The sequence below is a fragment of the Notothenia rossii genome (assembly GCF_949606895.1).
Source record: "Notothenia rossii genome assembly, chromosome: 5".
NCBI lineage: Eukaryota > Metazoa > Chordata > Actinopteri > Perciformes > Nototheniidae > Notothenia > Notothenia rossii.
In genome coordinates this window covers 84,687,694-84,758,196 of record NC_136903.1, presented here as the reverse complement: position 1 = coordinate 84,758,196, position 70,503 = coordinate 84,687,694, and the positions used below count along the sequence as shown (strand labels likewise).

The 70,503-nt window shown below is 40.6% G+C and overlaps 7 protein-coding genes across 14 annotated transcripts in view; 1 reads left to right on the top strand and 6 right to left on the bottom strand.

Annotated features, from left to right (window-relative positions):
- Positions 1-10,573, bottom strand: part of mbd1b (methyl-CpG binding domain protein 1b) — a 17,486-nt gene extending 6,913 nt beyond the window's left edge. The window contains exons 1-13 of one of the 5 annotated variants that reach the window (XM_079681009.1): positions 10,348-10,573; positions 9,065-9,407; positions 7,951-8,091; positions 7,286-7,424; positions 6,916-7,196; positions 6,691-6,773; positions 6,534-6,577; positions 6,093-6,233; positions 5,920-6,000; positions 3,109-3,129; positions 2,931-3,023; positions 532-681; positions 274-450 (exon numbers count right to left, since the gene is read on the bottom strand). In XM_079681009.1, the coding sequence (XP_079537135.1) occupies positions 274-450; positions 532-681; positions 2,931-3,023; positions 3,109-3,129; positions 5,920-6,000; positions 6,093-6,233; positions 6,534-6,577; positions 6,691-6,773; positions 6,916-7,196; positions 7,286-7,424; positions 7,951-8,091; positions 9,065-9,375 (1,662 nt within the window). In that variant the 5' untranslated portion in view covers positions 9,376-9,407; positions 10,348-10,573. Of the gene's footprint in view, positions 1-273; positions 451-531; positions 694-2,930; positions 3,024-3,108; positions 3,130-5,919; positions 6,001-6,092; positions 6,234-6,533; positions 6,578-6,690; positions 6,774-6,915; positions 7,197-7,285; positions 7,425-7,950; positions 8,092-9,064; positions 9,408-10,347 lie in introns of all 5 variants that reach the window. The other 4 variants (XM_079681008.1, XM_079681007.1, XM_079681010.1 and 1 more) reach the window with 4 other exon arrangements.
- Positions 10,574-14,455: 3,882 nt separating this feature from the next.
- On the bottom strand, positions 14,456-24,826 carry cxxc1b (CXXC finger protein 1b). The gene is made up of 14 exons (XM_079680193.1): positions 24,660-24,826; positions 23,441-23,556; positions 23,257-23,357; positions 22,946-23,145; positions 22,416-22,571; positions 21,901-22,050; positions 21,697-21,804; positions 21,402-21,580; positions 19,980-20,187; positions 17,922-18,032; positions 17,760-17,809; positions 17,582-17,678; positions 16,304-16,456; positions 14,456-14,919 (listed from the first exon to the last, which is right to left on the bottom strand). Exons 1-14 carry the CDS (start codon positions 24,660-24,662, stop codon positions 14,773-14,775), a joined length of 1,779 nt encoding a protein of 592 aa, XP_079536319.1. The 5' UTR covers positions 24,663-24,826; the 3' UTR covers positions 14,456-14,772.
- Positions 24,827-26,482: 1,656 nt separating this feature from the next.
- Positions 26,483-29,270, top strand: LOC307038916 (myoD family inhibitor domain-containing protein 2; the record flags this gene model as incomplete). Its single annotated transcript, XM_079680589.1, has 3 exons — positions 26,483-26,573; positions 27,317-27,529; positions 28,342-29,270. 3 exons carry the CDS (start codon positions 26,483-26,485, stop codon positions 28,626-28,628), a joined length of 591 nt encoding a protein of 196 aa, XP_079536715.1. The 3' UTR covers positions 28,629-29,270.
- On the bottom strand, positions 28,662-40,493 carry tfe3b (transcription factor binding to IGHM enhancer 3b). 4 transcript variants are annotated; one of them, XM_079684370.1, is made up of 9 exons: positions 40,327-40,493; positions 39,045-39,271; positions 38,107-38,331; positions 37,502-37,597; positions 35,457-35,565; positions 35,294-35,350; positions 35,021-35,096; positions 32,326-32,473; positions 28,662-30,676 (listed from the first exon to the last, which is right to left on the bottom strand). In XM_079684370.1, the coding sequence occupies exons 2-9, from the start codon at positions 39,234-39,236 to the stop codon at positions 30,251-30,253; spliced, it is 1,329 nt and encodes a 442-aa protein (XP_079540496.1). In that variant the 5' UTR covers positions 39,237-39,271; positions 40,327-40,493; the 3' UTR covers positions 28,662-30,250. The 4 variants fall into 4 exon arrangements, with proteins under 4 accessions (XP_079540496.1, XP_079540494.1, XP_079540497.1 ...); XM_079684368.1 differs by having other exon boundaries at positions 32,326-32,491; positions 40,327-40,492; XM_079684371.1 differs by having other exon boundaries at positions 35,294-35,344; positions 40,327-40,492.
- A 552-nt stretch (positions 40,494-41,045) lies between these two features.
- gnl3l (G protein nucleolar 3 like) lies at positions 41,046-47,390 on the bottom strand. The gene is made up of 15 exons (XM_079684367.1): positions 47,283-47,390; positions 47,147-47,190; positions 45,499-45,594; positions 45,282-45,398; positions 45,098-45,181; positions 44,343-44,478; positions 44,157-44,260; positions 43,902-44,046; positions 43,362-43,449; positions 43,019-43,196; positions 42,789-42,931; positions 42,565-42,701; positions 41,664-41,818; positions 41,385-41,556; positions 41,046-41,137 (listed from the first exon to the last, which is right to left on the bottom strand). Exons 1-15 carry the CDS (start codon positions 47,293-47,295, stop codon positions 41,070-41,072), a joined length of 1,680 nt encoding a protein of 559 aa, XP_079540493.1. The 5' UTR covers positions 47,296-47,390; the 3' UTR covers positions 41,046-41,069.
- Positions 47,391-49,112: 1,722 nt separating this feature from the next.
- LOC307042122 (red-sensitive opsin) lies at positions 49,113-50,901 on the bottom strand (the record flags this gene model as incomplete). The annotated part of the gene is made up of 6 exons (XM_079685850.1): positions 49,113-49,211; positions 49,298-49,537; positions 49,622-49,787; positions 49,871-50,039; positions 50,161-50,457; positions 50,802-50,901. 6 exons carry the CDS (start codon positions 50,899-50,901, stop codon positions 49,113-49,115), a joined length of 1,071 nt encoding a protein of 356 aa, XP_079541976.1.
- A 10,909-nt stretch (positions 50,902-61,810) lies between these two features.
- Positions 61,811-68,370, bottom strand: LOC307042123 (blue-sensitive opsin-like; the record flags this gene model as incomplete). The annotated part of the gene is made up of 5 exons (XM_079685851.1): positions 61,811-61,915; positions 62,433-62,672; positions 67,450-67,615; positions 67,708-67,876; positions 67,992-68,370. 5 exons carry the CDS (start codon positions 68,368-68,370, stop codon positions 61,811-61,813), a joined length of 1,059 nt encoding a protein of 352 aa, XP_079541977.1.
- Between the last annotated feature and the right edge of the window lie 2,133 nt (positions 68,371-70,503).

Sequence of the window (70,503 nt, the reverse complement as noted above, 5' to 3'; positions counted from 1 at the left end):
AATTTTACAGCTCAGTACGCGGAACTTACTGGTCGACCGCTGCCTCATTCGGTTTGATAGTTTGTGCTACTTAGTTGTTTTAGTCTTAGTTCAGATTCACCAAAGTCACACAACAACACCAACGTTTTTCTACGGCCCCGTCCACAGCAGCATAAAGCTTAGCCTCAGTGGCAGTGTCTTGTCTGTTCATCCAAACTGGGAGTATCTTCCATATCTTATTCAATATGGACGGGGACACAATAAAACATTGTATAAAAGTTATTGGGGACTCACTGCTTGCAAGTTACTGTCTTCGTCTTCGTTGTCACTGAAGTCTAAGCCCGATGGTCCTTTGCCTTTCTTTAGACCTGATTTTCGGCTGTATGTGTTGTAAGTTCGAGGTCTGCCCGGCAACCATAAGTTTTCTGGCCCGGGTTCTTTTTGTCCCCTCTGGTACGGCAGCAAGTGTCTCTGCCAAATTATAGACGGAGACATTAAATTGACATATATAACTGGATGAACACGTTTATTTGAAATTTGATAGGGTTTTACCATCGCCTGTCTTTGACACTGGCGTAGTCGACACTTCTGCCTCTTCTTGTTGCTGCCACCGAACTTTGGTTTGTCGGCACAGAAATCACACGTGCCGCAGTCTTTCCTGCACTGACAGGCTTTACAGTCTCCACAGGACCGTCGCTTCCGCTTCTTATGCCACTGAGGGCAAGTCAAGTATATAATATGGGAGAAAGAGACATATTCAATGTAGTTATTTCAACACTGTCAGTGGCACATTTTCAGTTGATTAAATAATCCATCGTAACATGCTCATCGCCACGTGGAGTTTTAACCGGTTACCTTGGCGACACACTTTACCTCGGATTTTCCATATTCAGTATTGATTGTCCTTCCTCCTTATCTTCCAACCATTTGGACGCAAACTTGCATTTCCCCATAAGGATGTTGTTTAACAACCGGCGTCAACGGACCTTCGCGCGCTATCAAGCCGTGATCTTACCGTGTACTAACCTTGGAAAATGCCGTTTAATACTTTTTAATAGCCTTCATTTTCGCTCAATAGATTTATCAACTTTTAATGGTTTTTAAGACCCCGCGGACACCCTGATACTTCGAGACTGTAAATGTTTCCTTCCACTTTTTTTTTAGGGGAAAAAAAACCGAAATTGGTCGAGGGAAATAATCCATCAATAACCGCAATACTTTTTATATCCTGGGGGAAATGTTGTAACATTTTTTATGTTTGCTTTTATGTTTGGCTAAGGTGGAAAAGTTGTCTTATTGATAACGATAAAATTGGCCAGGTAAAATGACCACGTGCAACACGTTAAGCAATTAATCGTGACAGAAATGACTCAAATGTCCGCTCCAAAATAAATCAGATGACAAATAAATACATGAAACAAAAGTATTGCCAAATGTACATTAAATGGTTTTCTATTATTTGAGGTCTGACTGGCACTTATTTGAGTCACAGTAGTGGATGGAAACGTGTTTTTTTTTGCAAGTTTGGTTAAAATGTTCCCTACTTGTATGACTTAGCCCAAAAAATAAAACCAGAAAAATACCAGAACTAAAGATGAATTTATGCCAAACCAAAGACACAGACAGCACTGCGTTCATTGCCAATGTTACCATACATGCCAGCACCTGTTGATACTTCTCTTCACTCTCTCTTCGCTTTCCCTGTTCTCTCTGCTTGCCTGCCTGGACAACACCAATGCATCCTTTTTTACTTCAGATGCATTTTTTTTTTATCTAAAAGCAATGCCTTAGTTTCAGCTGGCACACCTTGCTCACGGGCCGAGGGGCGGGCACAGAGCATAAGGCACAGTGTGTGTTTGGCTGCCAATCATCAGGTTTTTTACAGTAGCCGTGTTCAGTGTGTCCACGCCATGCGGCTCGCGGTCTCTCACTCACAGCCGTTAACATTGTGACTGCTTGCTCCAAACACCCAAAAACTCTGTTTGTGTAATCAACTTGTTTTCTAAAAATGTTGAATCGTATATGTGGAAATAGAAAATGGGCAATATTGTGGAAAAACACAATTAGTTCAGAATGCCCGATTCACAATTTTCTTTTATCCATACCTATGCCGTCCTGTAAATCAGTGGTCCCCAACCCCTGGTCCACGGCCCGGTACCGGTCCGTGGGTCATTTGGTACCGGGCCGCACAGAAAGATTGATTGAATGCAAAAATATTTGATTGATTATCAATCTGAAAGATGTTTTATTTAGAAAAATAACCGGATACATCCGTCTGTGCTTCTGTGTCTCTTGACATATGTCATTACCATCGGTCAAGACGCTCGTCACAGTCTCATGATACCTCTCTCTGCTGAGTGTGTTTGTCTGCCGGACACCGTTGCTTATGGTTACTGCAAATGTTGTTTATTTTCTCAGTAAAAAAGTGCCAGAGAGGCATTCCGGTGCACTCCGGCAGCACGACAGCCCTGTGTCCCCCTACACTTTGAATGGCGGTCCGTGTAAATCTTGTCTTACATGAAACCGGTCCGTGGCGCAAAAAAGGTTTGGGACCGCTGCTGTAAATGACTCAAATCCACTTTCTTACTATTCAAATCTTCATCTATCCAACCCTGTCAAACCACAAAGAAAATGCTGTGAATTCAGAAATTGGTTGTTTTCCCGCCTGAAACTGTCTAATAATAAGCCACATTCTAAATTCGGCCAAACGGAGCATTCAAGGAGACTTGAGATGCTTCATAAATGCTGTGATAGTAGTTTTCCTGTCTTGGAAAGTGGTAACTCCTGGAGAGCAGGGTAACTGACATGAATGGAGAAGACCACGGAGATGTTTTCCGTGTGTAGGAAGAATAACTGCACGCCTTTAGCGGCCACTATTCAGGCCTATAAGAGGTGAGTGTCACAAAAAGGGTCCAAATCACACGTCTTCCTGTCTTTATATATAAACTCACATCATCATCATCGTCAGTTGACATGTCATCGTCATCATCGATGTCCACGTTGACGGAGAAGTTCTCTGTGTCGCTGCTCTTCAGACTCAGGTGCTGTGGATGAAACGTTACCAGTGAGAGTGTTGCAAAGGAAGGTAATGATATGTAGTATTATGAGAAAGAAAGAAATGTGTTTTACCTGCGATTCCGTGACTTCACTCTGGGAACATAAAAAAGGTTTTTGTTAGAAATGTAACTGGGCTGCACGATATGTAAAAAATGACTAATTTTGATTGATAATATTGACGGGTTTGATCATTTCTAATCATAATTATCATTGGAAACATATGGAATGATAACGGTAAGATTTTTAAAATAGGATCCTAATCAAACAAATATTTTTTGTTAAGTAAAATATTACTTATTTTAGTACAATATTAATAGTAGTATATGGAGTAGAATGCAGGGATAACTTAGCCTTCAACAAATATGGTGCTTACTGCAATTTACATTTTGGACTTTTCCATATTGAACCCTCATTTTATGTCAAAGCCCCAGAGTGGGACCTTTGGAAGGAGAAAGGAATATAACAGGATATCTTTAAAGATTTAAAAACACTACCAACAATCAATATTGACTTAAACAATAAATGTGAACATTCCTTTTAACCTATAAGAACCCGGACCCATTTCTACTTTAGGGGAAATTAAGGGGAACATCATTTAGACTAAATAGAACACCTAGAACACATTTCTGACAAGTAACCCCCCCTAGTGTCAAATATCTGAAAAACATACTGTCCATGTCACATTGGGCTTTAATGGTAAAATAACTCTTATATATAACTTAATTAATGAGGATGATTTGTTGGTTTGAATTAGTTTGAACATTCTTTGAATTGAAGAATAAAGAACATATGAAACATGTTGTGCCTATCTAAAACATACTAGCTTCTACACGCTAAAGCAGGGGTCGGCAACCCTTTTGATATGAAGTGCCATTTTAAAAAAAAATGGTTATCAGCGTGCCAACCATAGGTGTCAACGATCGAGAATTATCAACGGGGGGGGGGGGGGGGGGGTTTGAGGTGCTGGACGCTCGTGAACTATCAGCAGGAGGGCGGGGAAGCAGTGTGTGGACCTGTCAGCGCAACTTACATGATGCCGAATTTAACAAACACATTTAAATAATTGGTTTAAACGGCATAATAATAAGGACGATCGTCCGTTCTGTGATTCTCCAGAACACACAAGTTAAGATATTAGGGTCATGGAAGTGAAACGAGGAAACGGAAAAACAGAGGTCTGTGATGTATTTTGTGAAACAGAAGAACAGCTAAATAAATGCAACGGCCTCCCAAGAAGAGCTCGCCTCTCTCCAGTCATTTAAGTTAAAGTTGGTTATTGAACCTGAAGCTTGTTGCTTCTGCCCTCCTCGACTACGGTCTGGGAGCCGACAAGAAAGTTCAACACGCAGATGGCCAGTCCGCCCCTTTGTAGCATATTATTTCGATGAGAGATGAGCAGATCGCCACTGGGCTTTCAACTAAATACACAGCCACGCAAAAACTGCAGCATTTGTACAGCTCCTTATGGGTACTGCAATTAGTGAAGTGCTTTCCTCCGTGGTGAAACGATCAGCACTGCACCGCGGAGGAAAGCGGCAGAAAGTCACCTGGAGTTAAAGAGAGCGGGGCTGCGTTGCATGCATGGCTTCCTTCTGCAGGTAACGGGGAGACGCGCTCTGGCGGCGGTCTCGTTCAGGATCGGAAAATACAATTTCAATATTTTGCACACTTATTCCACTTATTCCTAGTGTGCCACTGGTAACGGTGCCGCGTGCCAGCAGGGGTTGCCGACCCCTGCGCTAAAGCAACTAAACTCTCTCACCAGCAAAACACCTCGTCAGTTAAAAGCCATTTTACGTTTCATTACTATACGATACAGTATTTATTATCATTATAGTATTACTATTTTGGCGATTAGATAAAATATAAATTATATTTGATGCAACTTTAGTTAAATTTCCATGACTTTTCCAGGTTTTTAATGACCGTAAGAACCCTGGGGTTTACTGTGAAAGTTTAGGTTTAAAGTCCTTTCGTGACCGGTGTCACAGCGATGTTTGTCTCATTTGTTGCATATCAATCTGATCAAGACATGTTTCCACAACAGGTTAAATGTAATAAAGGACCTGTTATGTAAACATTTTCATTCTTAAGTGGCTTGAATTTTACCTTGAGCAACAAAAAAACATGGACATCTTGGACATGTTGTTATGGGAACACAACATCACATGACCTGGCCCATGACCCACCAGACTGTTCAGTGTTCGTCACTCAGAGACTCCATGAGATAAAATAAATGCTAAAGTCTTATAAGGAACTTTCCAGAACATTTAAAGTTCATGTGACACCCGTGGTCCTTATGGGTTAGACGTGACACATGTAAAATGGTTATTGCAAAGTTAATGTAGGCATGTGCCATGAGTAGTGTACGAAGAACACATGGCAGAGGACATAGAGAGCATTGACCTTTTAGCAACCACAGTAAACACTAGGTATATTTGTTGGGGAAATACTGAATGTACTCTTCAGATATCAGAGTACACGTGATAACAAAGGCCCTACGTAACTGTGTACGTAACCTAGAAGAGAGTCAGGACTGTTTGAGGCATATGATAGCTATGTGATTAACATGATGATTCAGCCTCTATGGAAATAGACGTATGACAAGCATGCTCATTTCTGACGTGGAGCTAATCTGAAGTAAACACTGAATACTGCTTTCTATTCCTCCATCTTGTGACTGTGGAGCTCCCTCTCTTGGATATCAGCATGTGAAGGACACTGTTCAGGAACTAGTTGATGCTCTGTATGTGACGACTACTTTCTGGAGAGGATCACAGATACATGGATCCTGATATTGAAGCTCAAGACGGTGACGAGTGATATTTCTCTAACAATATTGTTTGAGCGTACAACATGTACATTTTTATTAAATGAGCTCACCTGAAAACTCAAGCACTCTTCAAAGGCATCGGGGATTTCGTTGTACGGCTGCTGCGGCACGAAGCCCCCACTTCCAGGGCTCTGGGGGGAACATAACACAAAGCGTGAATTCAAAAGTACCATAACAAACAGAAGACCTCTAAACAAAAACTAATGAGTACCCGGAAGCTAACCTTGCGAATAGGACAAATACATTTGCGTCCCCGGCATAAGCGTTTCCGCGACTCTGGGCTCTGCAGTCCATTCTTGCAGTTGGCACAGTGCCCACAGTTGACCGTGTTGAGGCATCCCACACACTGCCCGCATGGAATCCACTACCAATAGCATGAACATAAATAAGAAAGCACGTTGGATAATTCATTAATACCCACTTTCTTTTCCTTTCCGCATTTTTCGCACATTTAATCTCAGGAAATAAAGGCATTTTGTCTTTTGGGGGTCTAGTTATAAATGTCCTGTATATTTCCGCAACACCTTAATATAAAGCCAACATCTACCCATGTACATTCTGAATCCATCATTGGGTAATTTATACAATCTCAATTAGCCACATGCTAACGTTTGGCTATTTTAAACAGTTCATTCACACAACTGGTGGAGAGACAATGCTCTACCTTTCTGAATCGAACCATCGGATGCACTTTTGTCTTGGAGGCGGCTGAAATTAAAAACAAATACACATTATTGGTTATTTCCATGATTTTTTAAACAATTTTTTTCAAGCTATACTTCCTCAGAATCATCACATTGCACAACCACAAACTGACATACCCCAGCAGGCGGGACAGCAGGGTCTCTTCCTTTGCTTATCATACCAAGTGCCTGTGAAGGAAATACCGCATCTGGAACAAATCCTGCAGGGAAACACGAAACCGCTCAGCACGTGACATCACCCACCAAGAAACCCCTCTCATTAAACTGAAATACTCAAGTGTCTTGTTAATTACATCATCAGTGTTTAATGGTTGACATATAAACAATTAATGATGGACTAACAGTGTGTTTTCCTCTGAGCCGATTTCTCCGTTTATAGAGGGGAGGGGGAGTGCTCTGGATGATGAGGGAAGGGGAAGTTTGATTTCCTTTTCCGCCGGTGGATAGACATATTCTTGTGCTGGTATTACTACTGTGCCCTGTGCCAACCAAAGGGTCGGTTGGGGTGGGACGGTTTTGGGCGCCAGGTTTGGGGTGAGTCTGTGGAGAGAGTCGGGGGTGTTGGCCCCCTCCCCTCTCTCCACAAAGCTGGACTCTGAGGATGAACTCTCCGGGATCTTCCTCTAATGGATAAGAAAGAGAGGATACAGTTTACAGTGAGGCTCGCACAACTTAAATGTTTCGAGCTTGAAGTGATGAAAGAGGCCGTTACCTTCGCTCTGATGCGGACTCTCGTGGGGGGGACTCCGCCTGCCACAAACTTTCCTGACTTGTATTCAAAGGTTGACAGGTCGACTCCCTCCAACACTGACGTCAGCTCTACGCGGCTTCTCACTCGTTCACCTTGCGGACTGCAAAGACACACAAAAAACATTAACAACCTCCCAGAGCTGAATGACAACCACTAAAAACGACCATCCAGTTGTCACCTGGTCACATACACAACTTTAAAAGAATTAAGGCTTTATTTTATTTAATTTATTGGCTGCATTTTTCCTAACGATTATTAAATTGTTTAGTCCATAAAATGCACGAAAAAAAGTTGTATTTTTAAAACTACAAAAATGAAAATCGTGGCATTTGGAAAACTTATACCAACACTTTTTAAGAGTAACAAGTTGATTCAGGAGAAAAGAATGTATTAAATAATATTTGTAATTTTTCCTTTGTGGTTATCAGCTTTTAGGTTTTGTCACATTGCACAGCCCTCACACACACATTTGTTTAACTGACTATAAAATACAAAGAGAACGAGAATACATGTCATCACATAGTATCAACATTGTAGACCACAGAGTAAAAGTATAAGTTATATATTCTGCACCCTGCAATTCAAAACAACGGTATTTCTTTACAACTCTCCTAGGCGGTATTTACCTTATGTAATATACATCCTTCTGTCCAATGCTAGAACCTGAGCGCCGGATAACTTCTTTGCGTTTCCAACCATCTCCAAGTATTGGCCATACATCCCATCCTTCCTCGGGATTCGATCGCTTACGGCGGGGCTGCTGAAACCTGAATATAAAAAGGAGGGAATATGAATTATACTTGTTCAAATTCTTTATTCAAAGTGGGGAAACACACTGCACGTGGGAACATGTGAATATATGTTGTTATACATATTTTTTCTTTCAATAGATTGAGGCAGAGTTGCAATGATTCCTTAAAAGGGAGTTCAACAAATTACAAAAAGCTCTTATTTTATACACAGCATACCTTTTCATGAAGTGCACAACATGATGAGTTATAGAAAATTAGAAGGGCGACTTATTACAACTTAAATCTTATCCATTATATCTAATTTGAGATCATTTAAAAAAAAAAAAGACTTGGCCAAGACCAAGTTGTTTTGATATTTTAAAGACCTAGAAAGGGTTATTAACGCCTTTGTTACCTCGAGACTGGATTACTGCAACGCTCTGTATGTGGGTATGGACCAGGCCTCAATTAGACGCCTGCAGCTCGTCCAGAACGCAGCTGCACGTCTTCTCACTGGCCACAAAAAGTGTGACCACATCACCCCAATACACTGGCTTCCAATTCGGTTCTGAATTGAGTTTAAAATTATTTAATTTGTTTTTAAAGCCCTAAATGGGCTGGCTCCGGCCTATATAGCCGAACTCCTCCATCTCCACACCCCAGCCAGAGCTTTAAGGTCCGCTGACCAGCTGTTGCTGATAGGGCGCCGAGCCTTCGCAGCAGCTGGCCCCAGGCTCTGGAACACTCTGCCCCTCCATGTGAGGTCGGCCCAGACCCTAGGGGGTTTTAAATCTTGACACCTGACATTTCCCTGTGTTTTTTTTTTATATTTCTATTGTAAATTCTTGTCTTTTCTTTCTTATGTTATTGTAGTGTGCTTTTATTACACGTACAACACTTTGGCTCGACCAAAGATCGTTTTTAAATCTGCTCTATAAATACAACTTGATTTGATTTGATAATGATGCACAATATCAGGACCACAGTACAAGATAGAAAGACAACTTACTTATGAACCTTCAGGTGATTCTTCTCGCTGCCCGCCCCGCTCACACTCATTTCACTTTCTCCTGCCAGGCTTTCAACTTCATCATTGTCATCCTCCTCAAGGGGCTCAAACCAGTCCACAGGGGGCTCCAAACCAGCAGGTTTATCTTCCTCCTTGTCTTGTACTGGAGTTTCCTTTAAAGGATCCGAGCTGTGGGGTTTCTTATCTGTTGTGTTTCCTGCTTCACTCATGATCCTTTCTGGGCTTTGTCCCACATCTTTTCCCTCCGGCTCTGCGACAGGGACCGGGGTCCCGACTGGTTCCATGTTCATTGTTGCACCTTTTCAAGCTACAAATTGTATTCCTGGAGACAAAGAAAGATATCTTCGAGTGTAGACTTTGCATCACATTTAAAGTCCCCATGTGTGTTCCCAATGTCTGAGCATGTATCCTCTGACTCAGTTTTTAATGACAGAACCTGGAAAAAACCCAATGTTGTTCAGAACTAAAGATGGAGAAGCAGCCATCAGTTATTATGCATTACATTACCTTACATTGCATTTAGCTGACGCTTTCATCCAAAGCGACTTACAATAAGTGCGTTCGACCAACAAAGTACAAACTTGAAGAAAACAGAATCACATAAGTACATCAGGTTTCATAGAGCTAAAACATTTCAAGTGCTACTCAACTGGCTTTAGATAAGCCAGTCCTTTATTAGTATACAAGTGCTTTGTTAATAGTTCTATGCTCCAAATATAACTTTTATTCATGTTTATTTTTATTATCTTTGCTTTTCAATGACTGTTTTCAAATGCCATTTTATAATGTTTTTCCACTGCACTTGCTCTTGTTGTCTTTCATTTTTTGTAAAGTACTTTGAATTGTCTTGTGCTGAAAGGTGCTATACAAATAAACGTGAATTGCCATTGCCTTGCATTGTCATAAATGAAGCTAACACTGTTTATATGCTGCTGCAACAAAAACTATTTCCCAAATGGGGATCAATAAAGTACCCTCTTATCTTATCTCTTATCTTTAGATTCCACACATTCATGGTAGACAGATTCGCGCTTGGTTAAACAAAGCCAACATCTGCCATTTGAGGTGCTGTTTCTTCTAACAACTGCACTAATACTCGGATATTGGTTACTATTTCTAAATACTTAGTTTAGCAACATACCATATATATATTACCAGTAGCTAAAGTAACGCTAGAAGCGACTAAGATACTAGCAGCTGTTAAATACATGATCCGCGTTACACGCTTCAGTAGATTTACAGTTTACACAGTTTAAACATACCTGCTGTTAGGAAAGCCAAAAAACACACACCTTTAGATTAACATTTCCAGGATTGGTGACAATCTAGTCACATAAGGAACCACTTTTAAAAAGGAAGAGCTAACGTAGCTAGCTTACAAACATCTAGTCCTAGCGGAAACGTTTGCAGGAACGAAGAGGACTTCCCGTCCAAGATGCTAATCCTCCTGGTCCGTGCATGTACGGGAACCCTTGCCCCAGTTTACAGAAGTGCGCCGGAATCTGAGGAAAATATTCGTTGTGTCCAAACAGCGGTACTGCAACTTCCGTATCAGTCCATGATGTCCCTGTATGGGATTAGTTTTGTATCATAAAGATAAAGCAACACTTTCTCATTATAAAGCAAAACTATGAGTTTAAAAGAAAAAAAAACTGAGTGAAGCAAAATAAAATACATTTCAAAAATAAAACTATAAGTTGCTAACAAATCATTTGTGTAATCATGTAAACTATAAGTCTTTTTTCTTTGTTTTAACATAGTTTTTGTTTGCAGTTCTTGTTTCTTCTTTCTCAATGATCAGACTTTTGCTCTCGCTGCAGCTCTTCTCGTTTGTGCTCCCTCCTTTTTTGTTTGAGATTCTGACACAAACCTCCCAGGTGGACTTTCAGGGGTGCGTCCCCATTGGCTACTCAGTTTTTGAGTGACAGCCCAGTCCTCCAGCGATTGTACAGTGCAGGTAGCTGCGGTGCGGTAGCTGAGCGTGGATAGAACACCCGCAGAATAACTAGCATTTCAATTATTATAATACTACAAGTGAAAATATATGCAAGTATTGATCATTTGTGTTGTTTGTGCTGTACTATACGGTCTGTTTCTTTATTGTGTGAAGTGAGAAGTAAAGAAAAGCTAACAATGCAAGCTAGTAGCCTAATAGCAGGGACAGTTAGCTACATAGCTAGCAGTGAGTGAGCGTTCAGACACCGCATACACTCAATCGGACTCGTGTGCCTGACTCTACCAACAGGCTTTCATGATTCTGTTTAGATATGCAAGTATAAGATAATCCATAAAATAAGCCCGATATGTTCATGAAAACTCCCCAGGAGACACCGACACTAACGTGGCAGAGTGGACTCCGGAGTTTTCTTTATGAGTTGCACTGTATGATCTGTGGTGTAGTGGGCTGTCACTCAAAAACTGAGTAGCCAATGGGGACACACCCCTGAAAGTCCCGCCGACCTGGGATGTTTGTGTTTGTGTACATCTCTGGTCTCGCAAGACAACACACGCCACCAAGATGGCCGTCACTACTGTCTTGTCAAAAAATTGATTGGCTACCCTCACTATCAACACAATGAAACACGTCCAGAAGAATGTCATGCAAAGCAGCTTGCCTGCCTGCCTTCCTTTGATTCTCTCTGAACTGCCTGATCTTTTTAATGTAGCATTAGCATTTCTCCCCTGGGCTTAAATGGTGTATTATAGAGTGATCACACCGGTGTGACAGTACTCTTCAAAGGGTTCACGAAATATGACTACTACTCTTACTGTTTAACTTTTTGGGTTACTTGATCTTACTTCATGTTAAGGCTAATAAAAATGACAAGGCTGAGGCTGTAATGCTAACTAACGTGCTTGCTACTAGCTAGGTAGCTAACTTGATCCAGCCACTCCTAGTCCTTTCATCAGACGGGAAGCAAAAGAACGAGCAAGACCCATTGTTGCTATGATAACAACCTGGTACTAAGCACACAGGCATCTTGTTGAAGTTGAAGTTATCTTATCTTAGCTATCTCTTATTTGGTGAAGGAAAAACAATTGTAACATCAGTTATGACATCACTTACGCGACTCTGGGACTTGTAGTCTTTCTAGTTGCATATTTTTCATAGTCTTATATTTCAACAGTTTTATGACAAACTGTGACTTTTTTGACATGGAAATTATTTTTTTAAGATTGACAAACATAATATGTGTAATTCAAGGCACAATTCAAACGGGATCGAAAGATACGCTTTCTCTCTTCATTGACTTCAATACAGAGGCCATTTCTCAATCGCGAGGAAATTTCGAGGCTTCACATGGGTAGACTTCGCGTCCTTCAAATCCCCACAATGCTTTGCGCACGGACCAATTTCAAAAACCCTTGCGAAGAATGGATGGACCGACCGGAACCGACGCAGCACAGCACACATTTAAATGTAAGTATGTGGTGGCGTAGAACATGTGTTGGTAAATATGTTACTTTGTTGCATTTGTTATCACCAAAAATGTGTTCCGTGAAAGTAAAGCAAGTTCATAATTAGATAGACATCGTGAGGTATTTATTTTCGGTACAGTTTATGTTGAAACCGTTAGAGAGAGTGGCACACTTGTTAGCCTATTCCATTCTTCTTTGTTTTCCGAAGCCGTGGCTTGGAAGAATACTTGCTTCATTTCTGAAGGAAGTGACTTGGAAGTATGCGACTACCAAGCCAGTATCCTCACGATTGAGAAACGGCCATAATTTTTCCGAAATAAGGTCCCATGAACCGGAAGTAGATGGGCGTGACTTCGCCACTCTATCTGTAACGTTTTGCACTCTCAAAAGTTGGGCCATTTTGTCCTCATGCGCCAGCAGCTCTCATAGGAAAGAGCGAGACCCCACCTCCGAAGCTGTATCCAGTTCTTATTATACATCCATGGAGACAACACTAATAACAACAATAATTTGCATTAACAAGTAGTTTCTTATTAGCTTTTTTTTATTCAAGGGAAATTCTAAAACGGGTAACTTCTATGTGTATTCTCCGGCAACGTGATAACTCTCCTATTTATTCAAGCAAAAGTGTATATATTTTTGTCTGTTTACATCTCTACTTAAGCTATTTCCGGCTGGCAAAATAGTAACCCTAATATACAACCATTGTTGTTTACTCATTTCAAACGTTACTTATTTGCATTTGACTGTAAGGATAGACCATAGACTGTACTAGGGATAGACACGAAAAAAACTATCAACAAACGGATAGAAGTGACTTATCTTCTACTGCACATGCTCTTTGACAGCACGCGTCATATTATCGTGTACTTTGGCTCCCTTCTCCGGTTGTGTTAGAAAGAAGTGTAGGCTACTGTTAGCATTGTGTTCGCCTTAAAACGAAGGGATGTCTTCACATTGGAGCACGACTAGGACGAGGACATCATATCTACCATTGACATTGTTTTATATGATCATATATGTAACCGCGGCCGCGCACACGGCCTAAAGTTTAGCTGTTCTACTGTTCAAAGTTGCCCTCTAACTCAACCAGAAAATCCTTGTCTTAAGTCTTTTTGTTGACTGCCAACTGTATCGTGTTTCTTTAAATTGAATCTGGAGTTTTTGCTGTTTGATCAAGTTGAGTTAGAGGGCAACTTTGATCAGTAGAACAGCTAAACTTTAGGCCGTGAGCGCGGCCGCGGTTACATATAGTTTGTTCCTCTATTTAAACACTATTGTAGCGTTTCCTTTTTATTCAGGCCAAATGAAATGCAATCAACCAAAGTAGTTAGCAAGCAGGAATGTATGAGGAGCACTTGAAGATATATTTTAAATGTACAGATATTCAGGCAGTACACACAAATACAAATATAACATTGGGGAGTGAACTTTTTTTGTGATTTGAGGGGCAAAGCCTTATAAAGTTTCTAATGTTATCAAAATATGAGCAGCAACTATGTGTATTTAAATAATCAATATGTCACCGGTTAGTATTTATTTAAATCAAGAAACATTACCCAGAATCAGAAAGTAAAAAAAGCACATAGCCCGGTAAATACAATCCTCTTCCTCAGAGAGCTCTGCATCTGTTTATTGACCAGTCAGGAGCATCCCATCACATTAGCAGTGTGGCATGAGGTGATCGCGGGAGAGATGTTGTTTTGTTTTGTACTTTGTGGGTCTGCACTCCGAGTCAGGAAGTTGTATTGATCTCGTTTGATTACTATGAATTGGTCATTTAAAGTCTTTGTTGACTGGGAATAGTCTACCCTGCAATATCCTTTGTACTTCAATGCTTTTGATACACTCTTAAATCAGCCTTTCCTTGCTTACATTCATGTGTGCAACCATGTTTACCCCTTTGAAAACAGCAGTGATTGTTTTGAAGAAGGACCAATACAACTACACTTCTCGGTCAGTAACTTTAATCAAAGATACCTGTATACATGCTGGCTCAAAGAAATTATAGAAATTATAGAACAAATAGCATACATCAAAGTGTTTATTCTGAGCGATCATACCAAAAACAGCTGTTATCAATCAGCAGCAGTTCATCCATCACAGTCAGGAAAATATATATCCATTTACCTCTTTCAGTTATTATCATACAAACATTTTAAAATAATTATCTAGTTAGAAAATCTGTTTTGGACCTAATAGTTTAATTTAAATCTTTAAAACTCAAATCACGTGCAGTGATCGGAGTACAGGTACAGACAGGTCGACTACCTATCCTTGTTACCACGGAGATCGGTGGTCACGGGGTCGTGCTGAATAGTTTGGTGAAGCATCAGAGCGAGCAGACCGGCTCTGTTGGTCATCGCCGTCCTGACGTTGCGCTCCTGTTCAAAGAGCTCGTCCAACTTGTACCACTGTGGACAGAAACAAACCAAACGTCAGACTGAAACATCCTTTGTGCTCCAGTCAACCCTCACAGTAAATACAGAGCTAAATCCCAGATCAAATGCACGCTGAAGGCTCTTTGAGCATGTTTTCTCTCAGTGATCGTGCTGTTATGTTAAATGTTTGTTGTTTTTTATGTTAAATGTTTGTTGTTTTTCATGTATTGTGTCTTGATATCTGTCTATGTCATACTTGCCAACCTTGAGACCTCAGAAATCAGGAGCATTTCAAAATCACTGCGCGGGGGGGGGGGGGGGGGCGCTAGTGGATCGCCAAAGCTGTATTAGATTAACATTAACATGCTTATTGTAGTTGTAAGTGCACGGTCTTGCGGCCTGTAGCCCCATGCTTGATGGAAAGGAGTGAGCAGAGGGGAGAGTTGTCGATTCTTGTTCAGTTTTCTGTGACTATCTTCCTCACCCTCTCAGACTGTCGGTTGCGCGCGCTACTAAAGAGACACGCTACCATGGAAACCAAACAATGGTGTAGCTGTATTAAAGTCCGAGTGGAAACAGTCCTGAGTAAATCTGATTTTGTCAGAAATGCGGGAGAAATATGACCCCGGGAGGAAACCGGGAGAGGCCAATGAAATCGGGAGTGTCCCGCGAAAATCGGGAGGGTTGGCAAGTATGGTCTATGTTGATGCTACATTACAGTACAGCAGTCTGATTGGTGAGCCACAGCTAAACCTGGAGAACCTGTACCTCAGGCAGTTAGAGCGGTTATCCAGCTCCATATTAGACGATGACTCCCACCCTCTGCACTCAGAATGTAAGCTTCTTCCTTCGGGCCGGAGGTTACTCGTCCCAAGGAGTAGAACGAAGCGGTATAAAAACAGTTTTATCCCAGCAGCTATTGCACAAATTAACACATCATAGGAGCGTCACACAGATGCCCATATTTATTTATTTAATTGTGAATTTCGAATGTCCATGTTTGTACTAGTGTTTTCCTTCTTAAAATGTTTTTAAAATATTTGGTATATTAGATGTGGTTGAGCAGGGTATACTTTTACTAGTCCTTTTATTAGAGATATGTCTGTTGTTTGTGTTTGATTTTAGTGTCAGGATGGAACCCTTGTCTTTTTCTCTGCAAACAGAATCTACCTACGGGTACAAATAAACAACCTGAACCTGATGGAGCTGCTGTGATGCAAGTCACATTTCAGACTTGATCTGACCATTAAAGTATTATCGTATTGTATCGTATTTTTTCTAGTTCTCTATCTGTGTTTTAATTGTTGTTTTACTTTTATGTAAATGTGATGTACCTACCTGGTCATAAACCTGATTCTGAAATATCAAATTTGTTGTCGGTTAGAACCAAAAGAAGCAGTCGTGCTGTTCGACTTACCACCCTGACTCGCTCCAGGTCCACCTCCGCTCTCCTGAGCTTCTCCCAGTTGTAATGTTTGTTGCATTTCCTTTTGGGGACCTTGCAGTAATCTCCGGTCAGCTCGAACACGTTCTTCACCAGAGGACACCCACACACCTCATCCCCTTGGATCTAAAAACAAAAAAAACATCAATTAACCATCTACACATTAACTCTACTGTAGCGGACTGTATGAACAGATTTCACCATTAAGATTCAAGGCTTCATTGTCATTTGCACATTAGCTACAGTGTAGATATGGCAATGAAAAACGTAGGTCACACAGGCTAACTGTGGGTATTATAGGGCTTAGTCGAACACTCGATTCTGATTGGTCAATTTGGACATTCCGGAGGTAGGTAATTTTAGCTAACAGACCGCTGCTAAGGAGGATCAAGGGACTATGTGCAGTCATGTCAATACACAGAAAGAAGTCCGATCAATTTATTGTCATCTGAGGACAGTAAACATTAGTTTTCTCCAGGGATCATCACAACCAATCTCAGGCCAGATTTGATCATGTGGTCAACCTCACAAATGTCCCTGCACATCGTCAAATTCACTGCACCATGGGGGGCTGCAGTGGATGAAGCTTATGAGGGTATTACGAGGCACCTTGAGTTTATTGTAATTTCGTTGTACCTGTAGAATGACAAAATTAAAGATCTGTCTGATCTATCTATATACAGTATCAGCCGAAGCAGTACAACAGGGCTGGAAACACAGAATCTCCCAGTGGAGGTCGGTGTCGTGTCAAATGATCATATAACCATTTCAAACATATAGTCTTATAATCTGATTGCCTTTTACACTGTTAAATTGTACTTTGAGTCTTGTATGTGTTTAACAGAGACATATGTTAAGGATTTACATTTCAGGGTTAGGGCAAAAGGAAGGTATAAGGGCGATATGCAAATGGTTAAGGACGAGGGGGGGTTTATAGTTTAATGCTGGGGATGTGTAGATTTAAGGGTGGGACCAGTTGGATTTCTCTGTACTATAGAGTGTGACTGGGAGCTGTGTTCTGGTAGCTCTGTTCCTGCATTTCAGATCAATTTCACTTTTATATTGACTTTCTTTATTAAATATAACAAAAGACAAACTTTGTCCATGAGTCATTTTTCAGAATGTCCTCCGAATTTATTTCTAACTGGGACTTTTTTCTTTCTTTCTCAATTCTCAATGAATATTTGAGGTTTTAACAGGTTTTCTATTGATTGTGGTTATCATACATGAGTCCGAGGGGTTTCCACTGACCTTAGGGTCTCTGGAATGTTCCGGACACAGAACCTGAAGCCTCTTACAATACGTTTTGCTTTGGGGATTGTACACGTCACAGAAGAGTCTCGTTGCTCTGTGGAAAAGATCAAGGAATGTTAGTAAAGCGAGTGAACAGAGTCGAGTTCAACATTTGGAGAGGATTTATTTCTCTTACCCTTCTATCCTTGTAGGGTACATGGAGCCAAAGGAAGTCTGGCTCTCATACTGTCAAGATAATCACACAGGAGAGACATTTGAAAACCCGCCCAATTGCTTTTTGTTAAAGATGATATGTTCTATGCTTAAAGGCCGCATCAGGATTTCTGAAAACACTCACCTTTGCATAACACCTCTCCATATGTCTCAGTGCCACTTTTGGATTGATGGGATGACTGCAGGACACGCAGAAGATCTGCAGGTCTGTGTCCTCGCTGTCGTTTTCATTACACTGCACACAGAGACAAAAGCATTTTATTAGAAAGTATTTGATCTTGTGGGATGTGTGTGTGTGTGGGACAGATTCAATCACAACCCTAAGCAGTGTTTCGCCTGACCAGGGCTGAGAGGGCGGGGTGACGCCACGTCGTGTCATGTGACTTGAATTTTGAATTGAGCCATCCCTTATAGAGATACTCTCTCTTTACGTATCAGTGATGGGAATTCCTGCTCTTTTTAGTGAGCCGGATCGTTTGGCTCGGATCACTAAGTTTACCACAGTTTACCACGGAGCCTCAGTTTCGCCGCTGCGAGGCTCCGGCACCTGCAGTTCACGCGCGTGCTCCACTAGCACCCCCCGTCAAGGCTCGCCGGCAGTACACTTTCCGTCAGAGGAACACGCTTTGCTGGCAGCAAAAAGAATCCCACCAGACTCCTTTGCCCCTCCAACAGAGGGACGTCCTTTTTCCTTTTCGTCATTTCAAGCGATAAAAACTCGATCTTCTCTCAAATTATAATTTTTTTTGGACGGCCTCGGCTTGAGTTCAGGCGTTCAAAGCCGAAAAAGGGCGTCAAATGACGGCAAGACGCCCCCCTGGCAGAAACGCTGACCCTAACCATTGAAAGCATACATGCTCAGAAACACATACGCTAACTGTTCATCTGTGAAATCTCCTTCCAATTGGATCCTTAAGTTCAAAGACAGAAACTGAGGAAATAATGGTGCTAAGGAATAGGAGATCATGAGATAGGGAGTTTGGTAGCTAAGGACAAGCATGGTTGAGACATCATTAAAAATGACCAAGGCCGAAACTGACCTTGGCTGAAATGTCAAACAAATATCATTGAGTAGGAGAACTCAGGATGGTGGAAGTGTGGAGTCTATTTGTAAACAACATTACAAGATGGATTCTTATTATTACATGCTTATTGTGCTCATGAGATATTGCTATGACTATGGAATAAATAGACACAATCACCAATCCCAGGTTCTGATGGGTTGGATACGAAACGAAGGGAAGAGTCATCGAGGAAAGTTTTAGCTTGCATAGAAATGTAGCAAAAGCCAGGAGTACACTGTAGGAGGCAAAGAGTTATGAAAACAGGAGATCGCCCTGGCCTTGAACAGTGTGTGGGCTCCTCGCCTACGCATAACTGGGAATCAGTAATGGAGGATTCCACTATCTATCGTAGAAACTTTTGCAAAACTAATTAACAAAGTGGTATCCTGGCACGGGCAAAGAAATGGATGTGTGATAACCGATGTGTTCACGAAGGGTTTTAAGACACTACAGGAAGGCCAGGGGGAAAGGAAGACATCTGCTCTGGGGGGGGGTAACTGCGACACCCACACATTGGTAGGGTGTGAGTTTAGCTTACTGCCATAGGGCGACCACCTGGACCACATGTTGTTGTGTTGTCATGTCAATGATCTTTGATGTTTCCCTATCAAACAGACTGTAAGACAGAACACGAGGCACTCAGAAGGAGTCGTCTTGCATGCAAGCAATAAAAGAAAATATCTGAAAAGACTTTATATCGATATTGTGTTTCTTTGCATATTTGCCTAACTCACCATTTTCTATAGACAGCAGCTGATTTTAAGTTGCTACGACAACGTATAGATAATAAAAAGCAAGGGTCAATGCTAATGTGTCATATGCTGTCAGTTTTCAAACAGTAGGATACAGGTGCTAAAATAAAGAACAAGACTCATTGGAAGCATGTTAGAAAAATAATATCAACACGCTGAGCTGTTTTTTCCACCAGGCTGTCAGGAGGCTGAACTCTCCCCCTCATGTGTATATAGGTATATACATAATTGCATACTTATTTTTATATATAATTGTTGTTTTTGTACTCGGGATTGTGGGAAACGGTATTTCGATCTCTCCGTCTGTACACACAAACTGAAAGATTGACAATAAAGTTGACTTTGACCCCCCCCCCCTCCCCTCACCTCCTCGTCCTGCTGGGCCGCCTGCTGCTTGGCCTTGACGATGATGCCTTCCAGTTCGTGGAAGCGCCGCTCCATCTCTGTGAGGCGCAGCCGGGCGTTCTGCTGGTCGCGGCGGATTCGCTCCAGCTGCTTCTTGCCGTGCTCCTCGGCGATGCAGGGGCTCTGCTGCCACTGCTGGATGCGCTGAGGCAGGATCTCATAGATCCGGCTGTGGAGCAAAATGAACGATTCTTAGAAATGCCACAAAAAAAAGCAACATTATCAAGATGTGTCCCTGGTCCTAATTAGGTTGTCTGGGATAAATAGTGAAGCGTCTTATGGACAGGGACACTACATCAAACACAATGGTGACAAAGACAAAAAAAGAATAAATGAGGGACTCGAAGGCAGCGATGAATTTACCAGCATTTTACTTTTCGAGCACTAGGTGGAGCTATAGTACTATCAGGGAATCCCAAACTGGGATGAAAACAGCTTTTGGCCATTTGGTTTCTAAATTAAAAGATCATTTTTACTGGTAAATACTCCAAAGAATAGAATACACTTCTACCTAAGATAAATTGGCTTTTCTTTGTTCTAAGCAGGCAGGGAGAGGTGGGAGAATATAGAAATCTATTGTGGATCACTTAAGAAAAAGCTGAAGAAGTTGTAGTGAATTTCCATTAGCAGGAACATTCGGAACATCTTCAGGAGTGACTCAAAAAAGCCGTCTAGCTTTCTATCATGGTATGGAACCCTTTTCATTTTTAAATACAAAAATGATCTGATTTACAAAATCACACAATGTTACTATTTTATTTGTAAGTAGTGGGGGCTCTAATAGAAGTGTGTTTACTCCAAGAAGACATGACACATCTGAGATGAAATCTAAATATTGGTTTCTTAAAAGGTGGGGGAGGTAATTCACTTCAGAAACACTTGTTATATTCCATGGAATGCTCTTAACATCCCGATAGCAATGAATACATTAAATGCTTTGACGATAAATGCATAACAAAAATATTTCATCTGTGGAAGCCGTAGCGCTGTAAAAAGCACGACCAATCATCTGAGCCGGCCCGGCTAAAATAACTGGATGGCCTACCTGCCTGTCAGCCTTCCATCTGTGCACAAACTTATCTCGTGCCCTCATTGGTCATGTGCGTGTTCGTGTGTGTTGGAGGAGGGGCTCTGTGAGGAAGTCTGAAGGAAGGGGCAGATTTTTTTTCTGCCGCGTACTTTCAAATGCGTACTCAAGCTAGTTTCACCATTCTTACCTACCCTACCTTTAAGGTGAATCCAGAATGTTTAAGTGTCATTTTAAGCATATTTGATGATTATATTTGGGTAATGCCGTGAATGGCAATCATTCGCGACAGGCTAATCGTGACAAGATGCCTTGATGGAATAAAGTGCATGACTGGTGAAAGTAGGAGTCCTTACTTGGCGGCTAGCTTCATGCCGCACTCCTCAGAGCAGTACTTGGAGCCGGCTCTTGTCGGCTGCACACAGCTCGGCCCGAGACACTGCCGGTGCCCCGTGCTGTCCCGCAGCTCGCCCTTCTCACTGGATCTGGTTTTGTCTTTGTGCTTCTGCTTCTGTTTGTGCCGCCGGGACTCCTTCTAGATAATTAAAAAAACAAGGACATGTTAGAATATGTGTTAGTATCATTTACCATGCGAACACCTGGCAGAACTTCAAATGATGATGATGATGAGAATTGTTCAAGGGAACTCACTTTCTTGTCAAACTTCTTCTCTCTTCTCTTGACGTGCTTCACCTTCACAGCTTTCTTGCGCATGACAGGACTGAAAGGCGCCTCATCATCTTCATCAGTGTTCCATCCCTTGGTGAGAGGAGAACAATAAAGACTCAACTTAATGTTTCCAGATCAAGTGTTTTAGGTGTTAATGTTTTTAGGCAACAAGATGCTGTTACATACCATGCTGTTGTTGTTGTTCCCTGATGACTTGTACTTCTGGTAGAGCTCCGCCTCGCTGTCGTAGTCGTCAGAGTATCGCCTCCGTCTGTGGTAGTTGTTTTCCCTCCTTTCTTGCAAAGCCAATTCCTCGTCTTTCACACGCAGCATTTTCTGTACACAAGACAGTGCATAAATACTTCAGCTAATCGCTTCAGGAATGAAAAAAACATACCTTTTAAGCTTTTAAAGTCTTATTTACAAACCACTGTGTGTCTAAAAAGGTAACGTATAATATATGATATGCATGATTAATATTACAGAGCAATGCTACTTTAGGGGACAAGAATATGTTTGTCTCACAGTTTGATCATGGCGTTTCTAAGACGACTGGATTGAATGAAGTGCATCCATACAAATTCATGATTAAGTCACATGAAGCTTAAAATGTAAAAAGTTAACAGGGCAAAAATGTCAAATATTCTGGTGCACTTTGACTCGTATAATTAAGTTTGTAAGTCAAATAGAGAGTGGCTTACCCTGGCTCGGACCTCACACTGCCGGAACCTGCACTTCTGCCTGATTTTGTTGGGGCCTCCGAACTTCTTCATGTCCTTACAGAAGTCACACGTGGCGCAGTCCTCCGTCCTCTTGCACGGCTCACACTCCCCACACATCCGCACTGAACGCTTCACCTGACGAAAAGCAAACAATGGGCAATAAGAGCCGTCGCATCCTAAGAAGTGTGCTTGGTTTTACATCCTACATAACATTGAGGAAGATGAAGACCAGCTGAACAATAGGGCTGCACAATATATCAAAAGTCTATTGTAATCTATATTAGCATTTGCAGTACATGTATCTCAAAGACTGCTTGAACTGCCATACGTGCTATTCATTAACGCTCCGCATGTTAACATATGTGGCCAATCAGATGGAGCCCCGGTGCTCTAGATTCAACCGTTCGTAATCATTTGAAAGATCTCACGCCATTTATTTTGTATACTTTTTTGATGCTCTTGGGATGCTGCAGTCAAACCTTAATAATTAGGTCAGAAGTGCGACTTACTTTAGATCCACGCCGCCTTTCACTCTTATAGTCAGGAGTACTCGGGGTGCTGTACTGCCTGTCCGACTGTCTGTCCGACTGCCTGTCCGACTGTCTGTCTGATTGTCTGTCCGATCCTCTGTCCGATCCTCTGTCATACTCAACCTCCTTCTCTCTGTTTTTCTTTGTTCTGTACTTTATTTCCAGAGAGGGGTTTTTACCTGGTGACAGGGGGAATAGTGACGCAGGATTGTCATGACTTTGTGATGTACTTGATGTTAAGCTTGGCATTTTCAAATGCTGTGACAACAGAAAAAACATCTTCTCATTACCTTTGCATTTCATGCAATACCATTCTCTGATTGCCTTCGCCTTCTTCTCAGTGATGTTAATGCAGTGGCCATGGAACCACTCGTTACACTTGTCACAGCCGCTGTCAGTGGGAGAAGCAAATGAAAGAATGAGTGTATGAGCATCGGAGCATCCATATGCGGTGATAAGAGAAACCGGACTTACATCATGAAGCAGTTGATGTCTGCTTTCCTGCAGATACAGTACAGTGGTGCGTTCTCCCCGTCCATGCTGCTGTTCTCAGGCCCTGGTGCATGGTCAAGGTCAGACATTTCGCTGTCCTGAAAGTACAATATGTATTATAACACACATAAAAACTGGTAAACATATAGACAACACCTGCAAAACTGACTGATGAGCTGCAGGACACGTTTCTCTCAAATAGAGCAGAAGGCTGTTTAAGTGATAAAGCCATATTTGGGTTTTCACAATACCACTACTTTGAAGAGTAGTTCTGCTGTAATACAGTGTTGCTGCTCAGTATCTTCTCCTATCTAAGTCTCTGCATTGAATTTCCCCAACCATACATTTTCAACAGTATAAGTAAATTAATCTCCAGTCAAATGAAACATATCCTTCTTCATGTCAGAAAAATGTACACTCCTGTTTCTATAATTGTAGTCAAATACAAACATGTTTATTACACTGTAAGGACCAGAGCATGGTGTTTAACATTTGCAACTAGGCTTAGGTAGCAGATTTGTATAGCCGACTTTGTTAACTTATGATCCTTTATTTCTACTGTATATCATTCATACTGTAATATCCAGCAAGAAAGACTTAAGAATACAGTTCAAAATATTAGTAGTTGGCAAGGTAACCAGCACGTAGAGTAAACGGCAAACTCCGAGTAATAATAAAACCTGCTTTGATTATCTTTTACTATCAACATGTATATATTGTACTTGTTAGTTCCGTTTCATTTCCTATTGTGAGATGTTATTATGTTCTACTGTCGTTTACTTTCACATTATTTGCAATGCCTTGTTTACATGCTGCTTTGACATACAATTGGCATTAATAAAGTCAATCTTATCTTATTATTTTATACACATACTGTATGTTATATGGATCTGTTAGCATGCTAGGTAACATTAGCCAATTAGCATCAGTTGGCTAAAACGTCAGTTAACGATGCCAATGTGGCTTACTTTGCTGTACCACATACACAGTGAGTTATGAAAAGTACATTGAATTTAGCTAACGCTGTAAAGTCATTTTAAGGCCTCATAATGACTTGTATTTAAGAGCTAAAAGCTAACCGAGTAGCATCACAACAGTCTCCTCTGGGATGTAAACTTACGGCCGTTTGACGTTAACGTATTAGTCTTCTTTTTTTTAAATTAGCTAACTTTGATAGAAGCTGCATTTATCGCTTACTTACCATTATGGGAGATCTTCAAACGTTACACGCTTGGATCGTTCACCAATTTTTAATGGAAAGAAAAGAGATGCAACACCAAAACAGTGAACGAATTAGCTCGATAAGCTAGCGTTTCGCTAAAATGTACACGGAAATAACATCGGTCATAATCGGCTGAACTCGTTGCTACTCGTGAAAATACACGAATCTCATTGGTTGCTGGTCATGTGTTATTCTTCTTCTTCGGTGGCAAATTAACCATCAAACGGTGCGCTACTGCCACCTGTTGGATTGTTTAAGAAATGCTTTTAGTGCGGAAAATAATCGCACAAATCAAATCAGTGGTTTTTCTATTATGGTTGTCACAATAATGCTGTAGTAGGGGGAATATATAGAATAGTTTAAATATGAGGAATATAGGATGATACTAGTTTATTTATAATCATGCTACTATATGTGTACTTTAGTTCCTATTAGATATAAATGTATTATTGTTTTGTCTTGTGCCATTGGTCGAAAATATAAATAGAACAATATATAATTCACATAAACTATTTAAAATATATGATATTAAAAGTAATATTGCACAGTATATCTAAAAAGTTATGTATGTACAGGAGGAGAAATACAGGTGCCTTAAAAAGCAAAAACATTAAAACCATTCATGTTTCTGTTATTTCACACACACACACACACACACACATTCAAACACACACACACACACACACACACACACACACACACACACACACACACACACACAGATAGAGAGAGAGGGAGAGAGAGAGAGGCTGTATGTTGCAGTTAAACCTCCAATGCTGAGATTTCACTGAGGGATGCGTCTATGATAAACGCTTCATAGTGGATTGCATACTTCTACAAAATGTCATGAGAAGTGAGTACAATTTGTATTTTACAATATTCTCAATTTACAGACAGCAATAGTGAGGGATAACCACTGTGGGCGTTGGATTCCAATACATGACAGCAATGAATCATATCAGGCAAATCTTTAGTTTTCAATATTTGACGGTTTTCATCTATTCCTTCGATCAAATAAACTGAATTATAGTTCATTGAATTTAAATCATTTAAACTTGACTCATTCACTTCAACATGATACTACATTATACCCTATTTACATCCTTGGTATCACCTTTAAATTATTACTGTATACCTAATAGATAATAAGTACAAGAAAGAAAGAAAGAAATAGCCAATATGATAAAATATTTGAGATAGTTGCCACGAGGTGTTCTCTGTTTTTTCTGCAAAAAAAACCTCTGTCAAGATGTCACAGGAAGTAAGTATTACATTAATAATTGATGAAAAGTGAAATCAAGGTCTCACATTCTCATATAGCTGTCAGAATATCACTGTGTTGCCTCTCATCATTGTAAATGTTTTGAAAATGCTGATTAATAATAGATTAACTTCTCCGCCATTTCTGAGATGTCCACTCATCACTAACAGCTATGAAACCTCAACTACACATCTGACTGCGGTAGAGAATGATGCGGTTTAATGTCATAATATTAAGTGAATTATAAATAAGGAAGTAAGTAAGTAAAGGTTTAAGGTTATGATTTCTTATGTTTTATTCACAGACATAAAAAAAGGTAGGCTGATGCACATAAAAAATGAATATTAACAATGAACAAACACAATTATAAAATATATATAAATGAAAAGATATGAGTAAAATAAGAATAAAACAAATATATATATAACTGTTATATTTTATAGTTTGTTTCAGATTAAACGGTCCTGATTTGTTGTCTTTCATTTACCGAGCTTGAAGCAGGATGGATGGAAAACTGGATTGTCTAGCTCTGAAGGGAAAGATGGAAGATGGAAATAAAGTCAAACCAAACATCTGTGACTCACCGACCGATGCTTCTAAGTGTCCCATTTTACCTGAGGACTCCATTGCAGGTAAATTCACAAAACAGGGTTTTGTATAGTTTTAAATCAAATGAGTTGTCATTCAATTAGGATAGTCTATAAATACCACAGTGACGCAATACTGCATAAATGTCACAAGTAAAATCCTGATTTGAAAATGTTACTTAAGCAAAAGAACCAACATTTAAGCATAAAATATATTCAAAGTACAAAAAGTAATATCAGTCGCTGCAGAATGGCCCATTGCATTCAGTATATTATATATTTGTGTTATTATTGAAGGATTAAGGTGTTTTTTGCAGCTAGTGAAGGGGAAGCTAAACTCATTACTATAAAGATTGCTTTGTCGCTTGTGAATTTACTTGAAGTATTAAAGTCTCATTAATGCAAAGTAAGTTACTCAAGCTTTCAGATAAATGTTCAAAATTGCAGTAACTACCTACGAATTGTTATGGAGTAGAAGTATAAAGTATCAGAAAATCAAAGTGCTTAAGATAAAAACAAGTATACCTTAAATAGGTACACTACATTTATTTTCCACCACTGTTTGGCTCTTTGGTAAAAATGAAATGTTCTTTTCTCACAGGGTCTTTGACTGAAGTCACCATTTTTTCAGAGCAGATCTCCTCCGAAGACTTATCTTTAACTGACATCCCTATGAATGTTTTCCCAACAGTAATAGGTAAACCTTCATCTCTGAACTCTTTTGTTAATCGCTATTTTTTTTGTTGCAGTTTTGATGAAGATGTGTTCAATTTGTATGTCCGGTGCAGATACCACCTTGCATAAAAACCCAAAAGGAGGAGAGAGCGTAGATGTGTTCCCCTGCAGCTCTGTGGAGCCGCCGCAGCCTCTTTGTGCCGCGCGGCCCTCCTCCATGGAGGCCTGCACTGTGCAGGAAATGAGTCAGACGTTCACTTCCATCAGCCGGAGTCAAGACAGCCTCAAAACCACCACCACGGTCCACACTGAGCCCGATGCTGACGGTAAGGACACACTCTTTAGTAATGGTAACTGATAAACAGTGTATGAAAGTTACATATGAATAGGCTATATGTGATAGTTTGATGAGATGAAACTACCAGCTCACACACACAAATAAGTATACTGATATTGAATAAATAACAATAGACAAAAAAATTTTTTTAGGATCCCCTCTAACATTTTTGAATAACTATAAAGGAAACACCCATAAAATGCCAATTATATTTATTGTTCAGCCCCCGCCACTTCAGGGCTAATTTTGTCCCATTTTATGTTGTGTTGCACCACCTTGTAATGGTTTGTGGCAACATTCAAAAATAATTTGGCTTTACAATGTATGTTTTAGAAACCTTATAGGGGCCCTATTTTGCTTTGAGGGTTTTTTACCTTTCCTGTAGTGTGTTATAGGTTGTTGTGCATGTAAAGGGTCTGAAACGCCTCCATTGAACTCCTGGAACATATAGTGACATCACCTCATAACACTTGTGCTTCTATTGGGTAGCGCTCCGACACATTGTACGTGATAGGCTAAGGGGTGGGACACTTTTAAGCAGTTGATCAATCACAACAGAGCCGGCCAGCTAACCAATCAGAGCAGACTGGGCTCTGGTTTCAGACAGAGGGCGAAAAGAGGTGATGCAGCACAGGCAGTATGAGAACAATAAAGAGCTTTTTGAACATTAAAGCATGGAGACATGTCACAGTAGAGACACAAACTACGAATACAAATCTGAAAATTAGCTTCATAGGACCCACTAAATGTTTTCTCTCTCAAATTGAAGCATCCTTGTCTCTCTTTTCCTCTTTCCCCGAGACCTTTGTGCTGCAATCCTTCTGTCCTGCCTGTTCTGTCACCCTCTGGACTGTTTCCTGGCCGTGATGAGAGGCTGTAACGGCTGCATTTGGTCTCTGTGCTCGTGCCTCTGCGGCTGCGAGCCCAGCACCCTGGAGCCCCTCCTGGGCGTCACCCGGAGCGGCGACCTCTGCGGGTGTCTGGGTGTTCGCTGCTTCCTCTGCGACTGTCCCGCCTACGACATCTGCCTCCAGGCCACCGAGTGCCTGGACCTCGCCATGGAGATCTCCCAAATGCTTTACCACTAAACGCAGCCAATAACCACAGACACACAGGAAATATACATAGGAATCATTTATTTGTTAAAATCTTTTCCGAAAGCCAACGTGTAGGGACACAAATGCTACCAGTTCATGGTTAACAGTCAATGTTAGCACTCAGATAAATGTCAAGGTAGGACATGGTTAATATATGGAGGAGGGCGTTAAGTATGAGCGGTAAAATCTCTCATTTTATGGGACTAGGAACAACGCAGTTTTGAAGCATTTAGCCATGTAGCAGAGCTCAGAATCAATCAATCTAACCACCAAATAGTTAGAATATATTTGGCTGCTGAGTAGTTTAAAATGTATGCAAGTCAATAACTTGGAGGTCGTGTCGGAGGAAAATAAAAATCAGTCTGTCAGTGTTTTAAAAAAACGAAATTTTTAAACTCACATTCATGTACTGTACACCATGTCGCGTAAAGCATCTGACCAATTAAAATGCCTTTCTAAACGTTGTGGCTATTTTATTGAGTAATAATAATTGCATTGCAGGTTTCACACGACAAACGGTTATACCTTATCGTTACAGACGTGAGGCTAGTGGTTGGTTTAAAAGAAAGTCAAAGCCCTCTGAATTCAAACTACAATGAGCGATAATAAACTATTAGATGCATCACTGTTGATCGTCCAAAAACCGAAATAAAACAGAAGCCATAATCTTTGAAGAACCAGTCAAATCACCCAGTGACAAACAACGACTGACAACACAGATATTAGTCAGAAGAGGCGACTTAAGGTATAAAAGTGTAATGAACTGCAGTACTGTTGTAAAAGATGAAATTGTTCTCATTCTGTCTTGCATTTCAATTGACTGCGTGAATATATTCAAAAATAAAAAACCGCTGATTTGTAATAGCTACTCTGGAAGAAGTCCTGCTTTGGCTAGCTAGCTGCAGCAGAGAGTGATTTTCCATTGCTTTTAAATGTTATTACAAATACATGCATCCCTGGGCCTTATCCGTCCACTGTGTGTGATAGTAATAAAAACAGACAAAAGCTCTCATAAAATGCATAGACTGCCTTCAAATAAGGTGCAATAAAACTGCTCAAAATAAAATATTCTTATATACAATATGCGGTAAATATTTCACGATGTGCCAATTCACTTTACATAGATCCCTTCTGTAGCTGCTGGTGAGACAAACCAACATGGAGCAGCTGCTATAAACAAACCCTGATTCCAGTCATTTGAAGAAAAAAAACGAAATATAATTTGTTTGTTAAAAAATAAACCTCACAGCTTTCTTCCCTAAGTATGAGCATATAATAAATTCAAGCAAACTTTAAAATCCCTCTTATATCTCTGAAGTAAAATCTATTTATAGAATGTGTTATCGCTTAATCCATGCCCCTATTATACAATATTACATTTCTTGATAAGATTGCATTTAAAAACCCAGACATAATCATCTGAACAGCTCCAAACAGGAACAATAATCATAATAATAAGGTCTGTATGGCGAAATTAGGAATAACGTACTTTGTCCAATGTTTGTTAGTTTTGATCTTATTGTTTCAGTCCTATAAACAGACTTGTGTTATTTTGGGATAGACGCCCCGGCCTTCTCGTCCCTGCAGACAGTCTCTGCCAATCAAAGAGCTCATCATAAGTCCTCGTCCATCTCCAGGCTGCTCCTGCGACTGCTTGTTTTCGAGGCACAGGGTGACAGAGGGGAGAAGAAAGACTCCCCCCCCCGATCCAGGGTGCACCCGTCGTCCATGAGAATGTCTCCCAAGCTCACGTCGGGGTAGAACTCCGAGGCCGAGGCGTCGTCCAGCTCGGCGAAGCTCAGGCTGCCCAGGTCCAGGGGGCTGCTGAGGGTGACCCCCACGGGAGAGTCTGAGGAGGGGGGGGACAGGAAGGAGGCCGGGAGAGGCTGTCCGACGAGGCCCAGGTGGCTCTGGGAGGAGAGTCCTCCGGCGCTGGGAAGCTGGCCGCTCTGAGGGAGCTGCTGCTGCTGCTGCTGGAGCAGGGGGGGGTCGGGGCTCAGCCCGCCCAGGCCGCTCAGCCGCGCCTGCATCTCCAACTCCTGGGAGAGAAAGACGGTGGCATTTTTACATGCAGAAGCAAAAGAGTGGTGCAGGAAAGAGTTCTAAAATCCGGAAATGAGTTAGCATTTGACCACTTCCATTTCCATTACGTTACATTTCATTTAGCTGAAGCTTTTCAATCCAAAGCCGAACAATGAGTGCAATAAACCATAACGACACTAACTCAGAACAACAGTGCAGGTCCTGTTTATCCGCTTCCAATAGAGAGGCGAAGTCCCTCCCTTTCCATGAGCTCCATCGGACCTTATTTCGGAAAAAGTATGTATTGAAATCAATGGAGAGAGAAAGATTATCTTTCGATACCGTTTGAATTGTGCCACGAATTACACATATGATGTTTGTCAATTCAAAAGATAATTTTGCAAGTCAAAAAAATTAAAATGTGTCGTAAAACTGAAGTAACACTTTTTTTTGGTGTGAAACGCTCAATGAACTACATCTCCCATCTCGCACCACACACCAAGACGGCCGTCACGTTGGCACATTTCACTTCTTTCTCTCAGAATGAGGCGAAAAGTATTAAAAGAGGTGAAAATCACTCCAAGTCTGGGCATGTTGAGAGCTGTACATACACACAAGGGGAGTTAGTCGGTTCCGTGAGAGCCAGCATGCGGGACCGGGATTCTGGGATTTGTAGTCTTTCTAGTTGCGTATTTTTCATAGTCTTATATTTCAACAGTTTTACGACAAACTGCGACTTTTTTGACATGGAAATGATTTGATAAGACTGACAAACATCATATATGTAATTCGTGGCACAATTCAAACGGGATCGAAAGATAATCTTTCTCTCCCCATTGACTTCAATACATCATTTTTCAGAAATAAGGTTCCATGGGTCGGCAGTAGATGGCCAAATCATTGTAAGTGCTTTAGTTTCCAATAGGCAAATTTTCACTTTTTTTTAAATGTACTGGCCAAGGTACAAGCGATCCAGGTGGGACGAAAGATTGGTTGACCTTCTGCTGTCATGATGTCCATGGGGAGCCATGAAGTTATGCATAACTTTTGACTTCTAGACACGGCATTAACGCTTTAAAAGTATCAAAAGTGTTGTAAAGTGCTGCTGAAGAAAACATATAAGGAAGATATTTGTGTGTTGGTCAGTTATTTTCTACAAGTGACATTTTCTTTTAGCCTTTCCATGCTAACTTCTGGGTCAGCCTAGAGTAATACGTCGTCACTTCACCACTTAATATCCTAAATTGACTGAAAATGAAGACATTTTAGTGTGAAAAATCTGCTACAATAATCAACATCGTCACACTTTATGGTGCATTACCACCAACAATTTTCCATAAATTGGATTAAATGACATCTCCTCTCACATAAGACATGGCCAGGAACATTTCAGAAGACAGGAGACAGTGTGACTTGCAGACCTATCTCTAAACAAATGATATGATTCCTGCTCCTGAAAACAGGAACAGCTTAATCTGTTAGGATCTCGGTATTCTGCAGACATGTCTTTATCACATAGGTCTGTGTTTCAGCACTTACAAAAAGCTGTTTATTGGACTCACTTATCACTGTGGCCAGATTGAACTACAACACCGAGTGGAGCAGCTGTTGTTTTTCAAGGCTTGGATACGCCTCCCTCTAACACAGCTGACAAACAAACACTGACCTGGATGCGTAACATTAGACTGTGGTTTGCAAGCTCAAGCTTTTTCTGACGCATATCGATATCCTTGGCTCTCTGCTGCTCCTTCTGCAACTTCCTGATGTAGTCGACGGAGGCTTTCAGGATGGTGCCTTTATTCCAGCGCATTTCGCTGACATCATTGTGATATCAGTAAACATATATTGTAGAGGCAGGAGGGAAAGGAAACACAAGGAAGAGCAAAGGAGATTTTTACTACACAACAGTTGCAGGGAGCTTAGAGAGTACAAACCAAGTGGGCGTGGCCACTAGACATTGTTTTAAAGGTCCCATGTCATGCTTTTCAGGTTATTACCCGTTCCCTTGTGTGTTATGTAGCTTTTTCTGCATGTAAACGGTCTGCAGAGTCACAAACCCTCAAAGTACACCCTGTAGGGAGTAACACTCTAACACAGAAAAGACCCGTCTGTGCTGCCCCAGAACGCCTCGTTGGAGATCTCTCTTTTTCAATTGTTTACTTCCTGGGTTCTGTGACGTGCCCATACCCAAATGGACCCATTGGTCCAAATGGACACACACACACACACACACACACACACACACACACACACACACACACACACACACACACACACACACACACACACACACACACACACACACACACACACACACACACACACACACACACACACACACACACACACACACACACACACACACACACACACACACACACAAACACACACACACACACACTAGTGGAGCCTCGCAGCAGCGAAACTGTGGCGCGCTTACACTGTAGGTGCGCTGCGTTTGGGGGGGGGGTGCGGGTGCTAGTGGAGCCTCGCAGATGGGGGTGCTGCAGCCCCCTCTGCACCCCCCCTTCCCACGTCCATTCGCGATGTCTTGCTGTCTCGCAGACCCCACGCAGCAACCAGGAAATGAACCCAGCTCACACTGTCCCCTCCTCACAGCAGCGAGCCCCGCAACGTCCCGCCAACACAGCACCCAGACCCCACGCAGCATTCTCATCTGTTTGTCCTTACTGGTGTCATGTTCAGGCTGCTAACGCCATTGTAACACATAATCACTGATGTTCTGCTGTAACAGTGGTTATCTCATCAGAACAGAGTGGGCGAGCTGACCGATCAGAGCACAGCGGGCTCATAGGGAGGGGGGGAGCAGGAGCTCCAACAAGCCGTTTAGGACAGAGAGTGAATACACATGCTATACAGAGATGCTGTATGAGAAACCAATGTGATTTTGGAAAATTGCACAATATAAATCTATTTTAGTAGACCTCAACAATAGAATTATGATCAGTAGAAATGGCCATGACATGGGTAAGCTACTTAAAGCAGACATCTGGTAGCCTGGAGTTTGGCAACTAACTATTATTTTCCTCTCGTATAATCTACCAATTTTCTCAAAAAGTAATCTTCTATAAAATGACATAAAATTGAGAAATAAAATGTAATTCCAGTTTCTAAAGTCTAAATAGAAAACCCAAAGATATTAAGTTTAATAAAAGAAAAAGCCTAGAGAAAAAAACTGGAAATCCCCATATTGACATCGGATTTTGGCAATTTTGCTTATCATTTTGCTAATCATTTAAATCAAGCAATATGCTGCTTTATCCTCATGTTACTCTAAATGGAACCATAATCTACAAAAGGGAATATATTCTCTTTTGTACCTGATTGAAGAAGACTTGGAATTAGCTATTATAACCCCTAACTCATTTCAATAATATAGTCAATGAAAGAGGAGCAGAACAATTCAGCATGATGCCATATAATTAATGTTGGCGATTAAATAGAAAGTATGTTTAAAGGTCCCATGTCATGGCCAAATTGTAATGATCATAGTGCCATTGTTGAGGTCTACTAGAATAGATTTAAATTGTGCAATTTTCCAAAATCACATTGGTTTCTCAAACAGCATCTCTGTATAGTATGTGTATTCACTCTCTGTCCTAAACGGCTCGTTGGAGCCCCTGCCCCCCCTCCCTGTGAGCCCAGTGTGCTCTGATTGGTCGGGACGTTGCGAGGCTCGCTGCTCAGTGAGCTGGCTTACTGGTGTGGTTTCCGGGTCGGCGATACAGCGGGACAGCGCGAAACTCATCCTGAGCACACAAACACTCACAGCCGAAGTAAAAACAATAAGTGTGGCTTGATATTGAGTAAGAAAAAGGTTTATAACGCTGTGAGAATGGGTCTGCAGAGAGCATTTCTCCGCCATCCCAACTTGTCTATTACCAGCGTTCAGGGAGCTCTACGCAAGTCAATGGGACTCCCTGTTAGTTGAACATGTACGCTAAAGGTCCCCCCACTGCGTTTGATAGTGACGCCAAGGGATTCTGGTGTGTGAGGAGCTCCGCGGATTGGTCCATTTTGGTTCCGGAAGAAACAAATGGAAAAAGAGAGATCTCCAACGAGGCGTTCTGGGGCAGCATAGACAGGTCTTTTCTGTGTTAGAGCTTTACTCGCTACAGGGTGTAGTTTGAGGGTTTTTGACTCTGCAGACCGTTTACATGCATACAAAGCTACATAACACACAAGGGGACGGGTAATAACCGGAAAAGCATGACATGGGACCTTTAACATCGCAGAAGCTACGGACATTGTTTTTTTATGTCAGGGTCTCAATTTTAAAAATAATAATACTAATCATTTCCGCAAAATTCCTATCCTGAAAAACATCAAACTGTGCTTACGAGTCACTTGACTTGGGTATCAGCGTGCCCAACTCCTTTATACGGTCGTTGATGTTGAATCTCCGCCTCCTCTCGACTGTAGACAAGCAAGAAGAACAAGTCAGAGAGGGAAACTAACACACCTAAAATAACCTTTAACTATCAGTTAGCACTATGCAGATACATATCACATGGACTGGGGTCTTCTTGAGTTTAAATCTGCACGGCACTGCATGTCACCTTTGCTTACTGCATCAAAAGTGCTCAAAATGGTTGGAATAGATCTGGACTTACTGAGGTTGTGGTTGTCTTTTTTCTGTCTTTCTTTCATTACTGCTTTGACGTCTGATTCTTAAAAGACAAATTCATTATGAGCTACACAATGATATATGAACAAGTCATCCTAAACATTTATAGTGAAGTCAAGACACAGGTTTATAAAAGCTGGGTACCGTACCAGAAATTTCCCTTTTAATTTGTGGAAGGTCAGCGGGGCAGGAGTTGCTGGCAGTGAGAGTTGCTGCCATTCCAGGACTGTGGTAAACATCCAGAAGATTCCCTGGGAGCTGCAGGGAAAATAAAAAATGTTCAAATATATATATAGTAAAAAATAGTCACTAAATGTGGAAGAGGGACTCAGATATGTTACCTCTGGAGTAACAGAGGTAATAAAAAAATACTTTATTATAAGTAAAAGTTAAAATACAGAAATATTTGCATTAAATGTACCTAAAAAACCCAAATTAAAAGTACTTGTTATTCAGAAGGCCCATTTTAAAGGAAATAAATACATTTGTTGGACTATGAAAAGTGAGCCATTCATGTGTTAAGCTGTTGAACTTGGAACTACCTTAGATTAACTCTATACTGTATTTTACAGTGTCCTAATTCAAAACAGTACATCATAATTCCTCAGCTGGTTGTTTTTTTGTGTTTATAATATCGAACAGGAGTAGGTCGTAACTTATGTAGTCGAACAAATGTAGAGCGTGTCAAATTACAATGCCTGCTTTCAAATTGTAGTGGAGTGGATATATAAAGTACCAAAAACATACTTAAAGGTAGGGTAGGTAAGAATGGAGAAACCAGCTCGAGTGCGCTAGAATTTGAAAGTACGCAGCCGAAAAAAATCTGCCCCTTCCTTCAGACTTCCTCACAGAGCCCCTCCTCCAACACACACGAAGGCGCCCATGACCAATGAGGGCACGAGATAAGTTTGTGCACAGATGGAAAGCTGACAGGCAGGTAGGCCATCCAGTTATTTTAGCCGGGCCGGCTCAGATGATTGGTCGTGCTTTTTACAGCGCCACGGCTTCCACAGAGGACATTTTTTTATGTATTTATTGTCAAAGCATTTAATGTATTCATTGCTATCGGGATGTTAAGAGCATTCCATGGAATATAACAAAAAGTGTTTCTGAAGTGAATTACCTACCCCACCTTTAAGCAAACTACTTAAGGAAATGTACTTAGTTAATATCATAAATTAAGATTAAATGTACTTTATTAATCCCAAATTGGGAAATGTTTTCGTTGCAGCGGCAGCATGTTTAACAAAGTATTGCGCATCATTAGAAAATATAAAAGTTGACCGTGAAGATACAAATATGTAAACTATCTGACAAATAAAACACTATTTAAGGGCTCAATTACAGCAAACTAAATATAAAAGTAGGATATTATTTACATTTAGTGTGCAACAATGGCATATTAAATTAAATATAACTGTAACATGTAAAAACAAAGTGAAACTATGGAGCTATGGAGCGGTCTCTGCCAGTTACATTCAACTACTGCTGATTAGCGGAAACCTAAAAGCAAATGTAAAGTGTTTCCCATCCTTGCATAAGAGTTATAATCAACTAAAAGTTAGTTTCTATCGTATCAGATAAATGTTATTACATGTTGCACGGAGCAAATGTGTTGAAAGAAAATCCTAAATTTGATCAACAGATGCCGTTTTAGGATTAAGTCCAAAATCAAAAATATTTACATGACATTCTTACATATCTAAGTTGCGAACCCAAACCCTAACACCTTCACAAAATCACAAAAAAGTATTACCTCAGTGTGCTTTCTTTTCTTTTCTTCCACCAGCATGACCATAATCCTCATATTTTGCTTTCCGGCAAAAGGTTGTCAAGCTCTCTTTCTATCTGACAAACGACTTGTTAACCATGCAGGAATTTTTTTACGAGTGCAATCCTCTTGGTTTCACTTCTGCCTGTCTTGTGTCCTCTGATAAATGTACCCCGCCCAGGCAGCACTTTTGTGACGAATAGTAACCAAGTGCCAAAAGCATATATTGGCTTCTACGACTTCTGAATTCCACACACAAAAGAGACCGTCCATTCACAGAAAAAACACTTTGGGTACAAAAAGTGTGTGGGTTAACCCTGAAACCCTGTGTCATCCTGCCACTGAAACGCACCAAAAGAAACTCTAGAGAAAACTTTAACAAAGGAAGTTTTAGTGTTCAAATAAATACATTGATCTCCATACCGTGCTAGGCAGCTGAAGTCCTAAGTCAATCAGCGAAATGATGTCGTCATTAAAACTGGATTCAAGACTAATGATGTCGTCGATCACATCGTCAATCTAGATAAAGCAGAAAAAAAAACAGCAGTGGTCCTAAGTCAGAAAGGGTTAAATGTGTCATAGCAATCAACATGTATGTACATATAGTGAGCTTTGTAATCTAAAGCTTACAGTGTAAGCACACAAACCATTTTAACTAAAGTGGCCTGATTTCAAAGAGGGGAGCGTGTGCAAGAAGAGTGCATGGTTAAACTGTAAGTGCAGTATTTAACATCTTATTGTGACAACAGGCCAACAGGGGTACGAGGACAAAAAGCATGCATCAGCGCAGTGGGACCTTCAGACACATCATTGCAGAGCAAACAAAAAGTAATTACCTAGAAGTGACCAGAAGGTTAGACATTTAGCTAGAAGCGAGCAGAAGGTTAGACATCTAACTTCTCCAAATTCACACTGTAAGTTTGCAGAAAGGCAGCTGTTGACAGGGTTGTGCAATCTGCTTTAGCATCAAACCGAAAGCAGCACACAACAAGTTAAACCGCTGTTATCAAAGCAGGAATTTCCCATACTTCCTCCTTGTTGGAGCCGATGTTGAGCAGAGCCATAGGGCTGTTGGGGGCACTGCTGGCTGTATGAGCGGCTTCAGGGGCCGAGCTGGACTGCTGCACAGGGGACACTCCCAGGGTCTGAGTGATCGCGTTGTTGCCCAGAGTGGTGGAGAGGTACTGCTTCACCTGCTGCCTCACAGCCTGCTGGATATGGTACTTGGTGGGGTTCTCCAAGTGGGTCTGCACCTGATCAGTTAAAGAAGAGTTAGGGGCTTATGTTCTCAAAGTTTTTTTAAATAAAGAACAGAAGTGATACAAATACACACAAGTGTCTATCCTGGGAAAATATCTGCAACCAAACTAAATCTACTCAGTTGAGAATCTTACATGGCACACATATAAAACCTGCTCTCAAAAACAAAATGGACATTAATGAACCTCTGCTCTGCAGTAAATGTAACTCTGGCGATCTTATTCACTGGTTCTGCTCATGTTTAAAGCTACAAAGCTACTGGTCTGGTATTTATCAAGAACTGTGTGTTATTTTTGGTGTTCCAATATAGCTAAACCCTATGTGCCTCCTTCTTGGTCTTCCAGAAGGTCATATTACAAATATCAATCACAGGAGGATATTTAATGTATTCACTTTGCCGGCAGATTTTCTTTTTCTTTCTGATTTTGGATGAAATGGTGTTTGTTCCCAACGAATACATCTTATGTATGCCTCATTCTTCACTGGATACTTTCCATAAAGTATGGGTCCCTTACTTGGATTATATAATGATAATTATTAACTAATTTTATTTTGGTCATTGCCTTTCTTTCTCAGGTGGGAAATGGCAAAGGATGAGGATCCTTATATTATCCAGTGTTTTTACTTCTTACTCTCACCTACGTCCATACCTGAGCTGTTGTATTCTATGTAATAAAGATATTATTTAAAAAATACAAACACTTACTTTCAGCAACTCCACGGGCACCTGTGCCGGAGGCGGGCGGGGAGCATTTGGGGGCAGAGTGACAGAGATGGCTGGAGTGGAGTCAGAAGCCCGGAGCTGGGAGACAGAGGCCTGCTGCTGGGCCTCGCGTCTCTCCTGCTCCTGGGCCTGTTCTCGCATCAGCTGCTGCCGGAGCAACACGCGTGAAGACATGGTTAAGGAGAGCTAACCCAGATCTAGGGATGGAGCTGTAAAACAAAGAAAAGGAGAGGATTATAGATATTTTAAAAAGTTTGTCATACTACTATATTATTATTATTATAACTACTTTTTCTAGTGATGAAGCATCTTAGATCTATCCAGATGTTAGTTTCTAATGGAAAAGTTGTATTTTCTTATAATTTAGGAAAATATGTAGCAATTAAAGGTCTATGATATAATCTGGACAAATCAACATTTTTGTTCAATGTTTTGCAACCTGCACAATCAAATAATATTTCTCCACACCATATACCAGCTTGTAAAGCCTACTGCTGATGTTTTACATTTATACATCCATAATTGAAATAAAAACATACGATACATATTTTTCTGAAATGCATTCTGCATGAGTACTTTCCCTTTTGGTAAGTGAATGTATTAACTTTTGTACTTTTACTCAAGTAACATTTTGATTGAAGTACTTTTATTTGTAACAGATCATTCCTAAAACCTTGTACTTCTACTTAAGTATAAGATCTGAATACTTCTCCCACCTCTGTGTGTCGATTATCTAAGTGGAAATAAATTGTCAGAGCCGTTATGTCCGCAAGCTGCGGTCCTGCCTCTAAAGAACCACACTGTCAACAAACTGTAAAAAGGCGCATTACTCCATGCCATGTTAATTAATGTTAGGGTAGATTCTCGAGCCATTTAGAGAAGAAATAAACACTTAATGGTTAGCTTTCCTAACGGTTGCAGTTTTCGCAATCTCTATTCTTGGTGAGCTCTAATCTTGCGTCATGACAGTTTGACAGCTCAGTGCTGCTAACGGGCCCACAACAACTAATGCTAAAGCTAGCTAATGTTAGTATTTACATCACCGACTCTTTGCAGTGGTTTAGCTAACGTTGCCAACCATTTGCTAACTGTCAATATCGGAAGAATGCTAGCTATTTATGTTGAAAGCAGTCGTTTGACAGCAGCGTCACGTCAAAGTAAAAATAGGAAGTTGCTTTCTAGCTAAGCTAAGCTAACTAGCATCCGTTAGTTTCCCAAAAAGCTAATGGTACCTAGTTTATTTTAGAGGAAATAATAAACGTACTGTGGCAACAGATGTGTCAAATGAATCAAAAAGATCCGAAGTCCAAAGGTTTCTTTGCCATTTTGAAAGTCCGTGAACACAAGCTCTCCGACAGTCGTTAGCCTCGATACCAGTGTTGTTTATCTTGGGCCGACGGGCTGAGGTCATCGAACCACGCAGGTTACCCGGAACTTGACTGCTGTGTAGTTACTACACTTTCAAAATACCCCATGTAGTGCAGGCATACCCGGGTTAAAAAAAGATAAAGTCGTACTATTAAAGTGCAAACGAAAGTAACTGGGAAAAACCAGGATGGATAGAATGGATAGAACAAATAAAGAACGTCAAGTCTTTAATGTGATGTTTATGTTATCTAAAGTAGAGCATATATACCCGTGTTAACATAAGATAAAGTTGTGTCGTTAAAAATGCAAACGATTGTAACTGGGATAGAACAATTAAAATAATGAAAGTTAAGTGACCTGAAGTGCAACTTCCAAATAGCTCCTCAATATGTAAGAGTCAACATGCATTACAGGTGTACCTAATCAAAACAATTTCAATGGTTGAAGTAACTGATCATTATTATCATTTACCTAGTGAAACAATACCATAACAAAACCAGACTTCTTATTAAATAAATAAAGGATCAAGTATGTGAATCCAAAGTTTTGCATCTCCATCAATCCTGTTCATATAATACTTTAAGACATAAAAAAAAATGACAAAACACAAATATGTATTCTTTAAATCTTTTGTTTTAATCAGTCATCTGAAAAGGAGAAATCCATTGCGGCTGTCAAGGTGTCTGAGAGTTTAACAGAAATTTTGTCTGTGGAGAAAAACAGAACACATATTACATTTAGCATGATTACACAAAACATACCTGCTTATAGAGGATTAACCACTTAAACTTATTTTCCTACTTTTTGCTCATTTGTTTAAATGAAATCACTTCAAAGGCTGGTTTACAATTACACTTGGATAAAGAACAGATATATCCAGTTTTTCTAGCACAAACAATCCATACGACGGACAAAGACATACATTATAAGACTGAGACCAATATTAATACAAACCTGCTCTTTTCTGTTGCTTTTTCCTTTTCTTGCCAGCGGCCCGGAGTGCCTGACCCTGCTGTAGAGGATGTACACCCACAATATCCTTCAGATCTGGAGCCTTGTCTGCTGCATCCCCAGGTAATGGAGTCTTTGACCTCGGAGATTTGATCTCCACTGTCATAGGTCCAAACTATTTTGAGCAGAAAGGAAAGTGAAGTTAAAAGTCAGTTGATGTATAAAGTGCAAAACATACTTTACTGAAGTTAACTTGAGTTGTAAGAACTGCTCTGTTCAAACCTCTGTGTCCTTGGCATCCTCCATGGATTCAGTTTTGTCTTTGAATTCGGGCTCTTCCCACATTCCCAGGTCAGAAGGCAGTTCACCCTGGCCCCCTTCTGTCATTCCGGTGGTTTCCATGCAAAATCCCATTTTGACATCAGGACAAGATGACTCTGAAAGACAGCAAAGAGCATATCCAACTTTGAACAACTACTTCCTTTTTAGGCTGTTTAAAAATGGAAGCCAACATTTCTGTGCACTCTCTTAGTCCAATCTAACCAAACTGTTAGAACCGAACTGTTGCTGATTTATTCAGGTATATGTACTATCGCTTTGAGATACCTGCCTGCACAACTACTTTTTACCAAAGAAAGTAGACGCAATAGCTGACAGCCAGGTCTGTTGATTCTGGGGTTTCTACATCCCAATAGATTTAGACATGGGACGATGAAAATGTCACGTTGCAAAATGTATCCCGATTATAGTCATAATATACTTAACACTCTTAAAATGGCACTAAAACACATAATTGAAAATATGTTCATGCATCATCTTGTCAGTGAAAAGCAATCACACAATCCTTAATAAAGTCATCAAAAATCATAAGCTCCCCCTGCATAAGTAAAGGATTATAATACAAATGTCAACATTATGCAAGTCTGTGTTTCCTTACATGATAATTAGTGTGTTTATTTTGGATAAGGCTCAATTTCTTTGACTTATTTACCATAATAGGTGAGCTAGACAGCTTTACTCTTGGAAGAGTATTCCAGAAAAGTGTCTCATTCAAGTTTAAGTTTTAAGATCAACTTCATTAATCCTCCAGAGGAAATTCAGTTCTTAGTTCTGTTGTTATTTTAGTGTCAGTTCAACGATGTAATCCTGTGTCATCTCGTCCTTAACTAGAAGTCACTTTTACCTGCAAGAACCTCCTGATTTCCTTTTTCCAGCTCATCCAAGTCAAAGGCTTTTCCCATCTCCGTAACAATCGCAGCGCTGACGTGTGTGGGGAGAGTGTGTGTCTCTGGAGGGTGCGTGAAGTAGCTGATCCTTCCCCTAGATAACACAACAAGCTGGATTTAATAAAGTGCCAAGAACTGATCGTCAAACCTCGAAATTCAGATTTTTTTTTTTTTTGCTCACCCTGTCCAGTCCATCAACACACTCTTTGCTGCTTTGTCAGTGTCGGGCAGTCCTCCCTTTCTCAGTTTGCCTTGGCGTCGAGCAAGCATGGCTAAAAATTCAAGAGCCGTGCGAAAGTTGGGAACTCCGTAGTGCTTAAGGATCTGGCACATCCGGGGAAAAATACGTTAATTGCATTAATGCAAGAGACACAGTCGAGTAACAAACAAGAAGGCTGCTATGTGACTCACTTCGGCCTTGTTGCACCGTCGCAGGATGGCTTCAACGGGTGAAATGGGGTCAACCAGCTGTTCGATTTTCACACAGTTGCGAAGAATCATTGCGGCGTCAGATGTTGATGTTGCCATGACAATGCCAGGGCAATCGAGGAGCTTAATGTGTTTGTCCAGATGCACCTGTTGAAGGCACCTGAAATACATCAAACCCATTAATGCTGAATGATTTGGAAAAAATATCTAATTGCGATTATTTTCATGGATATTGCAATTGTGATATGTAGTATGATAAAATAAAATAAAGTTTAATTACTGCATCCAGAAATTCGCCCTAAGGAAAAGCTCATCATGTACTTACTTGGTGACTCCAGGAGTGGCTCCAACGTTACACGCTCGTGCCCGTTTCAAACTGTTGATCAAACTACTCTTTCCCACGTTAGGAAAACCTACAAAACAAGAATCGCAAAATGATTTCCATTAGGAAAAGGCCTTTGAGCATGCAAATGGTCTGCAAAGGCTAAAATCCAAAAGTTCACTCCAGAGGGAGTTTCTCTCCCACACACTCCTTCCTGCCTGAAACGCCTCCATTGGATTCCTTTTTACTTCCGTAACATAGTGACATCATTATGCAACAATTCCACTTGTAACACATTGTACATGATCGGCTAAGGGGAGGGACAGCTCTATGGTTGACCAATCACAACAGAGTCGGTCAGCTAACCAATGAGAACAGACTGGGCTCTGGTTTCAGACAGAGGGTGAAAAGAAAAGAGCTTTTTGAACATTAAAGCATGTAAACATGTCACAGTAGAGGCACAGAATAGAAATATGATCCTGAAATGTTGCATAATCTGTCCTCATTATCACAGAAAGAACATGGTTTCATGGGGCTGCTTACCTACAACACCTACGGTGATGGCTGTCTTTATGTCCAGGTTGCGACAGTAGTTGGCGAGTAGCTTCATCAGGCAGTCTGCTCCAATGCAAGCACTGGTACTGAGGAGCTCGGGGGTGGCTTGGGTCACTGGAACGGTACTGCGTTTCTGTCCATGGCAAGAAACAGAGGGACAGAATTATGTTATTCCGTGGATTTTATAATATGAATTTCATCAGCATATTCGTATAGCAAAAATATAAATATTAAACTCCATACCAAGTTCTTGTTTTGTTGCTGAGTAGATGCTTTGAAGGCTAACGTGGGGAACTCGTTACGAAGATATTTAATCCACTTCTCCACGATTTCTTTTGACACCAAATCTTTAATCAAAGCAAAGGCAAATAAGTCAAGCATTGAGTATTTGACAATAAATAAAAATACAATCGCTTACCAACAACTTACCAATTTTATTAAGCACCAAAACTATCTTCTTGTTTGTTCCGCTCTGAATGACGGCCTGCTCCACCTGAGGACATCTGCAGCCCAGCGGGTCACGTGCGTCCAAAACTTCCAAAATCACATCCGAGGCCTCCACCACCTTCATTTTATATAAAATAAATTAATGTTCTCAATTTCTGTATCTCTCACATCTGAACAGCATGATTTATAAGGCAGGACATCTATACCATCCAATGTATACAGTATATGTGTGTGTGTTTGTGCACATTATTGATTCAACATGTCTGGGCAAATCAATTGATGGAAACACAATTGATTGATTTACTTTAGTGTGTATTTGAATAATTTTTGACTTTCGAGAGCTATTACAACGGGGCGACTGTGGCTGCGAGGGAGTGCGGTCGTCTTTCAACCAGAAGGTTGTGGGTTCGACCCCAGCCCATGCAGTCAACATGTCGATGTATCCTTGGGCAAGATACTTAACCCTGAGGTGCTCCCAATGGCATGGCCAACGGTGTGTGAATGTGTGTGAATGTTAGTTCCTAGAGTAAGGTGCTCTGTATGAATGGGTGAATGACATGTATGTAAAAGCGCTTTGAGGGGTCTTAAAAAGACTGGATAAAGCGCTATATAGGTACAGTTCATTTACAACGAGGAAATTGCTCAAGTTGCAAAGTGAAAATTCTACGTTTACTTCTCTAAAATGTAATTTTCATCAGATATATGTCAGTTGACACATGTATTGAACAACAACATACCTTTTTAAATTCTCTGTAATATGTCTTTCTTGAATTCTCGTTTTCAAAATTTACATTTTTCTCCAAACTCTGCATATCCGACTCCTGTGAAGACAGAGCAGAAAACAGAAATCCCTACAGTGTCAATGTGTGCACTATGCAGGTATTATCATTGCATTCCACTAAATAGTCATTAGACATTTACCTTCTGCTCAAACTCTCTCTGCCGCTGTAGGATGTCGCTCTGAAAGCTTTGCAAATTCCTCCTCTTCATTTGCTCTTGTTCTCTAGAGACTTTCTGTCTGTCCTGGAGTTCTTGAAGCTAAGAAGGAAATTAACAAATTAAGAGAGTTGTTACATTTATTTAAAATACCAGCAATGTAACCTGAACAACAGTACAGGTAAAGATTTCCAGTGTTCACCCTTTGCTTTCGGACTTCTTCTTGTTTTCTCTGCTCTTTGACGTGCTGATCTGAACTCTTTGGGCGCCCTGAAGCATCGCTTCCTCCATCTTTGTTCTGCAGGCAGGAAAACATACACAATATATTGTTTAACAAAAGACAGCTCCGAAAGACAAGTGGAAAATGATCTGTTTATATTATTTGGAAACTCTGGAATTATAAAGATAAAGGTGGATGACCACAAGCCAACAAACAAAGCTGAGCTTATTGTTTATAAAAAAAGTCAGATTTTCGAATTTGATCATGGTCAGTTTCTGGCATCCCTAGTCTGGGGTAGAGTTCTTCAGAATGTACGTGGCAACTCTACCGTGCAGTCAGAACCTCTGACTCTTTTACTTGCTTTGTGAATTCTCCGGCCGAAGCTCCAAATAAACCATCAGTGTTTGCCATCAAAGCTCCAGCTCTCCTCGTGTCTCTCTGAGTCCTGACTCCAATGGAAGTTTCCCCCACACTAATTCATGTTTAAAACCCACTACATACTTTTTGTTATTTTGCCAGTTTTCATTTACAGCAAATACAACTTGTGTTAATTTTACTCAACCACATACCTAACCAAACAACAGAAATGTATAGTTTTTGCAGTTAATCTTCATCATCATTGAACTCCATCAACATTGTAATTAGGCTTTTTGGCCCTCTACAGTCTACAGTGGTTCCATTGAATAGGTGTTACAGTTCCAATAGTGCTAACCCTATATATATTAACCCTATATATATATTAACATTTTAATTGGAAGAATAGCTTTGCCTAAGCAACACAACTGTGTGTTCCAGCTCATTGGAGGCATTTTGTGCACTTGACACTGAAACAAGAAGCTGTTCCTATTGACAGTAAGGTGTGAAGTAACTTAGTACATTTACTCAAGTGCAATTTTGAGAGACTAATTCAGAGGCAAATTGTGTACTTTTACTCCCCTACATATATTAAGTTAATTTTGCAGATTTTGTTTAATGAGGTGAAATATAATCAACACATAAGACTAGTAACACCTGGAGTACATTTTCAAACTACCCTGCAGTATACACATTCATTAAAAATAGCTGCACCTTTGATAAACACAAATAATGCAGCAATAATTATAATCAAAACAGATCACATATATTATTGTGAAGTGGGTCAATCTGCATAAACCGTAGTTTTACTTTTGGTACCAAGTATAAGTATATTTTGATGCTATTCCTTTTTGTATTTACTATTTACTTGCACTATTTTTTCAGTTTTATTGTGCTGCACTGTTGGAGGAGCCTGTGACCTAAGATTTCCATCGTCATAATTACACTGTAGCTATGCACGTATGACCAATATAAGCCTAGAACTTTGAACCTTGAGTATTTTTTCTTGAGTAAAATGTTTAATACATGACTTTTACTTGTAACAGAGTATTCCTACACTCCGGTACTTATACTTTTATTTAAGTAGAAGATCTGAGTACTTCTGTTTTAAGAATTATATGTACAGTGACACTGACGCATCTGAATGCTAAATCAAACCCGAGTATGGCAATGAGGTTAGCTAGGACATTATTATGTTTCTTATTGAAAGTAAAGACTTCTGAACCAGAGCATGTTTTGACTCCGTCAGGTTAGCCATTAGCCTGGACACGCTTACCTTAAATTTCCCCATGAAGTCAAGACGCTTGTTCTTTCTTTGTTCTGCAAGTAATGACACAATACAGTTAAAACTATACAAATATTAGAATAATAAGCGAGTGAACACATGGAGTCAAGTTTAATGAAATACGTACTAGTTTTAGCCATGATTTCACCAACGACTTCACTGACTTCACGTGGAAGAGGCAGCAGCGTCGCACAAACAAATACGTCATCCAGACAACATCCGGCTGCATGAATGTCAAAATAAAATACCATGGTTCCCAAACTGCGTAGAACAATTGGCAGGGAAAACTCAGATCTTGTACTGAAGTAAAGTAGAAGTACCTGAGTGTAGGAATAGTCTGTTACATTAAACTTTTCCGTAAAGGTGCAGCTAGTTCAATTAATTTGTATACAGCAGGGTAGCTTGAGAATGTAACTCCAGCTCCAGGTGTGACTAAAGCCTTATTTAAGTGTTCCTACCCTGCAATCAAAATCTACAGGCTAGAAGTACAAAGTAGCAACACACTGAAATAGTTAAGAAGAATACAAGTCTCTCAAAATTGTACAGTAGTTGAGGAAATGTAATTAGTTACTTTACAGGACTGACACCACTGAGACTGGCTCACAAATTTTAGGCTCGGTTATCATGACATGTGTCTACCTGTAGGCTTAATGCTGGCTATTTTAATACCCTCTGGATTGTCATTTTTGACCATAGAGCCATTAAAAGGAGCAATATAATAATAATAATAATAATAATAATAATACGGAGAGGCTGCGGCTCAGTGGAATAGTGCGCTGAACTTAGTTAGTGTCCCACTGCAGTCAGCATGTCGTTGTGTCCCTGGACAAGACACTTCACCCCAAATTGCTATTGTGGATTGTCCACAGTACTGAATGTATGTAAGTCGCTTTGGATAAAAGCGTCTAACAAGTAACATGTAATGTATAATGCTTTGTTTTTTCCTGACAATCCTACAAAAAAACGTACAGAAAAACCATGTTACTGATTTATATTAAAGGGGCCTTATTATGTTAAGTTTCATATGTGTATGTTATGCCTCCAAGCAGCACATCCCCATGATGTTATAGAGGACATATTATGCTTAGGCTCATATATTCTGTGCCTCAAAAATGTCTTTATTTTGCTGCAGCACCTCTTTTCACCCTCTGTCTGAAACCAGAGCCCAGTCTGCTCTGATTGGTTAGCTGGCCGGCTCTGTTGTGATTGGTCAACCGTTCAGAGATGTCCCGCCCCTTAGCCCATTATGTACAATGTGTTGGAGCTCTGAGTGTAACAGAGAAAGTATGAAAGTAAAAGTAATCAGGTAACTTTTTTGTTTTGATATTCAGATTACTGATTACCTTTTATTACAGGTAAGTAGTTATTGTAACAAAAAAATAAATGTTAAAACATTCAAACAGACATGTTGCTTTTTTCAAAATGTTTAAAGCAATGTGTCACTTGTTGAAAGGTTTGTAGCCTTAATGCTGAATGAAGAATAAAGATAATTTTGGATGCCGACTTCAATCTAGTATCTTTTCTTTTGTGTTTCTTTAAAGCCATTTCTTAATAACTGATACCAAGATGTGCAATCTGGGGCAACCCCATAGCTCTTATTTTTAGGGTTACATTTTGAAATGTTAGCGAGGTATCTTACAGTAACAGTAACACCACTGATAAGGAAAATGGTATCTAATCTCCTCTAATGTGAACCGGTAGTTTAAAAAATCACAGAAGGAAACTGTTCAACATGCTTGATATTCTTTTTATTTTCATCTGAAAAAGACCATTCATATAATGATTCATTTGCTTTATATATATATATATGTTTTTTTTGTTGTGTTTTGTCTTTTGCTGAAAGCTATATTTGCTAAAAAAAAAGAAGAAAAAAAGGAAGATGAAACAATATATATTTACTGTACAATTCACAATGGTTCTCAGTTTTGTTTTTCCAAAAAGGAGAACTTCAAGAGCTTTATGCCGGAGCCACAGAGGAGACTTCTGTCTTTGAAGTGGACACTTCAGATCCATCATCTGCTTCTTTTCCAAAGAGCTGCATGATGCATGTACGGAACTGAAAAATAAATTAAAAAAATGTTAGCAATTGTAAACAAAACACATCTGATTTAAACAGAGACAAAATGTGACTGTTGTACCCACCTGTCGGTTCATAAAGACATAGATAACTGGGTTGTAGATGGTGGCGCTCTTGGCAAAGTATGCGGGCAGGGCAGCAGCCAGAGGGTGGAAGGCATATCCAGGGTTAGCCGCGGCAAAGCAGGCGAAAAATGTGTAAGGTCCCCAACAGACTATATATGCTATTATCATGACAACGACCATTCTGGATACATCCCTCTCAGCTTTCTGGGTAGACTCTGATTCCTTCTGCTGCAGGGCAACCTGTGATCAACAAATCAACACAGTGTTAGATTCTTTCAGGCTGCGATCTACTTGATATATACAACTGTTGGTGAGAGAACTTACGGCACGGATAGCCATCCAGACTGCAAGGTAGCATAGGAGGATGATTGCCAACGGAATTAAACAGCATGTGATCATAAGGACAATCATGTAGGACTGGACTCCAGGGTCTTCACTTCCACTGAATACATCAGGTCCACAGGAAGTCTTCAGTCCATGAGGCCAGTACCTGGTTTAGGAACATTTTAAGTTTAAGGTTCTTATGATTGATGTAAACGTCATGTTTTTTTAGGTAAAATATAATCAGGCTACCTGCTCCATCCAAAGATGGGGGGAGCACACCATGCTGCCGACCAGACCCAGGAGAACACTATTCCACCTGTGGCCCATTTTGCATCAAACTTGACATTTCCAAAAGGTTTGCACACAACTACCCATCTCTCCCAGGAGATGATAGTCAGGGACCAGAGAGCAGCAATACCTGTGTGAAGAAATAAGGACACTCAGTAAAGGTATTTAAGCCTGATAACATATGTGACACAAAGAAAACTCTCTTTCCAAACAATCTTCTTAACCATAGAGGAAATATTGTGAGCACTTACCACAAACTGAGACAGTGTAGCCCTCAAAGACGCACATTGGGTGTCCAAGAATGAAGTAACCAAAATACTGGTTGCATACACTGATGGTGCTGGCGAAAACTGTCTCTCCAAGATCAGCAATTGCAAGATTGACCAAGATCCAGTTCAGAGGGTGTTGGAGTTTCTTGAACTTTGCTGTAGCCACCAAGACGAGACCGTTGGTGAAGACTGATAACATAACCACAACTAACATCCAGAGCGTTGAAAGATTGTAAACCCATCTTGGAGCAATGTGGTAATTGGGACCCTCAAAGGGATCTGAAAGGGGGAAAAAAGCAATCTGGTATTTAGTCTTAGAGTTTTGAATCTCATGTATTCCAATAAATGTTGTACACTCAATCTATTGTCAATGTCAAATAAACATGAATACTAATAGTACATTGAGTTAAATGTCTATTTCATCGGTCAAACTGTCAATTTTGTTGGAACGCTACATTTTAAATGAGCAATTAAATTCAAATAAGTTCAACCAAGTTGCTTTAAAAAATTACGTAAGTCAGAAAACCCTTCAAAAATCAACAAATCCTTACATAATGATTTAGCTTCTTTTGGTAGGCGATACAACACCATTGTATTGCTAAAAATAAGACAAAAAACTGTACCTTTGGTATTATTGCTGTTTGTGTAAGCGAAGGCTGATCCTCTTGTTGAATCTTCGTGTCGCCTGGCTGAAAATACCTGTCTTCCCCACTCTTCTGCCATAGTGATCGTAGAGGGAAGACCTCAGCAGCTAAACTTTCACTTGCAACCTCCTTCTACGAATTGTGCAACACGTCTCACTTTAGCTTTTATACCTGTGCTTCATAGACCTCTGATAGGATTAGGTGGTTTGGTTAACTGTGCTGGCAGTGAAACCAAAGCACATAAGCAAACTGGTTTGAACTGTAATTAAAAGCATTAGCTTATTGCCTTAAGACACAAAATGCCAAAATAATCCTGGTTGAAAGCGGATATACGTCTACTCCGTTCAACTGAGGATTAGGTGATTTAGACATAAGCGCAATTTTGAGCCGTCATTTACTTTTATTGAGACCTGCCGGGAGCAATATTGTCTATTTCTATATTTCTATAGTTAAAAAACAAGCAATAAAGCTACACAGAAAATGTGAATGAAATGACTTCATCTTCAAACCACTTTATATTTTCTTATACTTTTTAATGTAGAGATTTTTTCCACATTGAAAAACCGTTACTCTCATTTCAAGTTGTTCTCTGAATATAAATACATTTGTAAAATCAAGACAAATGCAGCAGAAATGTGCATCAAGTTGATTTTTCTTGTGTGAGTGTGTAATGTCTCCCTCTATACAAGGTGACACATACTGTATATCTGCCATATGTTTATGTGAATGCTTGTGTTTTAAAAGCGTTTTAAGTCGCTTCAAAGAATAGAAATACAAAAGCTAGATCAATTGGTCCATCTGCAATTGTTCTATATTGTAGTGATATAATAGGTTAGTCCACATTAGAGGACAGCCAAGTGCTAAAGCAGCTTTATTGGACAAGGGGTGATCCACAAAACTATAATAGTGACAGTCGCTGCCCTGAATGTCAGGCCCTTTAATCCCTCCGGATAGAGAGTTCACATCAGAACACAGGATTTTCAGACCCCGCTTTGATCCTGCAGAGCACGTCATGCTCCTCATGCCAAGGGCAAAGCTGGAGAGGCTAAGGTTTCCGGAAGGATGGCACAACCAAACAGCAGGAAAGGCCCGAAAAGCTTGTTCGTCCCGTGACATAAATAATTATCTGTGGCCTATATAGTCAGGATAAGTGGCCTAAATAACAGTTACAGTCAAATAAGTAGAAATCAAGGGAACTATAACACTTTCTATGATGCCCATGTTTTTAATTTAATTTCTGTTTTGACACACATTAAGTCATTATGAAACGTTTCGTGTTGTTTTTGCATGAGTTTTATTATATATGTTCACTTAAATCAATAATAGGCTTCTTTAAGGGAATAATTAAATCCTGATCATCGGTGTTATCTGTTGGCTTTACTCGTGTTGGTTTATCCTGCAAGCGGTAATGAGTTCGGAGAACACGAGGGGCTCAAAATTGTTTCGGTGGAGGATCAGTTAATAAGATAATATAAGATAAGATAAGATGTACTTTATTGATGCCAAATTGGGAAATGTTTGCGTTGCAGCTAAAATCAGAACGTAGAAATTAAAGAGTAGAAATCAAAAATGTTACGCTTTAAACATCTCAAAATAGAAATAAAACAGTATTAAAATGTAGAAAATATTGACCATAAAGATAAGAAAATCTATAAAGTATCTGACAATAAAACACTATTGAAGGGCCAATGGAAGGAATACATTTTTTTGTATTAGTTCTTACATTAGTTATCAAAAGAAGATCACATATACAAGCCGACATGTGTTTTATTTGGTTGAAAGGATAGTTCAAAATATTGTAGTTTGGAATTATTGCTGTTTTCCCCACTTTTCCATAGTCAGAAACTAATCAAAGTTGTTGGTGTAGTCTGATGTTTGGTCGAACACTAAAACGCTTTCCAGGCTCAATTGCTGGGTGTCTTTCGAATCAAATAAGATAATCATGATCCCATTTAGGCATCAAGGAATCGAGCTGAACTAATCAAGTAAACTAAGGGGCGGCGAGTGAGCGCCTCTTTACAAGCTTTGTCTGAGGGGAAGGCAGAGCTACAAATAGTCATTTGCTCATAGTCAAATAGTAGAAAATACGTCCAGTGTCTTTTCCTAACCACTTTCTGAGTGTAAAAAACAAATTTGACCGCGAACACCAAAGTAAGGGGGGGGAAACGAAGACAATAGGAGGGTTAAAAACCTAGGATAAGGCAACGACAGTGCCTAATTGGACAACATATACAAACTACGAGATCTTTTAAAGCACCTTTAAATGTAACACATAATATATACAGTGACTTCAAATGCTGTACAGTTCAAGTAATGATTCCTGTCCAAAGAGAAAGAGTCACTCCTCCAAAGAACAACATTTACGATTCATCCGATGTCCAACGATCAAACAGTGACGCGGATGTTATTGGCGTCCGGATGGTGCGTAGCTTTAAATTTCATTTCATTTCATTTCAAACCTTTATTTAGACAGATTAGTCCCTTGAGATCATCGATCTCATTTACAAGGGAGACCTGCATCATTTAGTTCCACATGAAACATAAAAACAACATACAAACAACAGAGGATATCATATTTACATATTCAACATTTACAAATACCCAGAGTGTCAGAAAGCATTTCATTTAGACATGCCTTAAATACATTCAAAGAAATAAAAATGCTCAATTTCAATTTTGCCTGTAGACTGTTCCAAGCAAGTGGAGCTGCGCACATAAAAGCTGTCTTACCTAAGACAGTCCTTACTCTTGGCACATCTAACAAGACTATATCCTGTGATCGCAGACAATAGCTGCTTGCAACTTTCTGCTTTATCAATGAACAGATATAATACGGGAGTTTGCCCAACATAGCTTTATAGATAAAAGTGTACCAGTGACTGAGCCTCCGTACAGTGAGTGATGGTAAACCTGCCTTGGTATACAATGTACAGTGATGAGTAAGTGCTTTACAGTTAGTGACAAATCTCAGAGCACTATGATACGCAGCATCTAGTTTGCTTAGGTAGTTGGCAGGTGCATTCATATACAGCAGATCACCATAGTCCAGCACAGGTAAAAAGGTCACAGTGACTAGCCTTTTCCTGGCCTCAAGCGAGAAACAGGACTTATTCCTGAAAAAGAAACCTAGCCTAACCCTCAGTTTTTTAAGCAGGTTATTGACATGAAGTTTAAAAGAGAGACAGTCATCAAGCAAGATACCAAGGTATTTGTAACAGGCAACAACTTCAAGTTTTGTTCCTTGCGTTGATACAATATCTAAAACAGGCTCTGGTGACTTTTTAGCTTTTGAAAAGAGCATTATCTTGGTTTTATCCACATTTAAAAGAAGCTTTAGTTCAGAGAGCTGAGTCTGAATAATGTTAAAAAAATGTTTCTACCGCAAGGAATTGTGGGATGACATTATCTCCTTTCCATACGAAGGTTTGTCCAGAGTTTCCCGTGCTGAAGTAGATCAGAAAGGAAGCATTGTAGTATCTTTCTTTTGCATTTAGAGAATTCAACCAGCTCTTATCATGGCTTAATTCAGGAGTTAAGAAGATTCCTAAGCAAAACCTATTATTCCATCGCATTGGCTCTGGTTGTTGAGAGTGGAAGTCTAACAAACTTGGCTTATATCCCTGTTTTATGTTTCAATTAACCCTTTAAGAGCCTCTGTATTGCTAACTCTAACCCTAATCGTCGATACAATTGATACTATGTCAATGTATTAAGTGATTGTTGGGTATCTTTTGGGATAGTATTCTCCCCTGTTGTGTTGAACGTCTTTTCCAAAGCTGGTCGATGCAGGTGAGGATTTCATGTCCCGGCAGACCAAAGTAGATTATACGGACAACTCCGGTTCTGAGATGTAATCACTTCTCAGTATTTAAATCTGAGTAATTACTTCTGGCATTCTCACTCGATAACAGGTTAATCTATCCGGAACAACAGTTCACTTCAGACCAGGAGTTAACAAAGGTTTATGGAAATCCGTGCCACGTCTCGCCTCAAGTAGCCGGCCCTCGGATTTGATGAGGACTCCAAGTGTAGCAAGGACTGCGCATCCTGAAGAGGACGGACCCTAAAGAAATCTGTAAACTTTCATTTTCTATTTATTTCTAACTGTGTTTCTATTTATATTTTACTCAACAGAAGTTATACTGCTTTAACTAATTTCTTAGAGGAGAGTCTATTACTTTTAAGTATCTTAATGTACCAAGAGGTGGAGATTTGATGATTTTTCTACGTGATTCTGTGATGTTTCGAGGGTAGGTCTGGAATTCCGCTAGTTCTGAACTATTCATGGTTTGTAAAAGTTCTCTACTAGCAGAACTCGGATTTGCTCCCGACTAGCGACGGGAATCTCCATGACGTGAGAGGCTGGGTTTTACACCCTCTGTCTGAAAAGCATGTGTATTAAGAGAAATTACACTGATGAGGAATGAACCGTGTTGCTTCTCATCGCGTTCACTTCACACCAGTGTAATAATCCTATTTGTAGATGTTGCTTGCAGCTGTTATTATGGGATGTTGTGATGCTCAGATTGTTTTCTCTTTGCTTTTTCTCTGCAGCACAGATGACCCTTGGTTGTAATAATGTTCACATGTAAAACTACCAATAACAGAACAAAATCTTCAGATTTATAATTATTTTATGTTCTTATATGTGCTTTCCCTTATCTTGGTAAACATACAGTTGGTTACAGGTGGCAGGTGTTTCTGTGTCAGGTTTATTTTAAAGGTAATTAGAATAGGCACACACAAACAGAGAAATGTAAGCACTTATGTGACCACCAAGAGATTAAAGGGTTATCCCATTAAGTTAACCCTCTTTAGCTTATTGTGTTAAAGAATTAAGAAAAAACTCCTACTACTTTAACCCGTGTGCCATCTATCGGGATTATAATAGGCAAGGTATTTGTTTTCCGTAGCACTTATTATCGTTTATTAAATTATACGCAAATAGAAAATGATTAATTATGTTGTTGTATGCAGGGATGTGTGTGTGTGTGTGTGTGTGTGTGTGTGTGTGTGTGTGTGTGTGTGTGTGTGTGTGTGTGTGTGTGTGTGTGTGTGTGTGTGTGTGTGTGTGTGTGTGTGTGTGTGTGTGTGTGTGTGTGTGTGTGTGTGTGTGTGTGTGTGTGTGTGTGTGTGTGTGTGTGTGTGTGTGTGTGTGTGTGTGTGTGTGTGTGTGTGTGTGTGTGTGTGTGTGTGTGTGTGTGTGTGTGTGTGTCTACGCCAAGTCATACTTTGAGCCATCCATGTACTTTACTTTAATTCTATAGTTTATACTTTTCTGTCTTTTTTTCGCAGATATCGAAGAAATGTTCACATCTTTTCAGTTAAAACCCAACACTGTGCCAATAACCCAAAGGTATGATAAATGCTGCATTTAGAATCTAACTACATTTTAAAATATTATAAGCAAAAAGTGTGAAAGGTACTTATGGTGTCATAAAATGTTTAATGTTTTACTGATAAATTAAGGTTTAAGCGGTTTAAGGTATGAAATGTAGCGTATTTTTAAAGATTGTGAAATGATTATGTCTTTGTCAATATCCTGTGTGAACCAAGTATCTGTAACAAGTACTCATGAGCTCATAAATACTGCCTTCTTTTCAGATTTCTTATTGTGTATTTTCCAGCTCAACCAAAAGACTTTCTGAAGAGTTTATTTAGCACGAGAAGTAGAATTATTGGGCTGACCCATACGGAAATATCTTATCTCAGTTTACCATTTTTTTTTTTTTTTCACTGGACAGGAAGGAGAGGACGATCTGAAAAGTAGGCTAACTGCTAAAGCTGTCAGACTAATGTAATGGATAATAAAAATAAAACAACATATTTAAGTACAAGTGCCTTCATTGTGTGCCTTTTTCAAGTTTTGAATACCAGACAAAGGCAACTGTGGCAAAAAGGAATTCTTCTTTTATCATTTTATTATCTAATATTAAATATTGCAGGTCTCCCTTGAAAAAGAGATTTATGATCTCAAGGGACCAATCTGGTTAAATAAAGGTTTGAAATGAAATGAAATAGAGAACTTGTATTATGTCCAACAGAAGAAAATGATCCCATCACTTTGGAGAAAGCAATCTTTTGACATTTCTTGTAGTGTAAGTATATGTAATAGAAATCATTTTCTGTAACCTTCATATAATGTAATTGTCTCTGAATTCTCCCTTTAGCTCACTGCTGATGTTCTGAAACTAAATCTAAATATAACATATTAAGTTTCAAAATATCTACAGTGAGCTGGAAGAAAATGTTTGGAACTTGCTTATAACTCCTTATCGGTAAGAATAATACAATTCTGTTCGTCAACATTTTTGCTTCTTCTGTGTTATTTACATCATGTAAGTCATTTGTTGGTGAGGGAAAATATATTTATATTGTTAAGCTACAAGTGTGACTGGTTAGGGTGTGGTTTGGAATTGGACCACCATTTTTCCAAACCAGTTAAGATTTAACAATGCTCAAACCACTGATCTTCGGACTCTTCCTTTTAATCCCTTCGACCAAAGCCTGTCCAACAGTTTCCAGAGAAATTTCCCGGCCAGGTTTCTACGTTTGTTAGGGTTAGGGTTAGGGCTAAAATGGGACCTACTTATACGATCAGAGATGACAATCTATTATGTTTTTATATTATTTCATTCATAGCCCATATCCCAAAAATGGTGGATTGGGAACAATCCATTCTCATTGTTGATCTGCTATAGATGGTGTGCTTGCATGCGCACTTGTTATGTACGATCTTACCATGCATGGCCGAGTCAATATTTGGTGAGACCCCATCTCGGATCAGTCGTGGAATACAGTGGTTTTGGCAGTAAAGGACATATTGGCTTGATTTGAAATAAATAAGGTTGAAGCTCATTGTGCCACTATTTCAACACGTTTTAGGTGTTCTAAGTGTTTTCCGTGCGTTATAGCTGAATAGTTTAAAATACCAATTCCAATGGGACTCGAACAATTGACCTTCAGATTAGCAGACATCCATTTAGATGAGCCAAAGCCACCCAGATGGAAATCATAACAATTGCAAAAGGGGGGGGGTTATACATCCAAAAATACAAAACTGATTACAGTCACTGAACTGGGAACTAAAGATGGAGACGTTCAAGGATCAAGACCTGTCAATATTTTGTCACAATATCTCTGGAGAAGCAGTAATACTGAGTTTTGTATGTTAATAAATGTTTATATCTGGCTCTCGAGGGCTCTGAAGGGAAGTGTCCTTCTTGCGCCAAACACACCCAGACATACTCCACAGTTTCGAAGCTTAATAATCAGCCATATAGTATTTTGATTTTCAGATTTTCAAAAACTAATACATTAACTGATGTGTGAACCAAAGCTGGAGGAAGACACGAGATGGATTAAACAACAATGGGGTTTGAAGATAAGCAAGATCGGCCTGGGTTAATTGGATGGGGGTCAACGTGGGAATTCCCAGTGCATGTGTTGATCACTCAAAGAGAGAAGCGCATGTCCCTGTTTTCCTCTTTGCTGCGTAAGGCTTCTAAATAAAAGTTGAACTTGTCAAAGGAAGTGAAAGAAAATATTGTAGCAACTAAAAACTGTTGTTATAGACACGTACACATTTAATAGTCGTATCGACAGAATACAAGGCTACCCGAGCAAAACATTGTGGCCAGCAGCATTGCGTAAAAGATGGGCTCATTGTGTTCTTAAAGGTACACATTCGATCAAAAAGACATCACAGTAACAGATACTATTACGGCGTACATACGGAGAGTTTGTCATGTGGCCTGGAGGTCTACTGGGGGCAACATCATCTTTCTTCAGATATTCTCAAAGCCATGTACTTTTAGTACATTATATCTTTGTTAAATCATCATCATAAGTAAGCCATCAGAGTAAGATAAACCACTAAAGCAGAATGGCATGTTGATTGTGTTGCTGGTGGGGAACTGTGAGCAAAGGAGCATTAATCAGCTACAGCATCGCAAAAATGAAGAATATTATAAGAGATTCAACATAGAGATAATGTAAAATAAAAAGTGACTGAGCATAGCCAAAGACAGAACATGGTACTCTTGTAACCTGGGCCCCATGCATGTAAAACAAACAGAGTTGTAAAGTCATTAAGCACATTTACTCAAGTGCTGTACTTCAATACAATGTACTTCTTCCACCTCTGTTAAAAAATAAGAATTATTTACTCAGCTATGCACACCTGTGATCTTCTTTCTAATTAAAAAGGTGCTATTTTAATCTACCTTGATGCTCTTTGAAGCTACTGACAGATTCATATTTCGTGATGAAACTCCAGACTGACGCTCTGACGCTGCACTAACTGATAAACAACCCATATCGTTTCTTCCCGAGCTAGAGTAAACGTGATATTACTTCAGCATTGTTAACATGGGGACTCTGAGATACATAGATCAGTTGAACCCACTCGTGAATGTCCAATTGAGCTTATGTGTGTAAAAAAAAATACAGCGGTTGCAAACAAGTGACTAAATGAGACTACTGAAACGCCCGAACGTTAGACGCCTGACGGTGGTGATGCAAAGACCCATTGAACTAGATTTCAGTATTATCAGGAGGAAGGACAGATTAGTTCTGTACCGAGCGGCAGCGGTGCCGGCCGCGGGGCCTTGGAGCCAAGTAGGCATATGTCTGGTTCTGATAGCGATGGATTAGCCGGAGAGGAAAAACAGACAGGAGGGACGACATTATCTGTTGGAGGAGATGGAGAGGACGACGAGGACTTGCTACGTGGAGGGGAGCCAACGGCAACCGGACAAATACATGAGGGAGGCCCGATACGTCACTCATCTGGAGGAGAGGACCAGGCGCGCTTAGAAGAGAGTGCAGAAGTGCGATCACAGAGCCTGCCGAGGCTATACATGACTTTGATTTGTTGTTTAAATAGGGGGGCCCCAGGGCCTGATGGCAGGTTAAGGCGGGCTTGCATGTAAGAGTGGGTTGGATCTTTGCAATTTTGTGGAGGTGGTAAAATAAGTATTTGACGGAGGGGGAGGATGTAGATGATGAAGAGGAAAGGGCCGAGTACTGATCCCTGGGGTGGCCTTGGGTGACTGGGGCTGTGCATGAGGAGTGTGTGTGGAGGGAGATGAAGTGAGATCGGTCTTTTCGGTCTGATTATCAAAAATGTTTACCTCAGAAAATATTTGATGTCATCAAATTGATTTTCTGCTTTTCAATTATTAATATGTTCAAAACGTTTTTTTTTCAAAATATAATACTAAATATTATAAAAGTTATTTTTCTTAACCAAAATGACCAAAATTGCATAAAAACACATATTATTCTAACACGGTTAATTTTGGACCCAATTTTGGAAGAGTGTAGGGTCCAGTGGCGGATTTAGGATTGTAGGAGATCCGGGGCTTAGCCCAGGAGTTGTTGGGGGGTGGGTTACAGGGGTAAAGTGCTATTTTTTAAAAGTGGAGGGTGGACCGAACATCCTTTAGGGGGGTCGTCGCCTCCTCTAGGGGGGTCCGGGGGCATGCTCCCCCGGGAAGATTTTTTTTTTAAATATTGAAGTTAAAAGCATCAATCTGGTGCACTTTGAGAGCAACATTAACCCTACCTTAATAATACCTTAAAGCGGACAAAAGGCACTGGAGAACACTTATTCATTAACACCCTTTAATGAAGCAAACTAATGCCTTAACTCACTCAAATACAGTCGTTTACTTATTTCGGTGAAACGAATGTGCGTAGAGTTTTAAAGGATCCGGATAGTCTCACCTTGATTCTGGCGCATTGCTTATCGTTTTATAGATCTATTCTCATCCACCATCTTTGTTTGTGACGTAAAGAATGTAACAGTCACGTTTCTGAATCGGACACTCTGAGTGGATGCAGTCACAGCCAATCAGAGTCTGATTCAGAGGGTTGCCAGTCAATTCCGTTGCCTGCCAGTTCCGTTGCTATGGTTCCGTTGTTATGTGTACTGAAACGAGAGCCGGTATAATTCCACGCGCCAAAACAAAATAAAAATTGGAATACGTTATTTTAGTGTCTTAAAAGTAGACTGAGGTATGAAGGGTTAACGTTACATCTTAGGATACTTTTTAGTCATGTTCTGTATACATACTAACATACAGGGGTATACTTAGTGTGGTTACTCCATGTTTACTAGCTATAACATTAACGTTACATCATTCTTTTTCACTTCTTACTCAGTCAGCCAGAGTGCAGATATCACCATTAGATTCACAAACCTGAAACATCATCCATTTCTTCACTGCAGGTGATGACATTGATGTCAGCTGCTGATACTGCTGCTGCTGCAGCTTGTGGCGCCTGCTTTGATGAAAATAACTTTCTAATATCCATAACTTTATATTAGCTTAAAACTAGGAAGGATCACTTCTTCTTCAGGGCAGGGAAGGCTACGCAGTACGCAGGCTACTGTCCCACAGCGGCTGCCTCTCTGGTGGACTCTGGTACTGCACATTACTCCCGAGACGTTTTCAACAATTCTTTTTTAAGTGAAACATCCGGGGCTTTTCAGAAAACATCCGGGGCTTGAGCCCAAGTAGCCACCCCCTAGCGCCGCCACTGGTAGGGTCCAATCACTCGTGCATCTAAGGGTTAACAACACAATACCCAAATGAGGAAATAATATATATCAATCATTCAAACAAGGGAATGCCATCATCATAGTATAGTCGATTATTTATTCATGTGTCTTACTTGAATAGCAACATCCCATACATTACATGTTACTTGTTAGACACTTTTATCCAAAGCGATTTAAATACTCAATACTGTGGACAATCCCCACAGGAGCAATTTGGGGTGAAGTGTCTCAGGGAGACAACGACATGCTGACTGCAGTGGGGTTTGAACCATAGGTTTGACCCCCTGATCCGAACACCAACGCACAACCCACTGCGCCACATGCCTCCCATCCCATACTTATTCATATGACAAAAACACTTTTACATGTATTCTTATTTACAATTCAAAATCAGTATAGTGGTTATAGTCCGATGTTCAGTCTAAGCAGGACCAACTTTGGAGACTTCTGTCACTGATTTTGATGTTGAGCTTTCTTCGTCACGTCCACTACCCATACACATCATCTCCATCATGCATAAACGAAACTGTAGGGGAAATAAAAACAGATAATTGAAGTTCAGATGGAAATGGTTTCTTGTCAACACGTGTAACCTTGGAAAAAACGCTACATGTACGATAAAGGAACAAATGAAATAACAAAGGAAATACTTTGGCGCTCCCAAGTGGCGGTCTCAAAAAAGGCACTGCACCAGAAACTGCAAAATGCACCATTCTCAGTGGGATTTAGTCCTTTTTCTTTGAACTTCTATCAGGATATTTCCACACATTTAACATGTTCTCTTGCTGTAACAAATGTAAATGTCCCCACTGTGGGACGGATAGCTAATGTGCACATGACAATAAAGCCTTAAATCTTGGGCACCAATCAATACAAAAAAACGTTGAATCAAAACTTTTGCAAGGAAGTAATTGTATGGTCTTCTAAAGGCTAAGTGAAATAAACATTATGAATCAGTAAGAAACAGAAGATTATGGACAAAGACTATTTTAGCACTTGAAAATAGATTTTGAATTTGTTGTGCATCACAACATTGAACAGACCTGTTTATTGAAGACAACATAGATGAAAGGGTTGTAGATTGTAGAGCCCTTCGAGAGACAGGAAGGTATGGTCGCCAATCTTAGATCGAAAGTTTGCCCACGGTTGTTCACAACCCAGAGAGCAAAGGAGGCATAAGGCAACCAGCACACCAGGAAGCCCAACACCATGATGACCACCATCTTGGTCACCTCCCGCTCTGCCTTTTGGGTGGAGGCAGACTCTGCCTGGGCCTTCACTGCCTGTGGTGGAAAAGAGAGGTGATTTGGGTTAAATACTTTTTATTAAGCCAGTAGTATAACTAGCAATAAGCAAGTATATCTGCAGCCACTCTGTGTTGAAGTTACAGCATCAGAAGGATACACTTTTACTAAATAACTCTTAAGATTAAGATCGTCGAGATTACCAATCTTCTTCTCAAGAGCGTCATGGTCAAGTCAAAAAAACATATCATTTTGAAATAAATGTAAACATAAATTACACACCAATAAAATGTAAAAAAAACAATCATCAACATATAATAAGAGACCAATCAGTCCAATCTGCCTTTTTTCAAGTCAACTCAAATCCGCTTTAATGCCTCTGAAAGGACCAGCTTCCAATCATTTGGGGGATTTTATTACTGATTCCAAACACAGGGAACACCATAGTTAATGCCTTCTTACCAAAGTCAGTCCCAGCTTTAGAGACAGATAGTAGCTCCTGGGAGGCCACACAATAACTTCCCATACTTTGTTGAAGTGATGTTGGTGAAGACAGAGGAGAATCTTATAAGAAAGTTCCAATATTTAAGTGTACGAGTGGACAAGCATACAAGGAACAATGATGAAAATGTATAACAAGTCTCAGTGTTCCGCGGGAGACGGTATCCAGCATGTGAAGGCATTGCAAAATGATTGTAGCTCAGACCTAAAGGTGGCAGCAAGAAGTATTTTGGTCTTACAAGAAGAGCAAGACTTGTTTTCACCAGTTTCTGGATGCAAAGTTTAAATGATTTTTGTTGACTACAGACTCAATTTCAATTACATTTGGCAATTAAAACATTAGGTTTTCTTTTTTTGGAAAGATATATAACACATTTTACATCACACAGGGTACGTACAAAAAGTTTAACTTGCAAATATTGTTGGAAAAAGTGGACGTTTACATTGAAAGCATGTTTAATGAATACTAGTGGTCCCAGGAGGATCCCATAGGGAACACCCAAAGAGACACTAAGGGGGCTAGAAGTATAATACTTATCAAACCAGCAGCTTGTTCTGACAAACCTATATTGAGAAGTTTTTGCTTATCAGTATAGGTCAATATTTTAAGATCCACATTATCAAAAGTCTGAGATGATTCAACCAGATAATTTACTAATGTAACCCACTCAAATAATGCAGTGAGTTTTTCACCTTGTAATAACCAGCAGCTCCCACTTGGGGCAGTGCTGGGGCAGCAGAGTCTTCATATGAGGGAGGAGAGGAAGAGCAGGCCAGGTGTGGTTGTTAATGAGGCTCAATGAGTGGCAGCTGAGTGTGGGCCCTGTATGTGTAAGACTGTGGGCAGTGTTCGAATCGTTTGATGTGCTTTTTTGATGCTGCGGGGAACCAGGAACTAGCAGAACCGACGAAAGTTTTTGGAGCTGCAGTTCTATTTCGTATGTGGCTTCGCCCTCTAAGGCTATCGCTATTGGGTAATCCCCTGCGCACTCGCGCAGCACTGAAACACTTGTAGTCCACGCCCACCCACAAGGTGGGCCCCACCCTCGGGCTCCCTTCCGGTATAAATAGGAAGGAGGCCCGACAATCTGCTCCCCTCTTTTCTTCAGCACACCGTTACTGAAGCACAAGAGACACTTCAATTGCAGAGTAAACATGAGTAACAATTGTGTGAGAGATTGTCCCTCATGTGGCTCTGGGTTCATAATGAGTTATGACCTTGATATATACAGTCTATGGTTATGACCAGCAGAGATAAAAGCAGTATGCGAATCCTGCCTGGGGTCAGAGCACGCGTACCCGGCTCTAAACCAGCAGGTAGCATACACACATTGCATACTTCCACGTACCCATCATCCCAAAACACAGGAAATTCCTGCATTTTCTCATTTCAGGGAATATCAGCAGACAATCGTCTGCCGTTCGGATAATTCCTGGCTCCTTGCATTTTTGTGTAGAGAAGGCTGGAGCCACTACAAAGAGGAGGGATGAGAGTGTGGTTTTTCTCTGGACGACCTGCTATTTGCTGACTCGCTCCAGAGAGGAAGTCGCTTTACAGACGGTACATCTCGTATCGCATCTGTCAAAGCCTGGGTTTCATAATAAATTGGAAGAAGAGCTGTCCTCTTCACTCTCAGACAATCGTTTATCTGGGAATGGAATTAAAGTCAGCCAGCATGAGAGCGCGGCTCTCGCGGTAGCAAGTGGAGGAACTGACAGCTCTCCTCCGGCGTGTCACAACCCACACAGCCCTCTCCGTGACGCAGCTGCTCTGCGTTCGCGTCAGCTGGTCACGTGATGATACCCCTGGGTCTCTTCCAACAGGGGTACACTCCAGAGGTGGTTCATTCGCTGCAGAAGCCTGCTGTTTTTAACCTATTGGTTTATAAACTGCAGAGCTCGAGCACACGAGCACCGTTATAACGCCTCGTGTAGACAGCATGCACACACCTCTCATCCCCTGGGCGTGTACGCGCCTCATGATGAGAGACGGAGTGAAATGCAGCATGTGGAAACTCCCTCGCAGCCCTTTTGCTTCACGGGCAGCGGCCGGGATGGCGTGGCTCATCACCATGACGACCATTACGGCACATCACAGAGAAGCCTCTCCCCCAGCAGTTCCATGGGATACAAGAAACACTCCTGTCATCCCAGGGACAGTGTCTGGCGTTGTTTTTACTCCGCTATTTTTCTAAATCTCGGAAAAGAACGGGGGAGTCGCCCCGTTGCTGTACAATCAATGTGTTGATTCGCACAGACAACAGGCCACGGCTATGGAAGCAGCCTACCTCAATCGCCAGGGAGGAGTACGATCTGCACAGCTTCTGAACGCAGCCAGGCGGCTGCTGTTCTGGGCGCTCACACACGCTGCTCTCATCAGAGCAATGTATATCCCCGGCGAATTGAACAGAGGGGCTCGCAGAGCGCAGCAGCCGTGTTATGCGAGGAGTACGGAGACTCAGACCTGTGTCAAGCGCACTGGCGCCTCAGTGGGATTTGGCTTTGGTGTTACGCGCATCAAGCAAAGCCCCATTTGAACCTTTAGACCAGGTTCCCCTTAAACTGTTGTCAGCCAAAGTAGTATTACTTTTGGCTCTATCAGTGAAAAGGGTGAGTGATTTGTCTGCTCTCTCTGTGGCTCCGTCATGCCTCCGGATCCAAGGAGATGCAGTTCAGCTGTTTTACGCCCTAAGCCGGCTTTTATGCCAAAGGTCATCACAAGCTCTTTTAGAGTCGAGAGTGATCACCTTGGAAGGCTTCTTTCCCCCTCCTCACAGGTCGGAGGAAGAAGCTGCATCTAATCTCCTCTGTCCTGCTAGTGGCGCGCACGGCTGCCTTGCGCCATTCTCAGCGCCTGTTTGTGCATTATAGAGACCGCTCGATCGAGCAGCCTCTGTCTGCACAACGGCTGTCACACTGGCTGTGTGAAGCTGTGTCACAGGCATATGTCTCCTCTGGGGGGGATCCCCCGGAGAACATCAATGCGCACTCCACCAGAGGAATTTCCTCCTACACGGCTTTGCACGGAGGAATGTCAGTGGAAGACATTTGCAGGGTTGCATCTTGGTCTTCCCCCTATTCATTTATTCAATTGTATTTGAGGGATGTCTCCCATTCCTCTCTGACACAACCTGTACGGAGTGTCTTGTCAGAGTGTGACGTCAGGGATCCAGCTGTGCGCCTCTCTCCTGCCTCTCGGCACGCGGAGTGCGGCCCTTTTTCCCTCTTATGAGAGGTACGTTTCCTTTTTTTCCTCTGACACATTTTGTACGGAGTGTCTTGTCAGAGTGAGTGACGTCAGGGATCCAGCCGTGCGCTCTCCTACCTGTCTGCACACAGAGAGCTGCTGTTCCCCCTCTTTTTGTCACTGGGCAATGTATGACCTTCGTCTCTACTTTTTCACAGCGGCAGGTATGTATTGTTCCCAGCCTTCGTCCCCTCATGGAAAATATTCATGTTATGCTATATTACAGGGACGGCGATGCGCCATTACGCATGGCGCAATAGGCATGGGTTATTATCTGAGCAGGTGTGTCTGTGCTTCTAGTACTGGGCGGACCCAGTGGGGCGCAGACTACATCATGCTTCGCCCTTAACCCAATAGCGATAGCCTTAGAGGGCGAAGCCATATACAAAATAGAACTGAGGTTACCTACTGTAACTCCAGCTTTTATGAGTATTGGCGAAGCCCTCTAACTGCTGGGCCCCACTGGCTCTACGAATAGCTGAAGAAAAGTTATTTTGTATGGGAGCAGATTGCCGGGCCTCCTTCCTATTTATACCGGAAGGGAGCCCGAGGGTGGGGCCAACCTTGCGGGTAGGCGTGGACTACAAGTGTTTCAGTGCTGCGCGGTTGCGCAGGGGATTACCCAATAGCGATAGCCTTAGAGGGCTTCGCCAATACTCATAGAAGCTGGAGTTACAGTAGGTAACTTCAGTTTTTGTCTTCTACTCACCAGAGAAAGGATTATAAAGGATTCCACTCTACAGAAAAAGGACTGATGGTCATTGGATTACCAGAGAGAGAAACTACAGACTACCCGGGTTCGATTATTGTTGTTTTGTCCATGATAGCAGATTGGGTTTCACTGGGGTGGATGAGGGGTTTGTGAAAGTGTTGTGTGAATGATTAATAAAATGCCAGCTATATTAATTTGATATTGTTTTTTCTATTTATATTATCTTCTACTCCTCATTGAAAGCAACCTAGTACATAGAAGTGTTACACTAATATCTCATAAAGACAGCCAGATGATTTTTACTGATAGACTTCGGCTTTGATAAGATCTCATTTGGAAACATTTGTTTTCCTCACCATTTTCAGCGTAATGAGTAGCTGAGAGTAGCAGAAGACGATGGTGGTGAAGGGCACAGTAAAGCAGAATCCGAAGAGAAACATGACGTAGGATTCATTGTTGTATTTATTGTTTGTGGTGTACCAGTCTGGACCACAGGAGCACTGCAGGCCTTCTGGGATGTACCTGGAGAGAGATAATCACAAGAGCATTGAGTGCACTCAGATTCCAAGTGTTGAAGTGAGTTTCAGTTTAATAGGTTGGTTTTAGTTTCTTACCTGCTCCAGCCGAAAAGTGGAGGAACTGCAGCCATCAGTGCAAACACCCAGGTTAATGCACAGCAAGCTATAGCATGGTCAGGCTGGAAAATAAACTGACCAAGTGGCTTGCAGATGACCAGCCATCTTTCAAGCGCTACCACAGCGAGAGACCACAGGCTCACCATACCTGGAACGACAATGACAGACATTAAAAACCCTTTTTGAAAACATTTTAATGAAGTTCAGGAATAAAAAAGGGCTTGATGATGTATATTGTTTCGAACCTACAACTTGAATCTTACCTCCAAGCGTTGCCAAAAAACCTTCAACCTTGCATCCTAGTGTTCCAAAGACGAAATATCTGGCTGAAAATGAGACGAACGCAGTGAAGGAGCCCGCGCAGGCCACGAGGAGGTTTGCCACGGCCAAGTTCACCAGGATGTAGTTAAGGTGGGACCGGAGCTTCTTGTATTGGATAGTGGTGGCAATGGTGAGGACGTTAATGGCAGTGCCAAAAATAAATATGAAGAACATGAATCCTGCCATGCCATAGAAGAGGGACAAGTCCCCCAGGTGGTCCTGTGGAACCAGGAAAGGACTCAATGCCGTGAGGTTGTTGGTGTCCAGGGGAACAGGTATCCAGAAGTCTTCTGGTAGCGCCATGGCCCGAGATCCTCTCATTTAGCCTTTTTATATATATATCAAGACAATTGTTATACCGAAAGTGTTCTCCTTGTTGTTGCTTTACAGATCATATATATTATCATATAACAAGAGTAAAAGTTTTAAGAGGCAGACATGAATGCTTTTTGGTCTGCGTCCCTAACGCCTCTTACTAATCTCTTGTGGAGGAGGGACTTTTATAAAGGTACCAAGGAAGCTACTCATCCCCATTAATGGTTAATGATACTATAATTTAATCATATATTAGGGTAGGCTTTAATCAGTGTAATTCATTTAGTGGTTTGCCCTTCTTGCTGTACTGCCAAAGAGGATACAACCTGGATATTTGAGGGGTTGAGGATAACTTATGCAAAAAGTAGAAAGACATCTTTGAAAATGTTATAGTATAGGTTTTTGCCATTGGAACATACAAAAAAGGGATAGAAAGTATGTGTAAAGTATTGAAAATCATATATTGGTGCTTATCTAACTGCATGTGATACAGTAAATCTTTGAAAGTTGTTTTTGGTAAGAAAGACACTGATCTAAATTATGAATGTGAGTGATATTTGGAGCTAAGAAGTTGAATTTAAAAGGTTCACTTTTTGTAGGAACACAAAGCACAGGTATCTCAGTCAAGGAACACACACAAGCATGTAAATGTGTGCACCTGTGTAGATATACGCTTGCAAACTAGTTCTTAACATGAAAAACCGATTAAAGTTTAATCCCACTTTCTTAAGGAAGACTGGCGTAGGTATTTGCCTGCTAATCTGATTAAACACCATTAACTAACGATTTCATGCCCTTTAAACCCTTTTAATCCTCTCTTTTCGTAACATTGCCTCCATCTCTGAGCTTAAAGAGTGTACGAGACGTTGAGAACTTAGTGTAATCACAAAGATGCTCACTGTACCTTTGTCAATCCAATTAGCCGATGCAGAGAGGACCTTGGTGCATCATCAGGGAGGCTGTGGCGCAATGGACTGGTTTGTGGTGTTCGGATCAGCGGGTCACAAGTTCAAACCCCACTGCAGTCAGCATGTCGTTGTGTCCCTGGGCAAGACACTTCACCCCAAATGGTACCACTTTACAATAAGACTACCCTTATAAAGGATTCATAAAGGGTTTATAATTAGGTTATGAATTAGGTTGTAAACACTTTATTAATCATTAAGAATCATTTATATGTTTTGTATGTCTGTTTTACATTAATGGTTGAATCTACCAATCTTTATAATCATGAATCACATTTATGCGTAACAAGTGACAAGAACATTATTTGTTATTATTTCCAGACTGGATGAATTAAAGGGTATACAAATCATTCATTTGAATATCAGGAGTCTATTGCCCAAAATGGATTTACTTCGGATATGGGTTGTCCTACATAAACCTAAAATCATCATACACTCTGAAACTTGAATTAATAGTAACATTTCCGATAGTGAACTACAAATCACAAATTATTTGCTTTACAGATCTGACAGATGCAGCAGGGGTGGAGGTGTGGCAATTTATGTTTCTTCTGACCTTGTGACTGAGCTAATTGCTACTTCTATAGAGCCTCTACATTTTGAATGCATTTTTCTTAAAATCATTTTGCATGAAAATAAATGTTTAACTATTGGTAGCATCTATAGGCCACCTTCTTCACCTGCAGAGTCTTTTAACCACATCATCGACACTATCAACTCCATTTCTTGCGGGAATGAAATAATCTTGCTTGGTGATTTCAACAAAAATTGGTCGGATAAATCATCTGATAGAGAGAAAAAACGTTTCAGTAGTCTAAATGTTAAACAGCTAATTAATGAACCAACTCGTATCACTCTGAGAACCCAATCTCTGCTTGACTGGATTCTGGTGTCACACCCTGACAGAATCTTAAAAGCTGGTGTCATGTCGGATTGATTCAGCGATCATTCAATTGTTTATTGAGTATGGAAAATCTAATTAATTAAACTACCTCCAAAACTAGTCAAAATCAGACAATATAAAAAATGGAATGTTGATTTATTTATTAATGATGTTGTTGCCCTTAATTGGGACAGAGTTCAACTAATACATTTTGTACAAGATGCTTGGGATTTTCTGCATAAAGATGATCACTGATGTCATGAACAAACATGCACCTGTGAGAACAGTTAA

Bases quoted from the DNA above. Each gene is read 5' to 3' on its own strand.
- tfe3b (XM_079684368.1), bottom strand. From the start codon at position 39,236: ATGTCTTCACGCGTGTTGCTCCGGCAGCAGCTGATGCGAGAACAGGCC. The intron at 35,351-35,456 runs GTACGGTACCCA...TTGTCTTTTAAG, and splicing joins AATTAAAAGGGAAATTTCTG to AATCAGACGTCAAAGCAGTA. The intron at 35,097-35,293 runs GTAAGTCCAGAT...GCTTGTCTACAG, and splicing joins AAAAGACAACCACAACCTCA to TCGAGAGGAGGCGGAGATTC.
- cxxc1b (XM_079680193.1), bottom strand. The intron at 21,581-21,696 runs GTGAGTTCCCTT...TTAATTATCTAG, and splicing joins AGAAGAAGTTTGACAAGAAA to AAGGAGTCCCGGCGGCACAA. The intron at 16,457-17,581 runs GTCAGTGGAAAC...TTTTGTTTTTAG, and splicing joins AACATTCCAGAGACCCTAAG to ATCCAAGGGGATGAGGTGTG.
- gnl3l (XM_079684367.1), bottom strand. The intron at 43,450-43,901 runs GTAAGCAGCCCC...CTTGTTTTGTAG, and splicing joins CATCACCGTAGGTGTTGTAG to GTTTTCCTAACGTGGGAAAG. The intron at 42,932-43,018 runs GTGAGTCACATA...CGGATGTGCCAG, and splicing joins GACGGTGCAACAAGGCCGAA to ATCCTTAAGCACTACGGAGT.